This window comes from Dipodomys spectabilis, unplaced genomic scaffold (assembly GCF_019054845.1).
Source record: "Dipodomys spectabilis isolate Male_0828 unplaced genomic scaffold, ASM1905484v1 ptg000205l, whole genome shotgun sequence".
NCBI lineage: Eukaryota > Metazoa > Chordata > Mammalia > Rodentia > Heteromyidae > Dipodomys > Dipodomys spectabilis.
Window position 1 is genome coordinate 4,028,431 of NW_024870882.1, and position 72,089 is coordinate 4,100,519.

At 37.6% G+C, this 72,089-nt stretch overlaps 1 protein-coding gene and 2 pseudogenes across 2 annotated transcripts; 1 reads left to right on the plus strand and 2 right to left on the minus strand.

Moving 5' to 3' along the window:
- Positions 1–27,701: 27,701 nt before the first annotated feature.
- Positions 27,702–27,798, minus strand: LOC122122162 (annotated as a pseudogene).
- Positions 27,799–36,190: 8,392 nt separating this feature from the next.
- LOC122122128 (nuclear receptor-binding factor 2-like) lies at positions 36,191–38,144 on the minus strand. Of its 2 annotated transcripts, none has more exons than XM_042696258.1 (2): positions 37,940–38,144; positions 36,191–37,704 (listed from the first exon to the last, which is right to left on the minus strand). In XM_042696258.1, the coding sequence occupies exons 1-2, from the start codon at positions 38,016–38,018 to the stop codon at positions 36,953–36,955; spliced, it is 831 nt and encodes a 276-aa protein (XP_042552192.1). In that variant the 5' UTR covers positions 38,019–38,144; the 3' UTR covers positions 36,191–36,952. The 2 variants fall into 2 exon arrangements, with proteins under 2 accessions (XP_042552192.1, XP_042552191.1); XM_042696257.1 differs by having other exon boundaries at positions 36,191–37,789.
- A 32,179-nt stretch (positions 38,145–70,323) lies between these two features.
- Positions 70,324–70,423, plus strand: LOC122122145 (annotated as a pseudogene).
- The last annotated feature ends 1,666 nt before the right edge of the window (positions 70,424–72,089 follow it).

The following is a 72,089-nucleotide window of genomic DNA, read 5'->3' on the forward strand; positions in this document are numbered from 1 at the left end:
CTAAAATTATGCCTCCATCAAATAATCATGGTAGAAAACTTACAAAGAATTAATTAAATTAATCATTGACCCATATTTATTGCATACAATCTTATTTTAGAATTATTAGCTAATTAGTAAGTCAATTAGTAAATGTCAAACGTACTATTAGTTCCTATAGAGAGGAAAGAGTTTTCTAGGATCTTCAGACATGTGTAGGTGGCAGTCCCAGGATCAAACTAAAGGCCTAGGTGTCTGGGTTGGGCTCAGGGTTCACCGACAGACCGGGAGCCTTCGGCCATGTAACATCACATACAATTTTCAAGCCGAATCATTGAGACCCAGGATGGTCACAGTGCAAACGAAAAAAAGGTAAAACGGTTGTGCAAAACTTACTGGTTTTTTCCTCCTCCATTTTTGTTGGTTTGATGCATTTTTGCCAGTGTTGGGAGTTGAACTCAGGTCCTAGGAAGACTGGATCATATGTGGGTGTAAATGCTGCACCCCAGCCTAAGGTAATCATAAGTTAAGACACAATACAGTGCTTCCTTGTGCAAAAGTAGCTCAGGGACAGTGCCTAAGCTCACAGTTCAAGCCTCAGGACCTGTCACAAAAAAAAGAGCCAGTAACTACATGTGTCTGTGTATGTATGCATGTATTTTTATCAGTGAACATCCAGATTTGCTATGAAGAAAGGTTTGAATAGAATGATTTCATAGCACAGAGAGTGGTTTCAAGACAGTGTATGTTCCGGGGTTCCCCTCACTGTTCCCAGTGTAGCCTGAGGGTTTCTGCACACCCCAGGCTGCTGGAGGAAGTCTGCCTCATTGTTGTAACAAGCAGACAAAAGGCCTCACTCCTGTACAACTGTATAACAAACAATTCATCCAGGGCAATTAGTGAGGATGAGTGTGGGCAGATTCTGAAGGCCAGGAGAAAAAGGCATCTTTGTACCCCAAGCTATCTCTCTCCCCAGTGCTCTCTTTTGACAGGAAGCCTTCATTTGTGCCACCTCCTTTGGCAGGCCAAGTCCCCTGCACTTATCCTGTCTTTGTTAGACTATGTTCCAGTGTTGAAACAAATTGCTACAATTAATTCAAGGGTCTTTCTGGCAGACAACAAGTTAGCTGAACCTAATGAAAAGATTCCTAATTGGCAAAGGTGCCTCCCTAGGTTTCCTAAAGCTTGCTAATTCTAAGCACTTGTGCAAAATCACAACGCTTCCTGTCATCTATAGCTGGTGAAGCTCATCAGGTTTTGAAACCTTTGACCTCTCCTAGTTGGGCCCTGGGTGGCTAGGTTTTGTGGTTGAACACAGGGCCAGGGTGCTGACCATGAGCTCAGAGCAGAAGCTCTTCGCTTTACCACCATTTGGTGTCACAGTTCCACTTTTGGTATCTGTTTTGTGTTTGTGTGTGTGTGTGTGTGTGTGTGTGTGTGTGTGTGTGTGTGTGTGTGTGTGCGTGCGCGCATGCGTGTGCAGACACCAGTCCTGGAGCTTGAACTCAGTACCTGAGCACTGTACCTGAGTTTATCCTGTATAAAGATAGTGCACTACCACATGAGCCACAGAGCCACTTCAGGCTTTTTTTCTAGGAATGTGGTACTGAGGATTCAAACCAAGGGTTTCATACATGCAAAACACTCTACCCCTAAGACATATTCCCAGCACTCCACTTCAGGTTTCTTTCTTTTCTTGTAAGTTGGAGGAATTGAAGACTGGGACTGGGTGCTCAAGTCTAGCACTTTACCACTTGAGCTACAGTGCCTCCTCAGGCTTTCTGGTGGTTCACTGGAGAAAGCATCTCAAGGAATCTCCTGCCCAGGCTGGCTTTGAACTGTGATCCTCAGCTCTCAGGTTCCTGAGTAGCTAGGATGACAGGCATGAGTCACAAGTGCCCAGCTTCCACTTCAAGTTTCTAAGTGGTGAATAGAAGATAATAGTCTCATGGTACTTTTCAATCTGGGATAGTTTGGAAACCAGATCCTCAGATTCCTGACCAGGCAGGATGACAGACCTCAGCTAAAGACAACTAAGCTGTGACACTTTGCTGCAAGGTGGTGCAAGGTAGAGCGCTAGCCATGAGCACAAGAGGAAAGTCAGCGCCTAGGCTCTGAGTTGAAGGTTCATGATGGAGAAAACTAAACCAAAACAATTGTCTGTAGGAGACAAGTCACTAGAGTTCAGTACATACATAAATTTGGCTCTTCTTTGGGGACATATCTGAACCTCAAGTTTCTCACCAGCACAATCATCTTACTTGTTGAGATATAACAAGGACCAGATGAAAGAAAACCCCCTTTGAATGGCTCAGCACATGGCACCCTGTGAAGGACTCGGCACACAGCATCCCAGGAAGGACTTGTACACTTCAAATTGAGAAATTGTAATAGAGTGGATTGAAAACTACACGTAAATATTTTCTCACTCTACACATATAAAAGCACACAAGAAGAAGGGTCTAGTGTGGGCTAGGATGAGATTAAATAGGTTTCCTGTCATAGTTCTACCTTGCCTGAGTTGCCTTGTGTTTCCCTTTGTTTCTTACTATAATAAGGCCTGGGACATTGGTTTCGTAGTTTAGCACTGATCCAATGTCTGCAGCATTGATTGAGGCACTCACACCTCTCATGCCTGAGACCTGAGTCTCTTGAACTTTGAAAACAACACAGGAACATCTTTCTTGTTCCTGAGCCACAGGCCAAGTGAGCTGGCTTGAGCTGTCAGTTACAGTTACTTGGCGCTCAGAATTCCATTATGAGGGAGGTAGTGTCATCTCTCAGAGCCCAATGTTCTGAGCTGCTTTTTTCACATAAGACCATCCCAAAGACAAACTGGAGGCTGAAATCTCCCCTCCCACATCACTTTATACACATATGGACATTGTTAAATCCCAACATCTTCAGCTGGGACTAGATACAGGCATTGTCTCACCCTCAAAGAACCCTTCCTAGGTGAGATTCAGGCATTATTTGTCACTATTCTTCACATCCTGCACAAATCATTTTGCTTCTCAGGGCCCTATCAGCCTGCCATGGGCTTCTTGCATGTATTCCTAGGACATTGTTAGGTTTTTGTTTCCTAATCTTCTGTTTGCTCTTGAAGCCCCTGTGTGCTGTCACTTGGAAAAAAAGATAAGTACTTACAGGTGGGAAAAATCAAAAAAGTATTGAAAACAAACATTACACATATAGTCAGACATTTTTACAGGTGTACAGTCTTGTAAGACAAGAGTATTTTTGATAATTTTATCATATTTTATGACAGATGTGAAGGGGAGAAGGGAAGAGGTGCTGCATTGTATTCTCATAATTCAATGATTATTATTTTAAAATACTGTATTTGAAGGAATGTAATATTTAAAGATACAAACTGTGCTCCTGTTCTTTTTATAAGCTAGTCGTTTATAAAGCATTCCTCACTAAAGTCTTGTCGTCTGTGTCCCATGAACTATCCTCCTCCTTCAAAATAATCAAGGAAAACCCTTCACAAATAAGTGGACTGTTGTCCAATCTCTGGATAAGAATTCAAGATACAACATTGCCTGTGATTATGTGCATGTACATGTGTGCGGGAGTGTGTTTGTATGTAGGTGAACGTGTGTCTGTGCATATGGGTGTTTTAGGACTTGAACAGGGACTATATGACAATCCTAAGCATCTTTACCTTGACTGTAGTGCTATACCAATTGTGCCACAGTTCCAATGCAAACTTTTCGTAGTGAACTGGAGAGGAGAGACTCATAAAAATTCCTGATCAGGCTGTCTGAACTAAATCTCACGTCTCAACCTCTTGATTAGGTAGAGTTATAATTATGAGTCTCCAGAACCTGGTGATAAAGCACTGCTACTGGAGAGAGTGGGATTGCATGTTTCAGTCCAGCTTCACAACACTCTATATCATGAAACAGCAACAGCAAAACCCTATATCAAAATAAAATGATAAGGTGTAATTAGAATACAATTTAGTGATATAGTCTGCTAGCATAACTTTCAGGAAAAGTTGGTCTTAATGATTTAGCAAAACAAAACCAAACAAAATGAGATAATTTCAGTAGATTCTATGAATTTTTTAAATTCCATCTTTTAATTTCAAAACATTATAAGGAACAAGAAAACATTCATACTTCTAAGGAGAATGTTAAAAAGATAAAAGATGGCAGATTATGAAATGGAATATTCTACATTGCAGGAATATTATTGTCATGGTGAATATATGGTGGTATTGTTATGGTGAATATTTGATAATGTTCTTCAGAGGAGCAATAGATAAATATACACTTACTGCACATAGTTTAACTTGTCTATCTCTATCAACTTCCAGTCTTCTAGTGCACATTATCAATGTATTCATGTTTATGGTGTATTCCAAAAAATAACTATCAGAGGCAGGAGTTACCAAAATACATTAGCTACAATGTTTTAGGAGATAAACGTGTTAATCATATTGACTATATTATATAAATTAAACATGTAATGTGTTATCATTGTATCTCTAAGTATGTACAAACACTACTTCAAAGTGAAATGAAATACAACAAGGTTTTGAAGGCATATGCCTATAAAGCTAGCTATTTGAGACATCAGTTCATGACCAGTGTAGTTTTACCTGCAATGGTCCCCAACCCCTGGCTCGTGTGATGGAATACGTCTATCGTCCCAGGTCCATGGGGAGCTGAGGGCAGGAGGATTTGAATTTCATGCCATACTTGGCAAGAATTTCCACATGGCTCCATCTCAACCAAAGAAGGTTCAACACTCCCCCACCTAAGTGAAAATAAAAATAAGAGCCTTATAGTATAAGAAACGAACAATATTAAAACATGCCAATACAAACCATCATGAAGAACACACATCTAGTGTTTGTTTCTCATACCTGTAATCCTAACTATAGCTAGGATTATATATGTGAGCCAGAGGAACTAAGCAGTTCATTATTTTAAAAATGACTATTTGAGTGTCTGCTTTGACTCTGAGTACTTTGATCTATTTGGAGTTGATTCTGGTGCAGGGGGATATATAAGGATATAGTTTTAGTTTTATACAAGTGATTAACCAATTTTGCCAGCACCATTCACTGAAGAGCCTGTCTTTCTTCCATTGTATTTTTTACCTCCCTTATCGAAGCTTAATGGCTATGTCTATAGGTTCATTTCTGGGATATTAATTCTATTCCATTTGTCCTAAAAATTTTTCTTGTGCCAGAACCAAGCTGTTTTGATTACTATGGCTTTGTAGTAGAGATTGAAATTTGGTATTGATATTCCTCCAGCACTGTTCTTTCTATTAAGGATCATTTCTGCTATTCGAGGTCTTTTATTGTTCCATATGAATTTTTGGACTGCTTGTTCTATTTTCTTGAAGAATGAGGTTGGAATATGGATATCCCATTGAAATTGTAGATAGTCTTGGGAAATATTGACATTTTCGCGATGTTGATCCTTACCATACAGGAGCACAGGAGGTTTTTCCACTTTCTAAGTTCTGTTTTGATTTCCTTTTTCAGGTTGTAAAATTTTCAACCTAGACGTCCTTCACTTCTTTGGTTAAGTTAATTCCTAGGTATTTTAATTTTGTGGGGCTATTACAAATGGAGTTGCTTTAATGATTTCAGCCACGCTTTTCTCATTGTTGGCATACAGAAAAGCCATTGCTTTTTGAGGGTTAATTTTACACCCTGCCACTTTGCCAAAGTTTTGAATCAGCTGAGTAATTTGTGAGTGGAGCCCGTGAATAGGAGAAACCTAGGTCTCCTTGGCACAGGCAGAAATTTTCTTAATAGAAACTCAGAAACACAACCATTCTAAGAAAGGTTGGACAAATGGGATTGCATGAAATTGCAGAGATTCTGCATCGCAAAGGGCATAGGGAGCAAGATCAATAGAAAGCCCACTACTGGGAGATCTTCACTAGCCATACAACGGACAAGGGTCTCATATCTAAAATATACTTGGAACTCAAAAAATTAAATCCCCCAACAACAAATTGTCAAAAAACAACTGCCCAATAAATAAGTAGGCTAAGACTTAAAGATAAACTTCTCTGAAGAGGAAAAAAGGATGGCCAATAGACACATGAAGAAATGCTCAACCTCCCTAGCCATCAAGGAAATTCAAATCAAAACAACACTGATACATCACCTCACCCCAGTTAGAATGGCTATAATCAAGAGCTCTAATAACAACAGATGCTGGAGTGGATGTGGACAGAAGGGAACCTTACTGCACTGTTGGTGCGAGTGTAAACTTGTTCAACCACTTTGGAAAGTAATATGGAGGTTCCTCAAAAGACTCCACATAGAGCTCCCCTATGACCCAACAATCCCACTTTTGGGCATTTATCCAAATGTTTACAAACAAGACCACACTAAAGCTACCAGCACAGCTATGTTTATTGCAGTATTATTTACTATAGCTAAGATATGGAACCAACCCAGATGCCCCTCAGAAGATGAATGGATCCAGAGAATCTGGTATATATACACAATGGAATTCTATGCCTCCATCAGAAAAAATGACATAGCCCCATTTGTTAGGAAATGGAAAGACTTGGAAAAATTATATTAAGTGAAGTAAGCCAAGCCAAAGAAACATAGGTCTCATGGTTTCCCTTATTTGCAATATCTAGTATATGTATGAGCCAAGCAGAAAAGGTCAGATAAGGTGATGTTAGGAAAATGAGCCCTAAGTTATGTATTTAATTGTTTTTTTTTTCCTTTCATGCATTCGTTTGTAACACATTTATAAGATTATTTCTTTGTTGCTTTGTATGTCCCTCCCCCACAGTATAACCCCTGCTTTCACTGTATTTGATGTCGGTATAATTTGTGGAGAGGAAGGGGAAAAACAAGTCGTTTAAATAAGAAAATCTATTCCCTATTCTAAAACATATATCAATTTAGTGGATATTAGTGCTATCAGTATAAATTATGCATGCATAATATATGTAATGTATTATATTACATAACATAAATGATATATGTATAATGTATGTATAATTACTGGTATTCTATAAATACTATAAATAATATATGTTTAAAACTGGTTTTAGTATTATAATGTGAAGGATACAAAGAATGACAACTTTATTTGAATAAATATATTTGTATGCTTTAATCACATTATTTTTTTCTGTGTCAGTACTGAGGCTTGAACTATGGTCTGGGTGTTCTGAGCCATTTAATTCAAACTGGCTTCATATAGCTATATGTAGATTTCAGCCCCTAAGTAGCTGGGATTACAATCATGAGTCATGTTATGTTTTTTTTAAACTCCATCCTTGGCATGTTCTTACATAATTATTTTTGAACGTTCAATTATATTATGATATTTCATTTCTAAACCAATTCAGAATAAATAACTACTTATTGGGCAAAGCTATTTGTTGCAATAGAAACTGTAGGGACCCTACTTTACTATCAATTTTCAAAGATATTGCTAGTTTAATACCTGGACAGACGAGTAGAAAAATTAAATTAAGTGTTCATAATATATGTACTATATTATATTACATAACATGTAAATGATATATTTATAATATATGCATAATTAAGGATATTCTATAATTACTATAAAAATATATGTATAAAACTGGTTTTAATATTATACTGTGAAGGATACAAGGAAAGAAAACATCCCTATCTTAACTGTCTCATTTTCAACGGTAGACAAACTATGCTATAAAAATATATCTTCAAGAAAGCATACCTCTGAAATCACGTGTTCATCTTCATCTCTATGAACATCTTCTAAGATTGGCTACACTTATCCACTAGCGTCAGCTTACAATCACAAACATTTTGTTATACTTTCTGTATAAAGTTGCTTGTCCTCATTCTCATGGACCTTTCAGTAACTTCAGTGCAGAACATTTTCTCCTGCTTAGCATGTAGATGATATCATCCTTTGTTATTTCCCATCAAAGAAATTGTGGCTAGCAGGCTTGAGTATTGGTATATTCAGAAGTTTTTTGGTTGTGAATTTTTCCTTTCCTTTCTTGCCAAGTGAGCTGGAATAATGAAAAACATTTAAGGCAATGTGTTTTACTGTAAATAAAATCATACTGATTTGAAAATACTACAAATATTCATTCTTTAAATTTATTTTTAATTCAAATATAATAGGGATGGTTTTAGTGTTGCATGCCTTTAAATCTAGCAGTTTAGATGGCTGAAAACAGAGGATCATAGGTTCAAGCTAGAATAGGTAAATAGACCATGAGTCACTTATCTTCAACCAAGAACTAAAAAGCTAAAAGTGGAGCTGTGGTTCAAATAGAAGACTGCAAGCCTGAACAAAAAGAAGAGTAAAAGAACCTAGGCCCCAAATTTAAGTCATAGTACTAGCACACATATACCATATAGATATATGGTTCCTAATATATTCGAAACCTGGTCATAGATTAAATATGAAGTGTGAAAAAGTATGTAAGTCTGAAATGACTCCGAGGTATTTTGACAAGACAACTGGAAGAGTTATCACTTAATCAAATAGTAATGAGGGATTGGTTTGTAGATAAAGATCAAAGCTCACTTTGGAAACTGTTGAGTTTGTTAAAATCAGTAGCTAGGAGTTGTCAGTAAGCAGGTCAGTAAGCAGGATGCTATTAAGCACTGTAATTAAAGAAAGAACAAAGCTGGAGAAAAAACAGAAATAATTACATGTACTCAGTGGTAACAACCATGAGAAGGAATATTATAGAACTAAGATAGAAGTAAGCCCTGGGATACAAATATGTAAAACATGACAAATGAAGAAAAACAGTAATAAGTATGCAATGCAGACTTATATGGATAGGTATTTTTAATGTTTAAGGCCTATGAAGTGATTGTGTGATGACCTAAAATTTAAGAAATTGGTAAGGTCAACTATCCCTTGTGCCAACCATAGCTGATAGTTTAAGTAAAACAGGGCCACAATAGTGTGTCTTGATTTACCAAAGTGAAAACAGGCCAATATTTGGAAAGCCAATTTTTGGGCATGTGGTTGGAGTGACAATTACTGCAGTTTGTTGAAGTATCAGTAGAAGGGTACAGTTTTAGCCCAATGATAGAAATCTTTCAGGGATCTGGTAGATTTCCCTCGGTCTTCAATTTTCCTTTTTTTCTGAGTACCAAAATATCATTACTGGAAGCCAGTCCCAAATTTTGCCTTTGGCAATTTAGCAGATATTTAGTTTATCACATGTCCAAATAATAGAGAATGGGAACAGTTCTACATTGAGCACTCACAGGAGAGAGGTCTCTGGAATTTCTCAGGAAGAGCTTTCTGCAATCGTGGGATGGATAGAGCTGGATTATATAAAAAATAGACATCATAGATTGAAAGTATTCTGCTAAATTGACACTTGAGATATTGGATGTTTTAACTGCATTGTATTGATTTTTATGAATCAATTAATTAGATACTTTATACCATATGATATTTACTAGACAATGAATTGCATGCTTACTGCATTTCCTTTGTATAACATATACTATGTTTTGAAATTTGGTAAAATAAATTCATCTTTTTATTTTTTTTAATAAGGATTACTCCTAGTTCTCAAGAGTGGGGAAATGCCCTGGAACATTGTAACTTCAAGTCATATGATGCCATGTGTCATATCCTATTTTCCTTGTAGAGACTTGGTAATAAATTATATGTAATTAATTTTTTATTTTTATTTATTTTCTATTGCAGCACCTTGATATGTGTAATTAAAACTGTAGTTTTCTTCAAGTATTTCATCTTACACTCAAGTTTTTTTCTTCCAAACTTTCTAATAAATATGTAATCTATTCAATTTTGAAAAGTACTGCTGTACCTCCCACTTATTTGTGGCATTTCTGAAACCCTGTGTGTCAGGGTGGATACCTTTGCTTGTAACAAGTATTGTTGTTGAATACATAACATTTGGCTACTTAGAGAAAAAAGGATGTGAAGCTACACTAGCCAGATAAAGATCTTCCAGGACAATTCAAGGGCAACTCATGTACTCTCTATGTAGGTGAATAGGGAGCATAGAAAAGAAATTCTTACACTTGAAAATGATTGAGTGTGTGTGCACATAGGTGTTCACTTATTTATCTGTTGCTAGAGTTTTACACATTCACAGTTTCCAAAATCCACAGAACCACATGAATGGGCATTGCTTTCCTATGTTGCTCTTTGGGTAATAAGAATGAAATGTGGTATTGTCCTGTGGTAGAGAAATTACTCAGAGATTCAAGTTTTTTTCTTTCAATATGTTGCTTGTTCCTACCTCTAAAATTAGGAAGTCTGTTAATACATAATACATTTTAAATTATTACATATTTAATACATAACACATAATATAAAATATATTATATATAATACCTGACAGTATTATATATTCATAAGGTTAAATATGACAAACGTATCAATGTCCATACTTTCCTAGCCATGATTAGGTTCAGTAGAGTTAGGTGCATTACATCTCCACAGGGAAAGTCTACTGAAGTTATGATGACCTTGACCTAGATATGGAGAATTCCTATAAAAGGAGCCTCTCCTCAATTATGAGAAAAGATAAGTTTGGAAGATTTTTGGTTTTGTTTTTGTTTGTTTTTATTTTGGCCGGTCAAATGGCCTGAACTTTGGGCCAGGGCACTGCCTTTCTCTTCTTCAGCTCAAGGCTAGTGCTCTACTACTCAAGCCATAGCACCACTTCTGGCTTTTTCTACTTATGTGGCACTGAAGAATCGAACCCAGGGCCTCATGCATACAAGGCAAGCACTCTACCACTGAGCCACCTTCGCAACCCAAGCATGGAAGTTTTTGAGAAGAGGGATTTGGCATTTGCTTTGCATCCTTGATTATTAATGAATAGGTATTATTTTACTCCAAATTTCGTCTCCTTTTATGTTCCATAAACACTTACACATGATCATCATTCCATCGCATATCTTTAAGTCCTCCTTTTATTTCTTTTATCATTATTATTTTGTTGTTGTAGTTTTGCTGATCCTGAAGCTTGAACTCAGGTCCTAGGCAGTGTCCCTGAGCTCAAGGCTAGTACTCTGCCACTTGAGTCACAGCACAACTTTTGGGTTTTTCAGCCTTGGCTTGCTTTGAAGCATAATACTCAGATCTCAGCCTCCTGGGTAGCTAGGATTACAGGTGTGAGCCACCAGTGCCCAGCAAGTCCCTCTCTTTTAGATATTATTCTAAAAGCCTCCTGTCCAAGGTCACTCCTAAGAGAGTAAATGGACCTATGCCAATAGTTCTTTCAAACTCTTATCTCCTGTTATGGCTATGGTGTGTCTTTTGCATCATATCCTTGACCTAATTCACTGTTCTCTTTCCAATCCATCATTCTAGATGTGTTCCTAATAATTACCTAAATTTTGTGGCTATAAACCCTAAATCACTCAACTATTAATTTCATTTAAATTTTTTTCAATATGATTGTTCTTCAGTACAAATCTGAGCTTATACTCACCTCTTCCACCTAAGTCTTGGCATGAGGAGAGCCTGGGCCTACTCTACCTCAAATGCAAGAGGTTAGCGAAAGAATAGCCTACAGTAATCCTGCCTAGGAGTCCGGACAAGTAGTTGAGTGCCTGAAAGAAGCAATGCATTCCTGGCATGGGAAGGGGTGAGAGAGACAACAGCCTAGAGAGCAAACTGACAGTCACAACATTTAACAACTTCCTTTTGGAGAAACTGACCTCCTGCAAAGTGGCAGTGAGATAACTCACCTAGCAAATTTTCGTATTTGAAGGAAGTTGTCATGTTTCACTACACAATTCACTTGTAGTCAAAGAGAGGGTCATTCTTTTGTGTCCTCCTTAGGCCCAGTCTCATTTTATCTCCATCTTAGACTTTGCTCATAGTCTGTTCTTTCCAGAAGGTCCTTGATGAAGAAAGTGTGATCTTTTGGCTTCTGACTGGCCCTGTGGGAACTGAGGCCACTTTTAGTTTTGAACCTGTTCCTTCTGACATTGGGAAAACTCATTCTCTGAATTTTGCCTGAGCGAGTGAGTTTCTCCAATTCCAAAGAGGTCAATAAATATCTGATTCTAAGACCCAAGTGGAAGTCCTTCACCAGATCCTCCAAGCTGGAGTGGATGTTAGCTCAGACTCTAGGCTATCCTCATATTTCTCCAGCTCTTTCTCATGAACCAAAAGATTACAGGAGTTCAGTTCAGAAACAAAGATAAATGAGAGTAGCAGAAGAATCATTGGCAGGGGGAGGAATTAGAAAAATTGGAGGAAACAAGGACTCAGAAAATCTAGGATCACTCACATCATTTGGGAATGACATCATAAGATTAGGAAATAAAAGTAATATATTACTACCTAAATTAGTAACTCGTCTATTGTACATCACAACTGTTCTGTCAAAAGGTAGCTGTCCTAGTTTTACTTTGATGAGGGAAATGGAGCACATTCTTTCCTAACTGAGTTCTATTGAGTATCTTCATCCATACCCCAGGTTGTTCTCACTCTCTACTTCTCTGTTACTTTCCTTTGCTGGATTCAATCAATGACACTTGAAAGTGTTATCATCTTCAGACATGTAATTACATTTTCTTCTAATCCATTTGTTATCAAATAAAACAAATTAAGTGGAAATATATGTCTATGGTAAATTTTCTCCATGGCATATTTATTTGATGATATTAAGTATTATTTTTATAGTTTCAACTTTAAAACTTGAGGAAAATGTTTTGTTATTATTAGCACTAACTATTTGCACATTTTTTTGTATTTTTCCATGTCTGTGTATTTGGTATTAACCTTCTAACATTGTCTTTTTCCCCAGCTGTCGCCTTCTTAAAATTTCAAGTTACAAGTTATATATGATGGTCCTGTATGCATGCAGTGATATATTTAAATTTTGATCTGATATCCACATATTATAGGATATCATCAACCTATTGTAACTGCTCTGAAAATAAATAGGGAGGTCCTCAACTGCATGGATCAACTAGATTTAACAGACATCTACCAAATATTTCGGCCAGCACCATCAGAATACACGTTTTCCTCAGAAGCACATGGGATATTTTTCAAAATAGACCACATTTTAGGTCACAAAGCAAACTTCTCTAAATTCAGAAACATTGTACTTTTACCTTGTGTTCTCTCAGACAACAAGGGAATAAAATTAGAACTCAACACCAAAAGCCACCAAAGAAAGTCCTGTAACACATGGAGGCTGAACAACACACTGTTGAATCACCAGTGGGTCATGGAAGTGATTAGAAAGGAAATTCAAATATTCAACAAAAATTAACACACAATTACCAGCTCCTCAGGGAAACATCAAATACAGTACTCAGAGGCAGTTTAGAGCTCTGAGTTCCTACACCAACAAATTGGAGAGATCTGAAACCAACAATTTAATGAGACATCTGAACGTCCTAGAAAAAGAGCAAAAAGATAAATCCCAGTCCAGGAGACAGAAATGAATAATTAAAATTACATCAGAATTAAACGAATTAGTTTTAAATATGATAAAAATAATCAACAAAACAAAGAGTTGGTTCTTTGAAAAAATTAACAAAACTGACAGACCCTTAGCAAATCTTATCAGTAAAAGGAGAGAAAACACCCAAGTAAATAAACTCAGAGATGAGAATGGAAACTTCACCACAGAAACAACCAAGATTCAGAACATTATAAGGGAATACTTCTCAAAACTTTACGTTAATAAGTTTGAAAACGTGGCAGAAATGAACCTTTTCCTGGCAGATATCGACATGCCAAAACTCAACCACAATGAGTTAAACCAACTTAACAGGCTCATACAAAGCATTGAAATAGAAACAGCAGTAAGAGACCTTCCATCTAAGAAAAGCCCAGGACTAGATGGATTTACAGTGGAATTCTACAAGGCCTTCAAAGCAGAGGCCACACCAATAGTCCCTCCAATTCTTCAATGAAATTGAAAGAGAATGTTACCTACCGAACTCATTTTATGAAGCCATGATAACCCTCATCCCAAAACCAGGCAGGGACTCATCAAAGAAAAAGAACTATAGGCCCATTTCTTTGATGAACATTGATGCAAAACTTCTCAACAAAATTTTGGCCAATCGATTTCAACAATTCATCCAAAAAATCATAAACTGCGATCAAACAATATTCATTTCAGGGATGGAAAGCTGGTTCAATATAGTCAAATCAATTATTATGACTCGTCACATCAACAAACAGCAAGGATTAGAACCATATGATTATCTCAATAGATGCAGAAAAAGCATTTGACAAGATCCAACCAACCCTTTATGATGAAGTTTCTGGAAAAATTAGGAAATCATGGAACATTCCTCAACACAATAAAGGCTGTATATGACAAACCTACAGCAAGCATTATAATTAATGGTGAAAAACTAAAGCTATTTCCCCTTATCTCAGGAATGAGACAAGGATGTCCACTCTCCACTTCTGTTCAATTTAGCATTAGAATGCCTAGCTACAGCGATAAGACAAGATGCAAACATCAAAGGGATCCAAATTGGGAAAGATGAAGTAAAATTCTCCCTCTTTGTAGATGACATGATTTGCTATTTAAAGTATCCAACGGACTCCACTATCAAATTACTGAAGCTGATTCAAAATTTGGCAAAGTAGCAGGGTATAAAATTAACCCTCAATAATCAACGGCTTTTCTGTATGACAACAATGCGAATATCATGGATGAAATCAAGAAGGCAACTCCATTCATAATAGCCCCACAACAAATAAAAAACCTAGGAATTAACTTAACCAAAAAAGTGAAGGACCTCTATGATGAAAACTTTAAAAACCTTAAAAAGGAAATCAAAATAGAACTTTGGAAGCAGAAAAACCTCCCATGCTCCTGGATTGGAAGGATCAACATCGTGAAAATGGCAATACTTCCCAAAGCTATCTACAAATTCAATGTGATACATATCAGTATTCCAACCTTATTCATCAAGGAAATAGAAGAGGCAATCCAAAAATTCATATAGAACAATAAAAAAACCAAATAGCAAAAATAATCCTTAACAGAAAGAACAGTGCTGGAGGAATATCAATACCAAATTTCAAACTCCACTACAAAGCCATAGTAATCAAAACAGCCTGCTACTGGCACAAGAACAGACCTCAGGACCAATGGAATAGAATTGAAAACCCAGAAATGAACCTACAGACATATAGCCAACTACTCTTCGATAAGGGAGCTAAAAAATAGAATGGAAGAAAGACAGCCTCTTCTGTAAAGGGTGCTGGCTAAATTGGTTGATCACTTGTAGAAAACTAAAGCTAAAGCCTTATATAGCATCCTGCACAAGAATCAACACCAAATGTATCAAAGAACTCAGAGTCAACGCAGACACCCTGAAAACAGTACAGAATGGAATACAAGATACCCTATGTCTCCTTGGCACAGGTAGAAATTTTCTTAATAGAAACCCAGAAACACAACAAATCAAAGAAAGCTTGGACAAACGGGATTGCATGAAATCACAGAGCTTCTGCTGGCAAAGGATATAGCTATCAAGATCAATAGAAATCCCAAGGATTTGGAGCAAATCTTCACTAGCCATACAATGGACAAGGTTCTCACATCTAAAATATACCTGAAACTCAAATAATTAAAATGCCCAACAACAAACCCTCAAAGAAACAACTGCCCAATGAATAAGTGAGTTAAAGACTTAAAGAGAAACTTCTCTGAAGAGGAAAGAAGGGTGGCCAATAGACACATGAAGAAATGCACAACTTCCATAGCCGTAAAAGTAATGCAAATCAAAACACCATTGAGATACCACCTCATTCCATTTAGAATGTTTATATTCAAGAATTGTAATAAAAACAGATGCTGGAGGAGATGTGGACGAAAGGGAACCTTACTGCATTGTTGTTGGGAGTGTAAACTTGTTCAACCACTTTGGAAGGTAGTATGGAGGTTCCTCAAAAGACTCCACTTACAGCTCCCCTATGACCCAGCAATCCCACTTCTGAGCATTTACCCAAATGATCACAAACAAAGCTATCAGCACAACTATGTTTATTGCAGCATTATTTCCTACAGCTAAGATGTGGAACTAACCCAGATACCCCTCAGCAAATGAATGGATCAATAAAATGTGGTATATATACACAATGGAATTCTATGCCTCCATCAGAAAAGATGGCATTGCCCCATTTGTTATGAAATGGAACGATTTGGAAAAAATTATATTATGTGAAGTAAACCAGGCCCAAAGAAACATAGGTCCCATAGTTTCCCTTATTTGCAATAACTAATATATGTCTGAGACAAGCAGAAACTGTCAGATAAGTTGATGTTAGGAGAAATTAACTCCAAGATAAGGATTCAAATGTATTTTTTTTCTTGTGATTGTTTCTAACATATGTATAAGGTGATTTCTTTGTTTCTTTGTATGTCCTTTCCCCACGGTAAGGCCTTGATTTCACTGTATTTGATGTTTGTATTATTTCTAGAGGGGAGGGAAAAAACTTATTGTTTAAACAGGGATACAGGTGGACCCATTCCAGCAATGAGATGTACAAGACTTCATGTCGAAAAACAAAATGTACAACTTTGGCTGGGAGGTGGGGTGGGGGAAGATGGGAAGGGATGGGAAGGGGAAACAAACGAGGAGGCAACAACGCTTGATAAGAAATGAACTCATTACATTGCCCACCCCTCTGAAAGGTACGTTCACAATTTTTAAAGAAAGAGGCAAAAAATCACCTCTATGGTTTCTTGTGAAAAGACAGAAGAATACAATCAGTTTCTCAAGGAAATTGACCCATAACTATAGTATTGTCAATTTCATCAATGATGTAAGAAGACATGAACAAATTTCAACTCAAAGTGTATGTTATAAAATTTACTTGTCTCCTGTGAACAACCTTTCAATTCTATCTATGTCTTCTTCCCAAAGTGATTGGTATTTTATTCTAATCATATTTTTACATTAACTTTAAGTAGCTGTATAGAAATTGCTGTTTGACAAAGCAGTTTATGTATAGTATTTAGTGTGGTTTTTTTCTTTTCTTTTTTCTTTCCTGAGGTTTGAAATCTGGGTCTGGGCACTGTCCCTGAGCTCCTTTGGATGAACGCTAGAACTCTTTCACTTGAGGCACAGCAGCACTTTCAGATTTTTCTGAGATTTAATTGGAGATAAGAATCTCATGGACTTTCCTGCCAGGGCTGGCTTCAAAACTCAATCCTCAGCCTCCTGAGCATCTAGGACAACAGGCGTGAGCCTCTAGTGCCAGGCTTAATAAAATGCATCATGTTTATTTTTGGCTAGTCCTGGGGGATGAACTCAGGGTCTTGGCAATGTTCTTGAGCTTCTTTTCCTCATGCTAGCACTCTATGACTTGTCATAGTGCCAATTACAGATTGTTTTGTTTATGTAGTACTGAGGAATCAAACCCAGGGCTTCACACATGCAAGGCAAACATTGCATGATCTAGAAGTCAGAGAAAAAAAATGTGTTACCAGGATGAAACAGGTTTGGGATGGGACAAAGAAAAGTAGTGGGTTTAATTATAAAAAGGAAGCATGAGACAGACTCATTTTTGGTAAAGAAACATGTCTGTAAAAATGGCATATTCATATAGAGTTGATAAAATTATGTTGGACTTAATATGTGTGCAAAATAATTAAAACTACTGAAGTCTGCATAAAGTACTTGTGAAATATTAATGTTCTACTTGTGATTTCATGCTATAAATATTTAAAGAAACCAGGAAAATTATTCCAGGGATATTTCTGTGTTCTTCTTATAACTTCATAAAGATCCATACTAACCTCAATAGAATTTAATGATAACTAGAAAACAGAAGTTAATATGGAATGTTTACATTGGAAAATAGTCTGGGTCCAAGCTTGAGCTGAAATATACCCTGCTAATTAGAAGGCAGAGATTTAGAAGACATATCAGGGCCAGTTTTGACAAAAAAATAGTGAGAAATTACAAAACCAAAGTAAGTGAGATATAGTGTAATTTCCCTGTTATCTCACGTTTGTGGAAGTCATAGGGAATAGATCATTGCTCACGAGAGGCTTGGCCAGAAAAATAATCTAAAGTGGTTAGAGTCTTAGCAACTTCAAGCACCAGTAGTGCCAAAGGAAAAAAAGAAAAAGAAGGAAACAGAAAAGGAAAGGAAAGGACAGAAAAGGAAACTATTTCCATTTCATTCTTAGTTTTATGTCACTGGGTACAAGAATTGAAAATATTTTTTTAGTTTTTGAGGATTCAGGCCTCTCTAATATGAAAGTATTTATTTCAAGTAACTATTGTATTACTACTATTTATTAAATTATTATTAGGCCTTCTTGGAGATTGAACCCATGGCTTTGTATATATTAGTCTGTTTCTACAACTGAACTGTACCCCAGCTCTCTTGTAAAGTTTAGAAATTGTTTATGAATTCTTGAATAGTTAGCTATTCTAATTTTCATCTTATCTTTTCTCTCCCACCTTTTCCACTGTGTATTTAAGTTTGTGTTGAAAACTTTCCTCAATTTTATCTTCTAAACTTAGAATGTTGCTGTTGAGTTTATAGAGAAGTCGGTTGTTTCTATGACATCTTTTAAAATTATATGCAGATATATGTTCTTCACATGTATGATTGATTATTACAGTTCATTGCAATAATCAACATTTTATATGGTCACATGCACATACGTATTGAGTCATTGTGATCCTCTCCTAAGAATAGCTTCCCATCTTCTTGGCATGTGAATGCTTAGAGTGCAGTTAGTTAATCATGTCCAAGAGGAATTATTTGTCGTTTACTATCTATTGGATTAACTTGTACATTTATGCACATAGTGTAGTTATTTCAAATGAGGAAAACTTTGCAACATATATTTAATTGGTCCTGAGGTGTGGTGTAGAGCAGATGGTATGGGTGGAATGAAGGTTCTGTGGCTTCAGGCAAGTATGGCAGGACATTCAAGGCTGAGTCACAGGTAGGGCAGAGTGTGGGGTCCCAGAATGGGGCCCAGGGTGAAGATTAGCTCAGCTTTTACCAGGGACCCCATCCATTTCCTGTGGCTGGGAGCTTATTTTTTAACAGCTCCTGACCCTCGGACCTCCTTTGCATGTAGGATTCAGGACAAATGCAGGGAATAATGCTTGCTTAAGAAAAGCTTCTAGCCCAATGCCACCAGTGGCTCAACCCCTGTAAATCTTAGCTACTCAGGAGACTGAAATAGATATCTTGTGTGAAGCCAGCTCAGGGGAGGAAAGTTAGTGAGACTCTTCTTGCCGATGAACTACCAAAAGCCAGAAATGGAGCTGTGGCTCAAGTGGTAAAGTGCTAACCTTGAGTGAAAAAGTTAACAGACCAGAGCCCAGACCCTGTGTTCAAGCCCCAGTACTGGCACAGAAAAATAAAGAAAAGCTTTCAGGAGCTCCTAGCCCACTGTGGTGAAAGGCCATATCAGCTGGGCACTGGTGGCTCACACCTGTCCTCCTAGTCCTCAGAAGACTGAGATGTGAGGACCACGGTTCAAGGCCAGCCCAAGCAGGAAAGTCTGAGAGACTCTGATCTCCAAGGAACCTTCGTAAAACCGGAAGTGGCTCTGTAGCTCAAGTGGTAAGCTGAAGAGCTTGGGGACAGCGCCCAGGCCCAGAGTTCAAGCCCCATGACTAACCCCTGGCCTGCTTGTACCTCACTCTGTGGCTCTAGGCCCACTTTCCGCTGGGCCCCTAAGGGTCTCCCAATTCTAGGTGTCCTACAAGTCTTGAGAGCAGCCTGTTTGGAGGCCATTCCCTACAGAGCAAGACACAGTACCAAAGAAGGGTGGAGCCTTGGGGCATGGAGATAATCAGAATGGCATCTGTCATGGATGTAATGTGGATCTGAACAGTAAATTGAAGTCTCAGACCACAGTTCTGAGCCAGGAGGGGCAGAAGCTGCAAGATGTCACACCAGGTAATGCCCACTCATGCGGGTATCACAAGAGTGTGAATTTGTCAGGCACACCTTGGGCAGGTGTTGTGTTGGGCTCATGAAAGACTTGTAGTCTCAGGAATCCACAGCCAGCTGGCTGATGCTTGTAGCAGTCACTGTCCCTGGAGTCCCAGGGCTCAGAGACCTCCTTTCCTCACCATGCTCAGGGGCACATGAAGGTCTGCAATCGTGGGCCGACTACAAATGAGCATCCATAGTGCCCTCCCCTTGGTCCTGTGGCCCAGTGCACAGATGGAGGGACAGGTTCCATGGAACTTACTGCCATGGCCCAGACCCCTCAGCCCAAGAAGTATTTAGGGAGAAACCACTTGATATGCCTATAGAGTTTACTGTGACAATGCCTCAGGACTGCCCCCAGTTCTAGCTCAGCTAATCATTACCACCTTCCTGTGTATGTGTTTTCTGTGTGTGTGTGTGTGTGTGTGTGTGTGTGTGTGTATGTGTGTCTGCGTGTCTGTGTGTCTGTGTGTGTCTGTGTGTGCACGCATAAGCACCTTGGTACTAGGGTTTGACCTCAGGGCCTGGGCTCTGTCGCTCACTTTTTTCATTCAGGACTAGCACTCTACCACTTAAGCCACAGCTATTCTTCCAGGTTTTGGGTGGCTATTTGCAGAAGAGAGTCTCACAGACTTTTCTATCTAGGCTGCCTCTGAATGGCAATCCTCAGATCTCGGACTCCTGAAGAGCTAGGAGTATGAGAGCATGAGCTATTAGCATCTGGCCACACTTCCTTTCTTGGCTAAAACACACTACCTCTCTCCCAGCTGAGCACCCATCTACAGCTACCCCTCCTACCCCAGGCTTCAGATGAAACATAACCTCCTCCCCTGAGGAAAAAGAATGGGATCAAGTTTGAGTTATATGTTCTTCACACAGTCAGGGGCTGGTGGAAGCTGATGTGTAGGTCAGAGATCTAGCCCAGGGCAAGTAGACAGCTGTTAGAACAGAAGAGATTAGGAAAAGACATCCATGCAGCTGGATGCCAGTGGCTCATGCCTATAATCCTAGCTACTCAAGGCTGAGACCTATGGATCAATCAAGATTCAAAGCTAGCCTGGGCAAACTCTTATCTCCAAAGAATCATGAAAAAGATGGGAAGCGGAGCTACTGTAGTTCAAGTACTACAGCACCACCCTTGTGCAAACAAGTTAAAGATACCTAGGATACCACCTAAGCTCTGAGTTTAAGCCCTGGTAAACACACACACACACACACACACACACACACACACACACACACACACACACACACACACACACACACATCCTTAGCAGTTGCCAGAGGCTCATACCAGAAATCCTAACTACTCAAGTGGTTGAGCTCTTAGGGCAGCAACTTGAAGCCAGCCAAGGCAGGAAAGTATGTGATACTCTTCTGTCTACTCAGCTACTAAAAAAATGAAAGGTGAGCTGTGGTTCAAGTGTTAGAGTGTTAGCTTTGAACAAAGGAAGCTCATGGACAGTGCCAAGCTGTGAATTCCAGCTCTAAGATTTTTTTAAAGACACCTTACACCCCATTCAGGCCATAAATCCCGATTTTGGTCATCCTAGATCTCACCTCTGCTCCTACCACTTCCACTGCACAAGTGGCCGGTGTGTGGCCAGCACTGGGTTAAGAACTTACACAAGGGGGACATAGCCAGTTCAAGGATAATGCCCCAGAACATTGAGGCACTGGCCATACCAGTCTCTCATCCCCTAGTTCTCTGGCCCTGGAGCTCAAAGTCTGTCCCCTGTATTCTGACATCTGGAATTGTCTAGAGGCCCTGCTAGGGTTGGAAGATAGACTTACCTGTGAAAAGATATGTTGACATTTCTTAGACATCGACCTTGGCCTCACCTCCCATGTAAACCCTGATCATCCTTGCTGGGTTAGCCTTCAGTCAGCTATCAAGCTCGAGTTGGTCAGAGCCACTGGCAACCACCCTTCCCCCACTCCACTGCCAGACTGCTGAGAGTGGGACGTACAGCGAGAGGCCCAGCTGAGGAAAATGACAGGACATCACATGACAGACCCTGCCCCCCCAGAGGCAGGGGAGAACATATGCCAGCTGGCCCTGCTGACCCAGAATCCTCTGGAGGTGTACAAAGATATGGACAGCCGAATTTGGGCTCCAAAGGAAAAGTGGAATATTCAGGTCTCTGACAATTTAAGACTCATTACAGATCCTGATCGAGGCTAAAGGCAAATATGCAATGGAGAAGGGGCACTATCCGAGATTAGGAATAGGCAGACAGGCACTCACAAAGTGGACAGGGGAAAATGAGGGAAACACACACACACACACACACACACACACACACACACACCAACGGGTAGCCCAAGGCCTCAGGGAGTCCTTGAGCACATGAATATTCCAACCCCCGAGAAGATGGCACTATTGTTATCAGAACAACTGTAGACAAAACTCAGAGCCTCTACACATCTGGAATGGCTCCTAACACAGTAGGTCATTTCCTACTATACACACAGCTTTTCCCAGAATTTATTTTTTATTTCAGTTTTCCCAAGGCTAGCATTTTATTGCTTGTACCACAGCTCCATTTCTAGTTTTTGCTGGTTACATTCAAATCAGAATCTAATGGACTTTTTTTTTCTTGGTCTGCTTTCAAACCACAATCCTCAGATTTCATCTTTCTGATTAACTAGTATTAATGACATGAGCCACTAGTGTGGCTTCTACTTTTTTTCTCTATAACTAATGCACATACTTAGATAGTAATGTAAAACTGAGAGTATGGAAGCAAGATGTACAGTGATGATACTGTCCTGTCAGAAATTCAAGTTAGTTATGTAAATTTCTTAAGACCATAAACAAAAAATACCATGATACAGTGTAAGAGAACTCACTATTGAACATATGAGCTTTAAGAGCCTTCTAATAAATCTATTATTTATTGTTACCCAACATTATAAAAAATGTATGAGGCATTGGTAAAATAGAAGTCCTATGCATGACTACATAAATTCTTTGTTTTTTAAAAGACACTTGTTTTCATCTAATAAAGTAGGCCTGTCTATTTTCTTCATGTTATTTTGATGATTGAAGGTGCTTAGTGAGAAGTTCAAAATATATTAGTATTCCTAAATTATCAATTCTCATTTTTTCTTCTTGGAGAATATAATGATCAAAGCAATAGTTCAGAATCAGCAAGCAATACTTCAGAATCATGCTTCCAGTGCAAGTGGATCACCAGTGAGAAGTCCTCAATACCATTTTCCACAAAGTTTTGTCACAGATACAATCTTCCTGCCTTCTCTAGCTGCTTTACTAGCTTGGACCTATTTCTTCATTGTACAGGAAAAGTGTGATTCAACTGATTTCAGTCAAATTTTACTAGAATTACCAAGGATTTACTAGAATTACCAAGGGTTTAGATTCTTGTCTGTAATTTAGTCAAAGCTATGTCTCTTTATGTAGGCTACTAAAATGTATTTACTAATTTCAAGTAAATATATAAATTCTATTTCCATCTTTTTTAAAAAATAAAATTTTGTTTGCTCTATCAATTGATCAGAGGCATGAATTTTGTGGCTAGCTAGGTCATTGCACATCTGTATCTCTCTTCCTTTCTCTATTTCATGGTTCTCATAGATAATATGATTGCTCCATAATTATCCTAATTTATTTTGCTTTTATATTTTTGGTTGCATCATTTCACTTTTTGCTCTGCCATTTCCCAAATCATTTATATAGAAGGCATTATTTCATATTTTCTCATTCCTAGAATAAGCTGCACATGAAGACATCACTGGTCCTAATTTTCAGTCTGTACCTTTGAATACGGAGGAACATCTTTCCTCTGTTCTCCATCAATTCCCTACTCTCCAGTTAGAATAATTTCGAATAGTAAAATTGGAAAAAGGATATAAATCAGATATGCAGAAAATTCACTAGATTTTTCTGACCAGTTCAACCAATGTGAACTATTAGGGAAATACATGGAAACTTCATTCCCACTGGCACGCAAAGTCTCTGGTTAGGCAATTCTTAGGAAGATGAGGAACAAGATGAAAAAATAAGGAATGGTATCAATTGCAAGACAAAAATTGGAGAAGGATCCAAGTAAATTTCTTCATTGGGCTGCTGAAAATATTCAGCTTACTACAATGCGGAGACTACTTTCCAAAAAGGCCACTCATGTGAATACTAGGGATGATGATGAGTATACCCCTCTTCATCAGGAAGCCTACAGTGGACACTTAGACATTGTCCATGAGTTGGTGGCTCAAGTGGCAAATGCAATAACTGTAGATGGCTGGACAACCCTGCACAGTGTATATATGCAGAATAATACCAGAGTGGCTTCTTTCTTACTTCATCATGATACAGATACCAATGCCCAAACTAAAGGCCTCTTGCTGCTGAGAATTGAGATAGCAAAGATACAATGGACCTCTGCGGCTGACTGGCTCTGTCGGGACGACGGAGGACACCTAGTGGAGGAACTGGAACAGGTGGGGAGATGGCAAACAGACAACTCACACAGAAGAGGAGTGAATGCTGAGTGCGATTTATTGCAGAGGATAACATGCTTTTATAGCAAAAGTCTTCATGAGAAAGGGCAAAAAGTTACACAATCTTGCTGCAAGGCTTCGTTTTTGGGTGTTCACTAGCTGGTCGCCTGATCTTTTTTTTGGATGACGAGCTATGACAATAGGCACTTGTTTTCGGCTTTACCTCTATTTTTAAGAAATACAATTGGTTTTGATGTTTATCACCTATTAACCATTAACCAGAGCACATGGGCAAAGTACTGGACAGAAAGGCATGAACTCTAGTACTTTATAGTTACTTTTGTTTAGATTTGTACTTTATATGTTTCAAATCTTTTTTAAGCAATTGTGCTTCTTTGCCATTCTTTAGAGGGTCCCCAATTTGTGGCCAAAATCATGATATTTAGTATACTTAATTAAATCTGGCCATATATCAAATTTAAGCTCATAGTGTCTTTTCTGTAACCCTTTCACATAATCGTTTACTCTTCTCCATAGAGGCCTTAACTGTCTCATAAGATCTTTCTTGTTCCTTCTTTGATAGTAAGTACCAAGGAGACCTAAATCTAGCAAGTCTCTCAGTAAATGAAAGAGAGTAATAGGAAGTTCTTTCTTCTAAGTACTTTTCCCAATGGTTGCCATCCTTATCATACACACCTGTAAAAGGCTATGGATCTGGGGTAGTTGTTGGGGTCCTCTAGATAATAGAGGATCCCACCATTTTCCTCTGATAAGCCATTGCCACCTTCCATCTACCAACTTTTTAAGAATCTTATTTAGCTTTTGGTCTAAATATCCCTCTACATCTTTCTTACCTACAGGCTATCTATATGAGTCTATTGTATATGCTTTAGGATTAAAGGAAAGTCTCCAGTAGCCATACACTCTTTTTGCTCTAGCCGTGCCTACAGCTTCCTGTAAATCTCTTACAAACAATTCCTTCTGCTGAAGTAATGTCATGAAACCCCCAATACTTTTACATTTACTTATGACTTGTCTAATAGCTTCCATAAGAGGGGCTTTTATGGTAGCACTTAACTCTGGTGAGTTAGTCATATTCTCAGGACACTCATCGGATGTTGGAGTCATCAACACTTTTAAGAAAGAGCCTTAAATAAGGGAACATTGAGCATGAATAAGTAGAACAAGCAGCAGGAACAGTAAAAGATTAATAGGCACTCCTATACAACGAAGAAAAGAAAAACAGGAACAGAAACACATCTTTCCCAGGGGCTTGCCAGCCTTTCCAGGAGGTAGGCCTCTTTGAAGCCCCATTCTCTGATGTAGACTTCAGTGAAGTCCCATTCTCAGAGATAGGCCTCTTTGAATCCCCATTCTCTGAGGTAGACTTTGGTGAAGTCCCATTCTCAGAGATAGGATTCTGTGAAGCCCCATTCTCAGGTCTGAATGCAGGTGTTCCATGCTAAGCAGACTCCACCGGAGTAGGCATGGCATTTGCCCCTTTCTTATATTTTAGATGTGCCAGAGAAATTTCTTCTCATATAGAGAAGATGGAGCAGAAGACTAGTTTGAAGAGGACTAGAAAGACAACAAGAATACATATAACAATTAGTATTATGACTCCAAATGTAACCAAGTAGTGCCATCAATCTAAAGGATTAAGACTTTTTAATCCTCTCTGTAAGTCTTCTGCCAAAGAATTTATCCCCACGGTTTCCAAATGAGCTTGACTAAGGGCTGAGATGTCTTCCTGTAGCTGTCCTATCTCATGAGTTAAGCTATTGTCCTTCCAGATTTTTTGTAAATGCACTTTGGTAACTTCCCAATCTAAGCTCTCATTATAAGGTAATGGGGTAACACAAATATATTTAAATGACTGATGACATCTAGTTGTCAGCTGGGTTTTTAGATTATTGACTTGAGTCCCTAACTTTAAGACTACTTTTTCCAAAGCCTCTATTTTGTTTTTTTAATTTTGGTTCAATAATTTGTTGCTCTGTTATTGTTAGAGAAACATCCTTATTTAACTCATTAACAAAATGTGCCGGGCCTTTTCAACCAGCTTCTTGATCTTTCCCCATATAGGTGGTGTTGCGGTTTTTGTTGAATTAGCCTCTCAATTGTTCTTGAACTAAGTCCGGTATGGCTTGAATCTTTTCTTGAGTTAGGGGCCACTGATTAATCCATACAAGATCATCACTTTTCCATATTATTTTGTCAGCATAAAGCTGCTCCTCAGTGGCCCCTATGAAAAATTTTGCTCCTTCAATGAGGAGTCTATTTGTCCTATTTTATTTTCATGTCTTGCATGATGTCTCTGCCCCATAAAGAAAAGGGCAAGCTGGGGATAACATAAGGTTTGAAGTGGCCTTGCTGCCCTTCACATACCCATTTGAGTTTCTGAGCTGACTAAGCTTCATTAGAAGCCATCCCTAATCCAATTAAGGAAGAAGAAGTCTCTTGCACTGGCCAGGCCATAGGAAAATCTTTTCCAGCAATACAGGATCTCTCAGCTCCTGTGTCTAAGAGTCCTGTCATTTGTTTTCCATTGACTTTAATGGCCTTGTAAGGCCATTTATCTGTAATTTCCTGAACCCAGGCTATAGTATCTGTGGTGACAAACCCTCCTTTTCTGTTTTGAGTCAGTGTGGGATTAGGCAAGTTTAGATATCAGAGTAAAAGTATTTGGGCAATCCTCTGTCCTTTATTAACTTGAATAGTCTCTTTTAGAGACCTTTGTCATGGCCTTTATAGTGGTAGGACTGTCTGAGTCTATTACAACTGGTAATACCTCAAAATTCTTTTTATAGTTTGAGCCACCAGCGTCCGGCAACACCAATACTTACTGTAAAAATTCATGAATTCCGTGGAATTCTTCCAAGTGAATAGCCTGCATTAGATGTCAAAATATATTCAAGAGTTTTTGTATATATGTATAATGATTTCTGCAGAGTTTTTGAAATTTTAATCAGAAATAATTTTAATTTATCCGTTTAAATGAATAGTACAGAAACTAAAATATTTCTGGTGCTTGTCTGAAAAAGAATATTTTAAAATATTCTATGTTTGTATAATGTGTTCTTTCAGATTGTATTCCATATAGAAAGTTTTAGATTCCTTTTTTTCCTCGGTCTTAATATTATTTTTCATTGGGATAAAATGACAATGTTGTCTAATTTCAACAGTTTTGTAAAGTTTATGGTATGTAAACGCCTTTCTGAGGTGAAGATTTAATACACTGATGTCAAACTAAATTTAATTATATGAATTACGTGTGTTGTTACACTTGTTATTTTGTAATCAACTTTTTAATAACTGTTTTTCATTTCTTGCATCTGAAGAATGAAAAATACGGAATACTTCACAAATTTTCATATCATCCTTGTGCAATTGCCATGTTAATCTCTGTATTGTAATTTGGGAATACGTGCTGCTGAAGCATGTAGTATCTTCTAAATTTAAGTAGTTAATGATGCAATCTTTATACAGACTTATATCCACGGTTCCCTATTTGTAATAAGGAAACTATATTGTTCCTGACAATGCTACTGATCTTATTTCCCTAAAATTCTGTGAATAGTGGAAAAAAATATATTGTTCATCTTAATGCTCACATTTGCAAATTTTTTTGTCAATGACAATTTTAAGTCTTTTTCATTTGGAATTTGATCATACTTTCGATAATTTATTGCTAGGTCCAAAGGTGATGGCTTTTTCATGTACTAATTGATCCAACTGAATTACCTTTGTGGAGCTAATGGATTCAAAGTAAGCCTTGCTTAAGAGCTACTTCTAACCTTCTGCAGCTGACATTTTCCCTAGTGAGGTCTTATTGGCACAAATGTCTACCTGACCCTTTATTCTTCTTCCATGTAGGAACAGACCAATCAGAATATCTTACCCTGACAGCAATAGATTGTTTTACTTGAACAACACTAATCTTAGTTACAAGGGATCATAGAGAGATGAACAGTTCAGTCATAACTGTTCCGACTAGAAGGTATTTTATCAAAATATAATTGTTTATTATATCTAACATTTCAAAAGTAACTAAAGCCAAGAATGTGAAAAAATTGATCATATTCATGATTACTTAATATCCTGGCCTGTCTACCATCCTACCAGGCAGGAAGTTACACTACTGCATTTCTATCACCAAATATTTTCATAGTTGCAGGAGAAGTCCAGATGTTTCTTCTCATTATTAGGCCTTAAATTGGTAATGTTTTAATCATAGTGTTTTCTCTAGCCTACAGGCTGTAAATCTACAAATGGTAAAGCTTTAGGTCCAACTCTATCAAACACTGAGGTAGAGATAATGTAATAATACTTTAAAACAGAGTTGCCTTTGATACTGTACCCACAACAGAACAATGCAAAACATGTGTCTTTTTTTCTTATATTATATATAGTTATATATTTTATATTTATATGTGCTGATTTTATATTTCACACAATGAAACTTACTAGAATTAGTTGATAATTTCACAAATAAATTAAAATTTATTTATTCCAATAAATAGAATTGGAATAAAATAATTAGGTTTAAAATGTATATTAGAATATAAAAAGTATCAATGCAGTGTCTTTGGTATAAACTTGTGATACATTCTAACTGTTCTTGGTCTTCTGAATTCACATGGTAAAAAACAATTTTGTTTTCCTCTAATCTATAAGGGATTTTACTATGCTTCTCTGTTTATTGTTTTAATTCACTGATCCCAAACTGTTTTTCTCCATATTTCTGAAGCATTCCTACTGATTATGCCCAATTTTTTCTGATAAGATGTCTAACAAATATTATTCTTCTGCACGACCCAATGATTCCTAGGATCCCAGGTACCAGTTACCTGCATCATCAGATAACAAGGGCAAGACTTCTCACATAGGCCCATGCAACATGCAACAAAGTAATTGAAGACCCATTTCAATTTCTCATTTCCTGTATTTCAGGGCCCCAATTCCTTGAGATACAGGATTTAGCAGTAAGCAATTGTGAAATGCAAGGCAACTTAAAATGAAAGATGAGATCACAAAATTTGAGAGTATGTACTATGATTCAAATATTCAACTTACAGATGGCCAGCCCATATCAGTGAACAAGTTCACAAGGTGTCATAAGATTATTTTTAATACCCCTCCCCTATGATTAATGAAAGATTTTAGTCCAGCATAAGTGGACCAAAAAATAGTTCCTGGAAGGATAGATCCATCATTGGTCTACCAATTCCCAGAAAAATTTACTTAGAGTTCAAATATAATTCAGAAAAACATTGAGAAGATCCTTAGTGCTTCAAAACACTGGGACATCAGTACAACATGGTTCAGTGGTATAAAATGTCACTCTCAAACCAATGATAATCTACATTTAATCTCCTGAAAGTTATTCCTTTACAAATTAACTCTTTAAAATCACATTCACCAAAATAACATTTGACAAGTAGATGATACTTAGTGACATTACAATTTTTTCAAGTGTAGGGAGCAAGTTACAATAGAGTTGAATTATTTACCCAGCACTAATGCCAAACACGTTCAACCATTCATTAAAGTCTAGAAATAGTACCAACCACAATTTGTGTTTTTCAGTAGGATCCTTCCAGAAAAGTGTTGACTAGATCAGTCTGCCAAATTTCAAACCAAAACGTTTGCTAAAAAAGTAAATGTCATCATTTAATAAGGTACATTTTAAAACGTCACAAATATTTGTCTTATCATATGTAATATTATGTTTTCCCTATCTGTCTAACATAGGGAGAAATATGACTTTAAGTCTTGAATATGGGTACTCATCAGAGATATGACAAACAAAATCTGTCTTCTATTTCTATCACATTCCTCTATAGGAATAAATTTTAGTTTTCTTCTTTTTCCAAAACTTATAGGTAGTAAAAATATTATACCATGTAAAATAAAACAATCACACCACTGTACAAAGCCATTTATAAAAATTGGTAGCTAGGAGTACATTCTATGCGTTTTTTAACTTTCTTTTTGACTGAAGATTAATCTTCCAAATGGATGAGAATAAAATCATGTTTAGGTGCTTCACGTCTCCAGTCTTGCAAATTATTACTGCAGATGAATGAATTATGGAAATATAAGCTGACATCAGTTCAAGGATATGCAGAATGGAATCTCCATGAAATGTATATAAACCTTTCAAAGTATTAATAGACAGTTTAACAGGATGACTATCAGGAAGTTGAAAGCAGAAAGAAATTATAGTAAAGACATAGAATGAATGAAAAATGAACAAGGGGCAAGTACAGCTAGAATACTCAATGTACACATATGATAAAGGGAGTGGTAAATCTGAAATAAATATTGGAGAAGCATTTGGTTGAGAATGATGGAAGGAGTGACTCTTATCCAAGAGCAATGGACAATTAGATGGATATATTTAATTGTAACACACTTGCACAACCTTTTGAAATTCAGTTTAAAAACACAACAAAAAACAAAAACACACAAAAATCACAACCAACCCGAAATCTCTAGAGAGTATGAATATTTCCTCCCAAAATTTTAAGCAGTTAATGAAGGGTAGTCTTGGGAAAAGCAAACAACGCTGTCCAAAGGGAGAAGTTTGGGATAGGAGAGAATTTTGAACAGATTTAAATAGATTGTCTAAGGTTATAAATCACCTACATCTGCTGCAAATAGTATCTTTCTTCTAGGAGTTCTCTGTCTGAACTGGATAATCCAGTCGTGAGACACACTTGATAGCTTGTGAAGATAGAATGGAAGAAACAAGATCAAGAACGCGTTACTCCACTGGAAAGAAAACAATCCTCTATATTTTCTCTAATCTTTCTTCACTACGCTTTCTTTATTCTTTTAAGTCAATTGATTTTGAATTATATTTTTCCTTCTTTCTTCTGGCAAAGTAATTGGTCAAAGTAATTCATTAAATATTATTTGCCATTTTCTTCTGTCATGCTGGTTAATTGGCCAGGCGAGTCTATTAAACTTCCCTCTTGCATTTGGTTGCCATGAAACAACATCTATGTCAATGAGAAGAAATCTACTGTAAAACTTTGTCTCCAGAAAACAGTCCAAGAAGCTGTGATCACAAATATTTGGCTGTATATTTTCTTTTTTCTTTTACCTTGAAAGTCTTCTTTTGTCTAATGTTCCCACAAACATAAGTACTCCATCACTTTTTGGTTCAATCAATTCTAACCTAAAAGATATATTTTGCTAAGAAAATGGTTAGAGGAAACTGAAAAATACTGCACTTTTATCTTCTATCGTAAGACTCTCCTTAGATACCATATCAGGAACAATGAAGTTATTCTATGCAAAATTATTTCAATAGATTATTTTTCTCTTGGTCTTGCATTTGTTCACCAAGATGTATGGAGGAGAGTAGAGTTAAATCACCTATACCTGGAAAGACAGTGTCTGTTACAAAAGGACAATGCTTCTATGTCCTGCTTCTATGTCCTCCTCTTAGCTCTTGCCTGATTTCCAATTAATCACAGCATCTTGGCTGCAAGTCTAGTGAAGCTGAAGGACTATATGGGCTCCACCACTGTTACATCTTCATGATTTGTCTTTGAAAACTCTTTAATTTGCCTCATTTGGATGTGGAATGTATTTTCATGTCCCCATTCAATCTGTTCGGCATTGTAGTGAGCCAAATCGGCTCTGTAAAATCACTTTAGATAGTAAAATATTAACACAATTTAGGGCTGGGAAGTTGGCTCTTTGGTAGAGTGCTTGCCTTGAATGCCTGAGACCCTGGGTTTGATTCCTCAGCACCACATAAGCAAAAAGAAAAAAAGCCGAAAGTGGTGTTGTGGCTCAAGTGGTAGAGCGCTAGCCTTGACCTGAAGACCTGAGGGACAGCACCCAGGCCCAGAGTTCAGGCCCCATGACCGGACCCTCCAAAAAATATTAATACAATTTTTAAAAAAATTTGGACTTCCTTCACTGCTAAAGCCAATACGCTTAGGTAGGGCTTCTAAGAACTATGTTTTCTTACCTTTTCCATTTGCTCAATTCTTTTCTGAACCCAAAACATTTTGGCTTATGTAATAAGAGAAGTCTTCACTATCTCATGTTATTAAGGATATTATTTTTTGTGAGCCACTTAGAAATGTGAAATCATTGGTCTGAATTATATAATCAGATTTTTTTCTGTTTCACTGCTTCAAATGCTTCAAATGCAAATGCTTCTTTATGTAGCAATATTTTAAAAATCAATTCTATTTGACATCTAATTCAAATTGATTACCGCGTTTTTATCAGAGGGTTATCAACGTGATTTTTATCCAACTAGAAAATATTTTCATAATATAATTGCCGAATTTTTCGAAAAAGAATAATGTTACAAACAGAAATGTGTAAACCCAACACCTTCTTGCATTTTGGAGGGCACTTTCTCCCTAAATATTTTGACTCAAATTATCTTTTTCAGAGAATTACTGTTTGGTAATTAAAGGTAAATTCACAAATTTTGATGTCTTATTTTTTTAAGAATTTGAATTTAAATTCCAATACAACCTTGTTTCACAGAGTGAGAATATATTTCCTGGGTAAGGATAATTCCAAGGGAACCAACCGGATTTACAGCAACGTTTCGGAGGTTTGTTTGTTTAGTGTGAAAAAGAGCCATCTTCACCCACATTGCTTCCTCTCTACTAAGTCTCCGTGGATTTCGTTGCATGAAAGCCTATTCTCCCAGGAAATTTTAAATTTTCTTAATAGGCTAAGTTGTTAAAAATTTTGAACAATTCAAATTTACCTGTCATAACTTTAAAACTCTTGAAATTCCTTTATCAGATCCGCGAATTCACCAGTCCTATTTCCACCTTTACCATCCAAAAGTTAACATGCTCTTTTCATGATATAGTGTCCATGCAACTATTATTTTCCAGTAGCTTTGTACTGTGTATATATAGCCATATAAACTGATGCTAAGCAAAATGAATTCCAAGATATGGAACCAGATTTTTTTCATTTGTGGTTGTTGTTTTTGATGAACTATGTGACTTGTTTTCTTTGGGTTTTTCCCCTATAGTTCATTCCTGCTGTATTTGATTTTGTATTGTGTATGAATTTACCTTAAATAGGGAAGGGAAGAGGAAAAGCAAAATGGTGAAACAAAAGACAAAGTGAAAACCAATACAATAGCAACACTCACAAGACAATATGTTGGAAATGTACCTTATAACTTGTGAGGGGTGAAGGGGTGAAGGAAAACTGTGAGAAAAATGGAGGGGTAACAAGTTTGAAATGTTTTTTATTCACTACCTTACAATTACTGTAACCTCACTGTACATCAAATTGATAATAAAATTGAAAAAATAAGCTGCATAAAATGTAATTTTACTGTATTGGCACAGTAAATATTATTCTTTATGTAGCAATATTTTAAAAATCAATTCTATTTGACATCTAATTCAAATTGATTACCGCGTTTTTATCAGAGGGTTATCAACGTGATTTTTATCCAACTAGAAAATATTTTCATAATATAATTGCCGAATTTTTCGAAAAAGAATAAATTTATTACTTTCTCATTCTAAAACAGAAAAACACTTTAATGCTATGGAAACCCATAACTTTTAAAATTAAATAATTTGTTAAGGGGGCAGAGTATATATTTTCTTCAAAACAACTACTCATAATTACTCATTTTTAAATTCTCAACATTCCATACGCTAGAGATTCAAAACAGTATTTTTATGCATGTTATAAAATTCTGCAATAGATGCAGTTTCCAATGGAGTGTACAGATTGAGAAGTCAATAGAAAAATAGCCACATTCTGGTAGAGGATAAAACTATGAAGCATCTGTAATAATTAATTCCTCAAGAGTAAGCAATATTTTTTATCAGAGTAAGCTGTTATTTCTATGACTATCAATCCCAAGATTTATGCCAGGAAGTCATCCTAGCCCAACAGTTTCCAACTTGTAAGGGGCAGCCTAAAATTCCTTAATTCATATCATGAATAGCTTATCTCTATTGTGAAAAATACTACACCTCTGCTAATGTGATGCCCTCCGTGTTCTGGAAAGAACACCACAATAACCTGAGCTGCATAATTTTTCCTCCACTGGTATTCTTGAGATCAGATCACTTGCAAATATTATTTATATTTATACTTTTTTAATTATCATGGATATTCAGGAAGCTAAGATTGGAAAATTATGCTTCAAAGCCCACCCTGGCAGGAAGGTTTCTTAGAATCTTATCTCCAATATACTTCTCCGCAAAAGCCAGACACAAGTGGCACTGAGGTTGAAGTGGTAGGGCATGAGCCCTAAACCTTGAGCATAAACAGACCCAGAGACACTGTCCAGGCCAAGAGTTCAAGCTCTAGGCAAACCAATAAAACAAAAACAATGTTGAGTACAAACCCCAAACCTAGCATTTTTCTCAATGTATACAGAGGCACGTAAATAAGGAAATGGCTTCCTGTGTTACTTAGAGGTTGAAAAAAGATGTCACACAACTACTCTCTTCATATCATTTTAAACCAAACCCTCAAAAATTGCTGTTTTTCTAAATTTATAAATTAATATCATCCATTTGTTAGCAACTCTGTCTAGATTATTCACATTAACATGGTATACATGAACTGTGGGAATTATCTATTAACTATGTTCTAATTATAACTCTCTTGAAAGAATATTCTAGGAAAATAGAATGCAAGAATCATTTGTGAATTTGTCCATTAATCCCTCTACTTAAAAAGAATTTTGTAGTATCCTATAGAACATAGAATTACAAACAAAATAAAAATACATATTTTAAATCTAAATTCTAATTTAACAAGGTCTACAAAGTACTACATTAGATGAACTTTGCTATTTCTCCAGGCTTAAGCTTTTGTAATCCTTCAACATTTCTTTGGAATCCAACAGAATGGTGCTTACTTAGTTTTGCAAATTTTTGGACGGAAATAATGAGCCATTTTGCATCTAGAATGTTCTGTAATAAGAGAGCATTTAAAACACAAATGAGGATATATATAATTTGCGTTTCAATAGGAAACTTGACTTCTCAAAACATAATGAGAAAATTAGCCCCAAATTCCAACTGTGTATTCCTTTTTTGTTGTTTGGTTTGTTTTATTGAGACAAAGTTGTTCTACCTGGTCCAAGGAAGGTATCGCAATGTAATTACATTCTCTAATCTCCTGACGAAGTGCTAGAATTCCAGGCTTGTATCACATTGTCCTGCCATAGTTTGTTTATTTACTCTAGAAACAGACTCGCAATTCTGAACTTTTCCTATGATCTTATCCATTAGACTGACTGCTCAGACTGTTTATGTACTATTTTCAAAGATGTTCTAACAATTCACACAAGAGATGAACATTTTTATATGCACCTACAGGTTTCCCTGATTCATTCCTCCATGGATCCTATCCCATTAATAACGTTGCTTGACTCTCTTACTATCACTGATTCCTACCTATGTAATATTCTCAACTTTTTTAGGGAAAGTTCACTGGAGGGCTTTTAATATTAAAAATTATCACTTGATTCTAGTCTTACTCAGGACATATTTTCTATTGTTTTCTAACTTTTCTACATATTCTGAGAGTTGTTTCATTTGTGTATTTTTGTGTGCACATATAAGTCCCTTTGTGTGTATGTGTATGTTTGTATGTATGTATGCAAAAACCTCATGCTCTTATTCAGCAATCTTGCTCATGACTAGTATTCCAGCTTTTGGCTGTTTAATTATAGGTAGTGTCTCAAAGCCTGTTCTGCCAGGCTGGATGCAAATTGAACTTCTCAGACTCCTTTACCTTTTTAGGTTTTATTTTTCCAGGAGTATCAACTTTTTTTTTTTTTTTTTTTTGAAACACAATTACTTTATTGATTTCTTACAATCAAAATACTGCCAACTAGCATGACTTCACTCATGCATCATTAAATACAAGGGATACCTCCTTGGTATTTTCAAATGATGCATTATATAACAAAGTTAGAACTTAAAATGCACCCTGATTAATTATGTAAACTGGTAATTTTCTTAAAAAAGCGTAACTAAAATTTGGTTCCTTTCTTCATAAAATGGAAATTTATATTTCTCCTGATAGTCTTGAGGTTATCATCATGTTATGAGTAGTGCAAAGTGTGGCACATATAGTTTAAACAAACAAAATGTGCATAACAGAATGCATACAGTCACTATATCATAGAAAGCATGTTCCAGCTACAAGGCGGCCCCTCAGGCTACCATATTATTTAGGGTTTGCATTACCATTTATGGCATTACAGATTATGTGTGCCATACTGTTTTTATACACTTAACCCTGAAGAAAAATTCTTGCTCGAAAAAATTATTCCAGGTAGCCATTTGGTTTGTATCAGGAGAAAACAAACCTCCAAAAGTTTAGTGTCTGCCAAGTCGGAATCATTAGCTCAAGTCAGTGAATCAGGCATGCGACACATTTCACAGTGACTGTTTTCAAGCCCTGGCAAGCCTCTTCTCCCACATTGTGCCAGATGATGATATATTTCCAGGATTACCCTCAGGTGTGGTTTTCCCTTTTTATTCATTTCTGGAGTAACTGTTAATGAACTGTTACTGAGTAATTTCTTCTTCTGACCTCCAATGGCTTTCATTTTAATTATTCATAAGTCCTTTCAGAATATCTTCAGAGAGCTCCATCAGTGGAAGTTCTGGAGATGGAAAATCCAAGGGAGGAAGACTCGGTATTGGAATGTCCTTGGCTTTCCCGGTACTTGCCGAAAACTTCTGCCAAGTTGACGAGGCTGTGGCAGCCTCTGCCTGTGGTGGCAAGCTCCACAACTCAGACTTTTCTACAAAGTCAGCGTCTACGTCCAGTTCCTTGTCTACTGGACCTTTTAGAAGTCTGGCCTTTTCCGCTTTTAGTTGTTTATTTTCTTTTCTTAATCTTTCATTCTCAGCCACAAGGAACTCCACATGCCTCTTCAGTTCTGCAATTTTGGTTGCCTGCTCCTCTATTATGGTTTTGTCATCCTTTGGGGCTTTGCTTCCTATACACGGCTCTGTCGGTTCACTCTTTCGCTGAAGTAAAAACAGAAGTGTGTCTGGATCTCTGTCAAAGACCCCATGAATTTCAGGGAGGTGTTTCTCCACAGAAGGGCTGTACTTGTGAGAAAGAAGGGGGCTCTGAGCCTCCCCATCCTCAGCAGAGGGCTTGTGAGATGCCTGAAGATGGGTAGCCACGTCTTTGTCTGTGTTCTGCTGAGCTTTCAGCCATTCCTCGCGCTTTGCCCTTTTCCATCTCTCCTGGATGAGGAGCAGCTGTTTCATGTGGCTATCCCTTTGCAATTCCAGTGATAAATGGGCCTGCTCAGACTGTGTCAGCTTCATGGCCTCACAAAGATATGCTGCAGCCTTCTTGTGACAAGAAATAGCCTCTTCGTATTTCCCCAAAGCTAATAAACGGTCTGCTCCTCTGCTCTGCTGATGAGCCTGGCTTCACCACCAGACTCTATTGCTTCTCTCTGTAATTTAAGCCCATGCCGGGCTCTTCTACAACAGTGAGGTGGGGCGGTCCGATGGCATAAACGAATCCTCCGTTGGGTGGTCTTCCAGTGCCACCACGGCGAATGAACTGCAAACCAGGTTGAGGGGTCCTTCCATTACTTCCATAGACCCCGGGGTAAGCGGCGGCCTGAGGAAGGGGGGCGCCGGGGCACATGGAGGGGAGCTGGCGGCGAAGGCGACGCGGCGGCGTGGACTAGGACTCTGCTCCGCGCCCCCGAGCCGACGGTGGGCGCAGTGGGAGCAACTTCCTCCTCCGACGCCGTGCGGCGGGCCCACCCCCTGCGCCGCCGTCGCTACGCGCACGGCGTCATGGCGTCACGCACGCCCGCCCGCGGCGCGTTCCCAGGAGTATCAACTTTTAAACTACAAACACTTTTGTGAGTGTTAAGTCTAACCTGTAGCCCAGATTTTTAACTCAAGAATTAATATAAAGATAGATGAACATATACATTACATATCTTGAGTATACAATGTTAGAAATGTGGTCCTAAGCTGGGTGTGGTGAGATCTGAGGATTGGGGTTTAAAGCCAGCCCAGGTAGGAAAGTCCTGGAGACTCTTTTCTCCAATAACTACCAGAAAACTGGGAGTGGCACTGTGGCTCAAGTGGAAGAGCACTAGCCTTGAGCTGTGTTGCGGAAGGACAGTGCCCAGTCCCAGACTTCAAGTACCACAACCAACAACTACAAAAAGAATTTAAGAAACGGAAAAAAAAGAAATGTGATCTTAGCCACAAGATTCATTGCTAGTATAATTCCTATTTTTTTCCAGTTAAGTCCATTCTCTCATACGTGACTTGCATTGGAAACAATCATTCTTCCATTCTCCTTTTTACAAAATTACGTGATTTAGATAAAGCTTGATTTAGAAAGGAAGAGCCTTCATCTTCCACATACAAGTAATACTTTCTCTATATCACTCCCATAAATCTACATACTGGACTTGGCTTTATTGTTTCAATGTTGTCTTATTTGTAGAGTGTTCTATATTTTACTGAAGCCTTTTATATAAACACAGAACTTCTCTTTCCTATTATTGCTATTGTTTCTCTTACAGTTCACTCGTGTACACTTGGGAAATTAATGCACAGCAAGTACACTCACAAAAAATGATCTGAGAACCTTCTCCCATTTAAAATTCACCATAATTTACAGATCACTTAAGAACTTTGAACAAAATGTACTCATGAAAAAAGTATTCATAAGCAATTTTAATTTCATATTTTCTCCTTACTAAGTTGTCTCTGAAACACGTGTTACCTCATGTCCAAAAGTGTCCTTGTGCTATTTCAATGAAGCCAGAAAACATTCATTTTTTTTCTGGAGCAGCACCATAGATTGTTACTGGAAGTAAGCCGAAGTAACTGTTACTAGATGTGGAAATTGATCTCAGGAGATGAATTGAGCATAGAGGAATGACAAAGTTCAAGTTAACTTTCGCTTTTCTTTTTACTGTACAAGAAAAGAATTCAAGGCTTGAAGGAAACTTTCTCCATGACAATTTTGAGTGTGTTCTTTATTCATATAAAACTTGTCTCTAAACTTGTAGTTGAGAGTATTACAAAAGGAAACAATATGCCATTTGAAGGCCAGCATAACAAAAGGAAATAACTTTGTTTTAAAAGTGTTCTACTGCAAATAAACAAAGATATGGAGGTTTTGAAGTGTCTTATGGATGGATGTTTCACTCCTGAGATGATTCTCTTGTTGCAGGAGTCAGTTATCAATTCCTTTAGTCTGCTCCTGAGTTTTCCATAGCAATAAAGATTTCAAAAAAGCAGGATCCAGAGTATGATCAGCAAAACCAGCCTCTTATCGGACCACTACTCCTTTAAGGAGAGTCCCAAAGAAATACCCAGGGTTTGTGTTGTTTGCTTGTTTGTTTACTTTGTGCTACTTCTGGGGCTTGAACTCAAAGGCTGGACCCTGTCCCTGAACAGTTGTGTTTCTTTCCGACCTTCCCCCAAAGCTAGTACACAACTGCTTGAGCCAAAACTCCATTTCTGGTTTTTTGGTGTTTAATTTCAGATAAGAGTTTGACAGACTCTCCTGCCTGGTTGGCTTTGAACTAAGACAGTAAGAAAGCTAAGTGACAACAACTGCTTGGACTTCTCTTTTGAACCAAGAAATATTAGATGAAGTTTATGATAAAGCTAATATTTGACAATTTTTAAAGAAGAGAATAAGTTCATCAAAGAAGCCATAACTTAAATAACTCAGCAAAAGTAGATGCACTGAATCCTTTGGGAAGATTACTATTGACTTAATCATTACTTTGGGGGAAACTTAAAGCCATATTTGCACTTTTTTTTGATTGTGAGGATTGAACACTGATCCTGAGCACTGTCTCTCAGCTCTTCAGCTCAACTTGAATGCTGTACCACTTTAGCTACAGCACCACTTCTTGGTTTCTGGTGGCTAATTGAAGATAAGTGTTTCATGGACTTTCCTGAGCAGGCTGGATTTGAATCACAATCCTCTGGTTTTAGCTAGGATTACAGGCAAGAGCCACCAGCACCCGGCTCATATTTGCATTTATGTGCACTTAATGATACTATGTAGACAAAGAATGGAAATTTGAAGCAAATGATGACATTGCAGCTTTTCAGAAAAATTGAGGTAGCAATAAGTATCTCCTCCGTTTCCATTTTGTTACATTAATGACTCATGAGCTATGGGACCCTTACATTAGCATCCTGTGACATCTGTGTAGGTGTATTTAGTATTAGGAAATGTTCATAGAGAAATATAGAAAGACAGATTTTCAGAAAGCAAAGGATATCAGGTATGAAAGAACAGCATAGAAGGAGACACATTTATCTAGCCTAAGAGATTTAGAATGCTAAAACAATGAGGAATAAGCCTAGTTGATAACTAGTTCTTCAATAACCAAAAATGGTTCTCTACAACTGTTTCTGCTATACCTTAGCTACTATCATTTTTTTCCTTCCATCTTGTGTTATTCCTTCTCTTCTGTCACGACTGTGAATTAGCCTCTACCTTTTTGGTGCTATGATTGGCCAAAATGATTTCCAAATCTCACTTAGACTACCCTTCTCATTGTGATTAGCAGTGACCCCTCTCAAAATCCTGGAATATGTGAATTTCCAGAATTAATCTACACCTTACATCTAAGCACATTCCTGGAATTAATTGCCCTGACCTAATGAACAAAACAATTTTTCAGCACAGTATCCTAATATAGGTAAAGTACATGAATTAGGGACTATTGTCAAGTATTACTATGGAAGGAACAATTATATATTCCAAGTATGGGTTCTTTATTTTGCATTTACTAACTAAATGTTCATTGTTGTTGCTGTTGCTCTTGTTGTTTTGGCAGTCCTGGGGCTGAAACTCAGCGCTTGGGAATTATTCCTCAGCTTTTTTTTTTTTTTCTCAATTCTAACCCTTTACCACTTGAGGCACAGGACCACTTCCAGTGTTTCTTTTTCTGTTTATGTGTTACTGAGGAATTGAACCCAGGGTTTCATGCATGCTAGACAATCACTTTACCATGAAGCCACATTCCCAGAACACTAAATGACTCTCTTAAGATGGCATTAAATTTTCATTCCATAACTATGTATCATAATTTTAGCCAGAAATTTTTGCTAGAAAAGGGCATTGATCACAGTACTGAATCCAGTAAGGCTAGATAGACAATGAATAACTGTCACGGTCTAGCCAGGGCACAGAGGGACTTACCTCATGGAGCTGGTACAACAGACTGAGCGAGACAGCTCCTGACCTACAGCCCACCTCCAGAATGAGAGGGCCACCTTGGTTCCAACCACATTGAGAATGCTGGGCCAACTCCTCCAGCACCCATTCAATCAGTTCCTGAGAGAGAGAGAGAGAGAAAAGAAAGAAGGTCAGAATTACACTTAAGCCAGGTACCTGTTGCTCAGGCCTGTAATCCTAAGTACAGTGGAGGCAGAGATATGAGGATTATGGTTTATAGCCAGCCCTGGCAGGAACATCTGTGAGATTCTTATTTCCAAAGAACCACTAGAAAACTGGAAGTGGTTCTGTGACTCAAGTGGTAGAGTGCTAGCTTTGAGCTGCGAGCTCAGGGAGCTGCCCCAGGCCCAGAGTTCAAGCCCCACGACTGAAAAGAAATGGACTTCCCACCACAAGAAGTAGACTGAATAACACCCATTGTCCTAGGGAGCACGGCAGAGAAGTCAGACCGAGCTTCCTGTCAGCTGGGAGTCATAAGTAGGTCACCCAGCTTCTCTGTGCCTCAGTTTCCCCAGCTTCAAAACTGAACAAAGTGAAGTATCCCATTCCTCATGGGGATTGGGTATTAAAGAAAGAGAGTCATGTTTTGTTTCATAATCCCATACCTGTCACAACATTAATAACACAAAACCATCTGAGATCTTTCCGGGTATTTTCTTTCATATACTCACAGAACTGCCAAGAACCGTATCTGATGGCCCCTCCCTCTGTGCCTGCCCCTGCTCTTGAGATCCCTCTGTTTTAATCCCTTCTTTTCTCAAAACTGTCCCATGAGGAGATTGAAGTCCAACGGTTGAGGTCCAACCCAGAGCTTCACCTGTGGTCAAAAATGGGCTGCTGTGGACTGAGTTTGTGACAATCCATCTAAACCAATGACTGAGCGTGGCACTACATGTCTACCATGCCAACTACAGAGGACCAACCCTGGTGGATCATGCCTGTCACATACAGGAGGACTGTGATCCACCCCAGCCTGAGCATATATTAAGTCTCCATCTCAGAAATGCCCAAGACAGAAAAGCTGGTAGAAGACTTGACTGGCAAGCCTAAAGCCTTTAGGTCGAACCCTAATATACCAAAAAGAACCAGAGTCACAGTGCCAGAGGCTCATGCCAATAATCCTAGGTACTCAGGAGGTTGAGATCTGAAGATCACAGCTCAAGATTTAAAATAGGGTTCGCCTTGCCCATCAGAGGTCATGATGAGAAGACACAGAATCTGACCTAAGCTGTTGCACTCCATACTAGCAGGACTCATATCTTTACTAAGTGTTGGACTTGCTCTCTGTCCTCCAGGGAAGCCATCCCCTGCAGGCTGCACTCCTAGGTCCTCCCAAGCTCCCACTCCCAACAACCAGGCCCAAGGGAGTACACAGTTCCAGGGCACACAGATCCCTTGTTCTTGTAATTTAACAGTGCTGTGTCCTGTTCAAGCGTCTCACCCTTCCAGGATCCCAGACCTCAGCTATGAAGCCCATGCATGCCCGAAAGATAGCAGGTAGAAGTTACCAAAGCATTCAGCCTCCTTGTTACCACTCACATCTACACACACACACACACACACACATCCAGACTGGTGACAGAAGACTCATCCATGCAGCACGTGCAATTTGCCAACTGATCACTCACCTGAGCACAGTCAGGCTGTACAAGGAGAAAGATGATCTCTCTCTCTGTCTCTCTATCTCTCTCTGTCTCTCTGTCTTCAGTGAAAGGATGATCAAGCACAGAAGACAAGGGTTCACACAGAAAGGGGGTTCTATCTTCTGCATTCAAAGCCTCCCATCCCCAGAAAAAGGGAAAAGACCCCAGAAGGCAGGTGTGGACATGCTGCTCCCCACCAGGTTCCCACCAGGGATAGGAAGGGTGCAGATGTGCGGCTGTGTTTCTCCCACTGCTCCAGGTCAGGGGCTCTGTGGCGTCCACTCCTCACCCAACCCTGCATCTCCCCATTTCCTGGGACACTAGACACTGGATATGGGGATGGGATCCTCGGGTCAACACCCACCCCCACTCCTGGGGCACATTTATGGCAGGGCGTGGGCCAGACTGTGGGGCACAGAGGAGGCGCGGGTCCTGGTCAGGAGGGGGGGGTGATATGGGGTCGCAGGGAGTGGGCCTGTGTGGCCACCACTCACATGTGCTGCTGGCAAAATCTGTTGGCAGCTGCTCCAGGTGGGGCGAACAGCAATGGCAGTGGTATGGTCGACATCAGGCCCAGAGCAGAGGACAAGGGTGCCAGGACCTGGTCAGGGCAACAAGCTGGCTAGAGGTGCACCATTGCACCATTGTCTGAGGAATCCAAGAAGCAACATGGGTTTTAGCCAGCAGCACCAGGTTTGAAATGCTGTGCCACGCGGAAGGGGAGGAGGGGTCCGGAGTGCAGGCGGGCACATGGTAGGCCTGAGCAAGGCCTCTCCTCCTAGGCCTCCAGTCTCTTGCGCATCACTCCGCTACCTCTACCTCAACTGCTGGTAGTGGTGTCAACCAACTGGCCACCATTCTTGTATCCCATTGGTCAGAAAGAACCATGAAAGAATGAGGGTGTGGCTGGAATCCTGTGATGCAGGCAGAATGGGTGGAGTCAAGATGATGGCAGCCCCTTTCCCAGGGAACTCTGTTCAATCCACTTGGGGACAAGAAGGTTACTTGTTTTAGCCGGATGGCTGCACAGATTGTTGTTTATGTCTGTTTGTTGCTAGTCATGGACCTTGAACTCAGGATCTGGGCACAGTCTGTGAGCTGCTTTTGATCAAGGCTAGCCCTCTACCAATGGAGCTACATGGCTTTACTTCTGGTTTTGTTGGCATAATTTGGACAGGAGTCTCAAGGACTTTCCTGCCTAGGGTGACTTTGACCATGATCCTCCTATCACAGCCTTGTAAGTATCAAGGAGGACTGCTGAGAGCATTTTTATATCATTAACATTTTGACAACTGAAACCTGTTAGGAACTTTAGCACTTTTGAAAAAAAAATTGCCTTTGTGTCATCACAGTTCATTTGTGTATGTCATTGTGATTTCATTCTCATATCCACATTATAAACTCATGGCAATTAAGATCTGACTTGCCACTGTGACATCACAACCCCTTTGTGACATCATCACCAATGTGACATCAGACTGTCGTTATGACACCTTCAGCTCATGGTGATATCACCAAGCTACAGTGACATCATGGCATTATGACATTGCATTGCCATTTTGCTGTCATAGACACATTGTGAATGTATATCCTATGATTTCATTCTATTTTAAATGTGGCATATCAGTTGATATCAGAAACACATTGTGACCTCATGACCATTGTAACATTATAAACCCTGTGTGGCGTCATAACCAGTATGATATCACATTGTTGTTATGATATCTTTAGCTTATGGTGACATCACAAAATGACAATGACATTATAGCATTTGCCATTATGTCATTGTGACATCATAGTCACATTATGAATGCCTAATCTGTGATTTCATTGTATTTGAAATGTGGCATGTGGGTGGATATCAGAAACTCAGTGTGATGTCATAACCTTTGTGACATTAATATCCCTTTGTGACATCAATTTGTCAATGTGACATCACAATGGCAACGTGATGCTACTAAGGCACCATGATATCACAATGGTCATGAACTCACAATGGGTTTCTGATATCAACCAACATGCCACATTAGATATAGAATCAAATAACATAAAGGGCAAACACAACGTGTCTATGATATCAGAATGACAATATAATGTTACAGTGCTATGATGTCATTGTAGTTTTACATGTCAAAATGAGCTGATGTTGTCATAATGGCAACATGATATCACAATTATGATGATGTCAGAAAGAATTTTTTTGTATTTTAATGGTATGTCTGATGTCAGTTGTCATTAGTTCCCCATGAGGATATGGATACAAAAATGTTCTGTGATGTCATAGAGGTCATGTGTGTTTTCAAAGGTGGTAAGAGGTCATAATAGCTATGGAAGGCACACTGTGATTCATAATATCACAATGGAAATGAGATGTCCCATTGGGTTTTTGATGAGGTCACAATGGTTTTGTGATGTCACACTTTATAATATCAGAATGATATATCCAATTTCAATTACTCTTAATTCAATATGAGGATACCAGGTGATAGAAGAAGCTTCATAGTATGAGGTCATACTATGTGAAAACCCAATGGGACACTGATTTCACAATGACAATGTGATATCTCAACATCATGTTATAATAATGTTTTGATGTCACAATTGGTGACGCCATACTGATGAGGAGGTTGCAATAGATTTGAGATGTCCCAAGGAGTTGGTGATATCACAATGGCATGTGGGACCTCAGTTGTCATACACCATGAGTATATGGGTTTGGGAAGGGATTCTGATGTCCCCAAAGTATATGTAGTCAAAAAGGTGAAGAACTAACAGTTCTGAGATGTCACAAAGTGACACAATTGTTATGATGTCCAGTGGTGTAATATCATGATGTTACACTGGATTTTAGATATCTCATGTCATATCTGAAATATGAAGTCAAACACAGATTTTCAACTCACAAAGGGCCTAAAATATCACAATGACATGTCACAAATGTTGTGAGAACAGGAGAAGTATTTGATGTCACAGTGGGTTAGTGATATAACAAAGGTAATGTGGTATGACAAAGAGATTTTGATGTCACAAAGGTAATGAGTTCACAATGGTTTCCTGATATCAACCCACATGGCACATTTGAAATAGATTGAAATCAAAGAATGGCATTCACAATGGGTCTATGACATCAAAGTGACAATGTGATGACAAGGCAGCAATGTTTGATAAGATATGTACTCATTACCTTACTCATGTAACTCTAATCCCTCTGTACAATATATTTACAATAAAAAATGTACAGAAGAAGAAAAAAGAAAAAAATGGTATAGTGTCATTGTGGTTTGGTGTTATCACAATGAAATGATGGTGTCATGATGACAATGTGATTTCACAGCTGTAATTATTGCACAAAGTATTTGTGATGATACAATGCTATGTGTGATCAAAAATTTCACTATGAGAATATGGGTACACAAAGGGTCTGTGAAGCTACAGAGGTCATGTGTTTTTTAAATGTGCTAAGACTTCACAATTGCTTTGTGATGTCACAATGTGATTGTGAAGGCACAACAATAATGTGATGTCACAATGAGTTTGTGATGTCACAGTGGTGATGAGATCACAATGAGTTTGTGATGTCACTATGAGTTTGTATTATTACAAAGACATGTCCAATTTCAATTTCTACTAGTTCACAATGAGGACACAATTTCAAAGAAAGAATCTTAAGATCCAAAGACCATGAGTTTTTAGTCATAACTTGTGTGATATGCTGCCCTTAGGATATTTTAGGCCTTTAGTAAGCTTATATTCTGTTTTCAAACTCATAATAATTCAGGTATGACATATGATATCAGAAATTGACTCTGACATTATGAACATTGTGACATCCCATTGATAGACATCCAGACCATGGTTTCACATTGTGAACTCACAAATCTGTTAGGATTTCATCATATTTGTGCCAACACATGACTTTGGTGACTACACAGCCCCTTTGTGAACTCATATCCTCATTGTGAATTAATGATATTTGAGAATCGACATGCCATTGTGACATTTCCAACCAATTGTGACAGCAAAAACCTATTAGAGTAGAAACACATTGTGATCTATTAGCCATTGTGGTAGCACAATCCCTTGGTGACCCTACATTTCCATAGTAATATCACTAATCCACTGTGAAATTCCAATCCTCTCATACCCAATCCAGGTATGAAATTTGATACCCGAATCCAATGTGACATTTATATCATGGTGACATCACACTGATAGATAATATGAGCATTTCTCACATTCTGATAACACGCACATTAGGACTTCATCACTTTTGAGACAACGCATGCCTTTGGAGATATCACAGTCCCTTTGTGAGCACATATACTCATTATGAGTTGACAATTGAGATCACATGTGTCATTTTGATGTCACCAACCCATTGTGACATCACCTCTTATAAACTCATTACTAGTGTGGCATCACTAATTGTGGTATCAAAATATTTTTAAGTCATCATACTGCAACATCACATTGCCATAGTGATATCACTGTTCCATTGTGTTTTCAATAACCTAGTATGTCTTCATAGCGTTTTAGAAAATTCAGGGCCTTTTATATTTGTCTTCTTCTGTGAACTCTTATCCTCATTGTGAAATAGTAGCAACTGAATTGGGCATGTGATTATGAGATGTGACTTCACAAAACTTTGATTTCATCACCAGTGTGAGATCACAAACCCATTGTGAGCTTTCATAGATATTTGACATCACTATCACATTGTAACACCCCAAACTTATTAGGACCTCTTAGCACCTTTGAAAAACACATGGCCTTTGTGACATCACAATCCTTTTGTTTACCTATACCCTCATTATGAACTGACAATTGATATCAGACATGCCATTTTAACATCATGAACACTTTGTGACAGCACCAGTGTGACATAACATTCTCATTATAACAGCATCAACTACTTTTGACATCAGAAAACTATGACAAGATAATATTATGAGATCACATTGTCATTGTGATGTTATAAACAGATTGTGAATGCCCGTTTTTATTCTTTTTTGTTGTTGTAGTTGGTCATGGGACTTGAACTCTGGGCTTGGGTGCTGTCCCTACTCTACAGCTCTAGGCGAGCACACTATCACTCGAGCCACAGCACCACTTCTGGTTTTCTAGTGGTTTTTATTGGAGATAAGAGGCTCATGGACTTTCCAGCCTGAGGTGACTTTGAACTACAATCCTCAGATCTCAGCCTCCTGAGTAGCTGGGATTACAGACATGAGCCACCCATGCCAGGCTTTGTCATTCTATTTAAAATTTGACATGTGTGTTGATATCAGAAACATAATTGACCTCATAACCATTGTAACATCATAAATCAGCAGTGACATCAAATTGTCATTATGACACCATCAGCTCATTGTGACATCACCAAATGACAATGGCATCATAGCATGATAAATCACAGTGACATCGTTATGTCATAGACATAACAGTGTGAAGGCTTATTCTGTGAATTCATTCTATTTCAGAAACCCATTTGACCATATAACCATTGTGATATCACAATCCTTTGTGACATCACATTGCCATTGTGACATCATTAACCTGCTGTGCCATCACAAACCAGTCCTGTCCTTATAAGTTTTGTGACATTGTCATATGTTAGACCCTTAGTGAGCTCATAATCTATTTTCAATCTCATATTTCTGATATGACATGTGATATCAGAAATCCCCTGTGACAACATACTGCCAGATATCATGATCATTGTGTCAAATTGTGACATCACAAACCTGTGAGAACGGCATCACATTTGTGACAACACATGCCTTTGGAGACACTACAGTCCCTTTTTGAACTCATATATTCATTTCCAATTAATGACCATTGAGATCTGCCATCTGACATCATGAACCCATTGTGACATCACAAACTTATGGTGACCTCATCACGAGAATGGCATCAAGAAATAATTCTAGTATCAAAGCATTATTTTGACATGATATTGTGGTATTGCCGTTGTGATATCACTGTCCCATTGTGTTTTTACAAACCTATATGGCCACATCTCATCTTAGAAAATTCGTGGCCTTTGAGACTTCAAGCTCTTTCTGTGAACTCGTGTACTTATGACCTCTAAGACAAGGAGACAAACCGTGTAGTAACATTTAATATAATAAAACAATTTACAATAGCAAAAGGACTGAGATTACCTTATCCTGGCCTGGATAGCCAGGTCCAAAAGCAGCCTTGACCACCAAACCTGAGACCTCCAATGGGCAGCCCCACCCTTTCTTAATTGGTCTGCAAACCACCGGCCAAAAAATTATGATTTCCGAATCTCCAAACCTCAATGGGCAAGGCTTTTTACTTTTTCATTCCTCCCTCCTTCACTACAGACCTGTCCTTCCTTCCTGGTTGTTCCCTTTTTCCTTTCCACCATTTCCTTCTTCTCTTCAGGTCTCTCCAATCTCCACAGGCCTGCTCTACTCTGACCCAGTGACCATTTGCCAACCTTCTGCTCTCCCTCATCTTCCTCTCTTCTCAGGTTTTTTCCTTCCTGTTGTCTCATCACTTTCTTCCATCCGGGTAGCTCCCATTTTTATCCCCACTTCCAATGCTCTGAAAATGCAACCTATATGTAGGTTGTACCCTTCCTCACTCCAACGTGTCTCCTGCCTAACAATTTTTAATCGTCTCTTCCCAATCTGTCCAATGCTCAATCACTTATTGACAGCTCACCATGTGAGGCCTGACACCTCCACCTTTGGCGGCATTCCCCATATTCTCCTGTGGGCCAGGCCAAGAATTTACAATGATTATAGGCTCCAACAGATAATTCTGGCAACACTGGTTATTACAGTATCCTAATAATGAATTAGAAGCAATTGAAGTTGTATATGTCATTGTTATATTAAAACTTGATGAGATATCACTAACGCATTATGACCTCATCACAGCGGTGACATCACAAACTCATTGTGATATCACATTGCCATTGTGCCACCATGATCATATTGTGACATCCCAACCGTATTATGACCTCAGAAGCTTTGAAAGCATGGCCTTTGTGTCATCACAGGCCCTTTGTGTACCCATATCCTCATTTTGAGCTGAGATCAGACATGCCATTTTAACATCGCAAAACTTTTGTGACATCATCACCAGTGTAACATTACATTGTCATTATGACACCATCAGACCATTGTGACATTATAAAACAACAATGACTTCATAGCATTATGACATCACATACTCATTGTGATGTCTCAGACACATTGGAATGCCTATTCTGTGATTTCATTCTATTTCAAATGTGGAAGGTGGGTTGATACCAGAAATAGATTGTGACAACATAACCATTATGACATCACAATACCTTGATGACACCACATTGCCATTATGATATCACTAACCCACTGTGAGGTCACATAACTGTCCTATCCTCATAAATGTTTTGACATGCTGCCAGTGTGATCTCTAGACTCCCTGAGCTAATAATTGTTTAATTCATAATACATCAGGTATGGCATGTGATATCAGAAATCCAGTGTGACATCACAACTACTGTGACATCACATTGCCAGATGTCATGAACATTGAGTCACATTGTGACATCTGTTAAGACTCATTACACTTGTGCCAACATATGCCTTCGGATACATCATTATCCCTTGTGAACTTATATATTCATTGTCAATTAGAGACCTAGCATGAGATTGTGACATCACCATCCCATTGTGAAATCACAAATCTATATGACCTCATCACCTATATGGCATTACCAACTATTTGTGACTTCAAAACAATACTATCTCATGTAATGGTAACTTTATATTGCCAATGGGATATCTCTGTCCCATCGCATTTCCACCAATCTATTATGTACTCATAATATTTTACAAAATTCATGGCCTTTCTGACTTCTAGCTCCTTATGTGAATGCCTATCTTCATTGTGATCTAGTAATATCACCATGTAATGGTGATATTACAAATTCATAGTGACATCACTATCGAAGTGTGACCTTATCCCCACTGTGACATCACAAACCCATTGTGACATCATAGTTCCACAGTGATATCATGATCACCTTGTGATATACCAAACCTGTTGTGACCTCTTAGCACCTTTGAAAAAGCACATAGTGTTTGTGACATCACAGTCCCTTTGGGTAATTATATCCTCATTGTGAGCAAAAGACAACTGATATCAGACAGGCCGTTTTACCATTACAAATGCTTTGTGACATCATCTCCAGAGTGAGATCACATTGTTGTTAGGATAACATCAGCCCATTGTGACATCCCAAAATGACAATGACATCATAGCATTATGACATCACATTATCCTTGTGAGGTCATAGAGACAATGTGATTGCCTATTCTGTGATTTAATTCTATCTCAAATGTGGGATATAGTTTGATTTCAGAAACCCATTGCGACCACATCACCATTGTAACAATACAATCCCTTTGCGACCTCATATTGACATTGTGATATCATTAATGCAACATAACATCACAAACCTGCCTTGTCTTCATAAATTTTGTAACAAGCGACTACCTTGACCTGGGCTGGATGCTCAGAGCTAAATTCAGCCTCAACCATGAACCCTCAGATCTCCAAACAGAAGCCCAGCCATTTGTTAACTGGTCTGCAAACAACCATCCCCCAAAATAATGATCTCCAAAACTCCACACTTCAAAGGACAAGGCTTTTTCCGTGCTCTTCATCCTCCTTCTCTCCAGACTTTTCCTACATTTCAGGTCTTTTCATTTTTTCCTTCCACCATACCCTTCTTCTCTTCAGGCTGCTCTACTCTTGACAGTCCTGCCCTGCCATATCCAGGTGGCCAGCTGCCATCCTTCACCTCCTGCTCTCCCTCAATTTCCACTCCTCCCAGGTATTTACCTTCCTACAGGCTCATCACTTCTTTCCTTCCAAGCCTTTCCCCTTTTTCTCTCCCCTTCTGTTGCTCTGAACCTGCAGCCTATATATAGGCTGTGCCCTTCCCCCACTGCGATGTTTTCTGCATAACAGTTTTCAATCATCACTTCCCAAATGTTCATGCCCAATGACTTCTTGGTAGCTCACCATGTGGGGCTTGACATCCTATCTCCTTTAGCAGCATGTCCTGCCCCCTACAATGACATGAAGCCACCCTCTCTGGTGGTCCAGACCAAGAGGCCGTGATGACTATCTGTTCCCGAGGATTATAAGGGCACTGCTGGTTTTTACCGTGTCCTCATGGTGGTCTAGTAGCAATAAAAATTGGACAAATAATTGTGATATTAAAAGTCGTGGCATAACTAATCCATTATGTTCTCATCACCAGTGTGACATCACAAACCCATTGTGACATCACATTGCTGGTTTGACACCAGGATCACATTGTGACATCTCAAATCTATTATGACCTCTTATATCCTTTGATAAAATACATAGCTTTGTGATATCACATTCTCTTTGTGTGTACTCAAATCCCCACTGTGAAATATTGACAATTGAGAATCAGACAAAACATTTTAACATCAAAAACAGTTTGTGAGTTCATCACAATTGTGACATCACATTGAAATTTAGACAACATCTGCTCATTGGGAAATCACAAAACTAAAATGATATGATAGATTTAGATCTTCACATTGTCCTTGTGACATCATAGACACATTATGAATGTCTTTTCTGTGATTTCATTCTATTTAAAATGCGGCCTGTAGGTTGATATCATAAAGAAATCGTGAACTCATAACCATTGTGACATTACAATCCCTTTTTACATTACGTTGCCACTGTAATATCACAATAACCACATATCACAATATCACATAACACCCCTTCACATTACAAACCTATCCTGTCATCATAACTTTTGGGATATGCTGCAATTGTAATTCTTAGGCCTTTTTGTCCTCAATATCTCTTGTTGAACTCATTAATTTTCACATATAACATTTTTTTAAATTAATTTTAATTTTAATGTTTTGTGAACATATTTTACAGAGGGGTTACAAATACATGGGCAAGATAATGAGTACATTTCGTATCAAGCATTGCAGCCTCCTCCTTTGTTTACCCTTCCCATCCCTTCCCAGCCTCCCCCCACCACACCACCCACTCCCGCTCCCCCCCCCCCCGCACCAAAGTTGTAAAGTTCATTTTTAACATGACAACTTGTACTTCTCATAGTTGCATCGGGTCCACCTGTATCCTTAACCGTCTTGTTTTTCCCCATCTCCTCCACAAATTATACCGACATCAAATATAGTGAAAGCAGGGGTTGTACTGTGGGTGAGGGACATACAAAGCTACCAGGAAATAAACTTATAAATGAGTTAGAAGCAAATGCAACAAAGAAAAAAAAACATTTAAATACTTATCTAAGGGTTAATTTTCCTAACATCACATTATCTGACCTTTCCTGTTTGACTCATACATATACTAGATATTGCCAATAAGGGAAACCATGGACCTTTGTTTCTTTGGGCTTGGCTTACTTCACTTAATATAATTTTTTCTAAGCCATTCCATTTCCTAACAAATGGGGAAATGTCATTCTTTCTGATGGAGGCATAGAATTCCATTGTGTATATATACCACCTTTTCTTGATCCATTCATATACTGAGGGGCATCTGGGTTGGTTCCAGATCTTAGCTATGGTAAATTATGCTGCAATAAACATAGTTGTGCTGGTAACTTTAATGTGGTCTTGTTTGAAAACATTTGGATAAATGGCCAAAAGTGGGATTGCTGGGTCATAGGGGAGCTCCACCTGAAGTCTTTTCAGGAAACTCCATACTGCTTTCCAAAGTGGTTGAACAAGTTTACACTCCAACCAACAATGAAGTAAGGTTCCGTTCTGTCCACATGGCCTCCAGCATCTGTTGTGGTTAGAGATCTTGATTATAGCCATTCTAGCTGGGGTGTGGTGGTACCTCAATGTTGTTTTGATTTGCATTTCTTTTATGGCAGGCGAGGTTGAGTATTTCTTCATGTGTCTGTTGGATATCCTTCTTTCTTCTTCACAGAAGTTTCTCTTCAAGTCTTTAGCCCACTTATTTATTGGGCAGTTGTTTCTTTGAGGATTTGTTGTTGGGGGATTTAATTTTTGAGCTCCAAGTACATTTTAGATATGAGACCCTTGACCGTTGTATGGCTAGTGAAGATCTTTTCCCAATCTGTGGGCTTTCTATTGATATTGCTAGCTATGTCCTTTGCCATGCAGAAGCTCTGCAACTTCATGCAATCCCATTTGTCCAACCTTTCTTTGATTTGTTGTGTTTCCAGATCTATATTCCGAAAATTTCGGCCTGAGCCAAGGAGACCAAGGGTTTCTCCTATTCCATCCTGTAAAGTTTTCAGAGTGTCTGCTTTGACTTCAAGGTCTTTGAGCCATTTGGAGATGATTCTGGTGCACGGGGATATATAGGGATCTAGCATAAGTTTTCTACAATTAGTTAACCAATTTTGCCGGCACCATTTACTGAAGAGGCTGTCTTTCTTCCATTCTATTGTTTTAGCTCCCTTATCGAAGATTAGATGGCTATAGGTCTGTAGGTTCATTTCTGGGTTTTCAATTCTATTCCATTGGTCCTGAGGTCTATTTTTATGCCAATACCAAGTTGTTTTGACTACTATGGCTTTATAATAGAGTTTGAAATTTGGTATTGACATTCCTCCAGCAGTGTTCTTTCCGTTGAGGTGCGTTTTTGCTATTCAGGGTCTTTTATTGTCCCATATGAATTTTTGGATTGCCTCTTCTATTTCCTTGAAGAATGAGGGTGGAATTTTGATAGGTATCACGTTGAATTTGTAGATAGCCTTGGGAAGTATTGCCATTTTCACGATGTTAATCTTTCCAATCCAGGAGCATGGGAGGTTTTGCCATTTTCTAAGTTCTGTTTTGATTTCCTTTTTCAAGATTTTAAAGTTTTCATCATAGAGGCCCTTCACTTCTTTGGTTAAGTTAATTCCTAGGTATTTTATTTTTTGTTGGGCTATTACAAATGGAGTTGCTTTCCTAATTTCAGCCACACTTTTCTCATTGTTGGCATACAGAAAAGCCATTGATTTTGGGGGGTTAATTTTATACCCTTCTATTTGCCAAAGTTTTGAATCAGCTTGAGTAATTTGGGAGTGGAGTCTATGGGAATCTTTAAATATAAGATCATGTCATCTGCAAAGATGGAGACTTTTATTTCTTCTTTCCCTATTTGGATCCACTTTATGTCTGCATCTTGTCTTATTGTGGTAGCTAGGCATTCTAATACTAGATTGAAGAGAAGTGGAGAGAGTGGGCATCCTTGTCTTGTTCCTCAGTTAAGAGGAAATGGTTTAGTTTTTCACCATTAAGTATAATGCTGGCTGTAGGTTTGTCATATACAGCCTTTATTGTATTGAGGAATGTTCCATGGATTCTTATTTTTTCAAAACCTTCATCATAAAGGGGTGTTGGATCTTGTCGAATGCTTTTTCTGCATCTATTGAGATAACCATGTGGTTCTTATTCTTGCTCCCCTTGATGTGATGAATAATATTAATTGATTCGCATATATTGGGTCAGCTTTGCATCCCTGAAATGAGTCCTGTTTGATCGTGGTGTATGATTTTTTGGAAGAATTGTTGAAGTCGATTGGCCAAAATTTTGTTGAGAAGTTTTGCATCAATGTTCATCAAAGAAATGGGTCTATAGTTCTCTTTCTTTGATGAGTCCCTGCCTGGTTTTGGGATGAGGGTTATGATGGCTTCCTAGAATGTCTTCGTTAGTGGACGTTCTCTTTCAATTTCATTGAAGAGTTGGAGGAATATTGGTGTGAGCTCTGCTTTGAAGGCCTTGTAAAATTCCGCTGTAAATCCATCTGGTCCTGGACTTTTCTTAGCTGGGAGGTCTCTTATTGCTGTTTCTATTTCAATGCTTGAGATGGGCCTGTTAAGATGGTTTAACTCATCTTGGTTTAGTTTTGGCATGTCAATATTTGCTAGGAAAAGGTCCATTTCTGCCAAGTTCTCAAACTTATTAGCATAACGTTTTGAGAAGTATTCCCTTATAATGTTCTGAATCTTGGTTCTTTTTGTGGTGATGTTTCCATTCTCCTCTCTGAGTTTATTTATTTGGGTGTGTTCTCTCCTTTTTCTGATAAGATTTGCTAAGAGTCTGTCAATTTTGTTAATTTTTTGGAAGTAACAAATCTTTGTTTTGTTGATTCTTTCTATGATTTTTTTGGATTGTAATTCATTTAATTATGATTTAATTTTAATTATTTCTTACCATCTACTGGATTGGGGATCATCTTGCTGCTCTTTTTCAAGGAGATTCAGATGTCTCATTAAATGGTTGGTTTCAGATCTGTCCAATTTGTTGATGTATGAACTCAGAGCTATAAACTTGCCTGTGAGTACTGCCTTTGCTGTGTCCCAAAGGAGCTGGTAATTTGTGTGTTCATCAACATTTGAATTTCTTTTCTAATCTCTTCCATGACCCACTTGTGATTAAGCAGTGTGTTGTTCCAGTGTGTTACAGGATTTTCTCTGGTGGCTTTTCCTGTTGTTTTAATTTCTTTTCCCTTGTGGCCTGAGAGAATGCAAGGTATTACTTCAATGTTTCTGAAAAGAGATAAAAAAAAGTACACACACATATACCCCAAAAATAAAAATTATGAGAGGAAGATAAAAATTAATGGAAAGAAAATTAAAATTAAAAATTAAAAAAAAATCTTTTAGAATAAAAGTTATAAAAGGTACAAGAAAAGAGTTCTTTGATTTTTTTGTGGGGGATGGGAAGATCCTGTATCTCCCTTGTGTTCTTAACCTGTCTCTTGTTGGAGGCTCTGGTCTACTTGTGTTTGATTTTCCTGTGGCTTGAATGGTTTCTTAAGTCAGTTTGACCAGGCAGAAAAAACACAGCAGACGATTCTTGACCACAGGTGAAGCTCTGGGTAGGTTCGTAACAATCAGACCTCATTCTCCTCACAGGACAGTTGTGAGGAAACAAGGGATTTATACAGAGGGATCTCTGGAGCATGGCTAGGAACAGAGGGAGCAGTCTTCAGATAAGGTTCTTGGCAATTCTGTGAGGAAATGACAGGAAGATAGCCAGAAAGGGCTCAGGCTGGGCCTGTTATTAATTGTGCAACAGATGTGGGATTATGAAACAAAACATGGCTCTCTCTCATCATTACCCTATCCCCATGAGGAAGAGGATCCTTCACTGTGTTGAGTTTTGCAGCTGGAGCTACCAAGGCAGAGAGAATCCAGGTGACCTACTTATGACTTCAACTTCAGAAGAAGCTCTTCCTGACTTTGCTACCATGCTCCCTAGGACAATGGGTGCTATTCAGTCTGCTTCTTGTGGTAGGAAGTCCACTTCTTGTCAGTCGTGGGGCTAGAACTCTAGGCATGGGCGATGGTCCCAAGAGCCTCAGCAAAAGGCTAGTGTTCTACCACTTGAACCCACAACACTACTTCTGATTTTCTGGTGGTTCTTTGGAGATAAGAGTCTCACAGACATTCCTGCCTGGGCTGGTTATGAACCATGATCCTCATACCTGTGTAGTTAGGATTAGAATTCTGAGCCACTGACAACAGACTTAATTGTAATTCTGACTTATTTTCTATCTCTCTTTCAAACAAACTGGTCGAATGGGTTCTGGAGGAGGGGGCCCGGCATCCCAATGTGGCTGGAACCCAAGGTTGGCCCTCTCATTCTGGAGGTTGGCTGTGGGTCAGGAGCTGTCTCCTCAGCTTGTTGAAACAGCTCCATGAGATAAGCCCTTCTGTTCCCTGGCTAGACCGTAACAGTTATTCATTGTCCATCCAGCCTTACTGGACTTATTGTATTGTATTGTTTTCTACATAATTTTCTAGCACCTGGCCAAAATTATGATACATAGTTACAGAATGAAAAGGTAATGCCATCTTAAGAAAGTTATTTAGGGCTCTGGGAATGTGGCTTCATGGTACCGTGATTGCCTAGCATCCATGAAACCCTGGGTTCAATTCCTTAGTAACACACACACACACACACACACACACACACACACAAAACCACTGGAAGTGGTGCTGTGCCTCAAATGATAGAGAGATAGCATTGAGCAAGAAAAAAAAAAACTCAGGAAAATTCCCTACCCCTGAGTTTATGCCCCTCGACTGGCAAAAAGAACAAAAACAAATCAAATCAAAACAAAACAAAACTATTCAGTTAGTAAATGCAAAATAAATAACCCACACTTGGAATATATAATTGCTCCTTCCATACTGACACCTGACAACAGTTCCTAATTCATGTACTTTACTTATATGAGGATACTGTGTTGAAAAAAGTCTCATTCATTAAGTCATAGCAATTAATTCCAGGGTTGTGCTTAGATATCAGGTAAAGTTTAATTCTGGAAATTCAACCATTCCAAGATTTGTGTCCTCACTGCTAATCACAAAGAGAATGGTAGGCTATGTGTGATTTTGAAATCTTTTTGGTCAGTTATGGCACCAAAAATGCAGAGGCTAATTAATAGTTGTGAAAGAAAATAAGGAATAACTCCAGATAGAAGGAATAAATGATAGTAATTAAGGTATACCAGAAACTGTTCTTGAGAACCATTTTTGGTTATTGTAGAACTAGTTGTCAGCTAGGCTTTTCCTCATTGCCTTTAGCATTCTAAATCTCTTAGGCTAGCTCTTAATCTCTGTGTGATAAATGTATCTCCTTCTATGCTATTCTTTCATACCTTATCTCCTTTGCTTTCTAAAAATCTTATTCTTTCTATATTTCTCTATGAACATTTCCTGATACTAAATACACCTATACAGATGGCAGAGGATGCTAATGTAAGGGTCCCATAGCTCATCAGTCATTAATGTAACAAAATGGAAAAGAGGACATATTTATTGCTACTTCAATTTTTCTGAAATGCTGCAATATCATGTGGTTAAAATTTCCATTCTTTGTCTACACAGTGTCATTCAGTGCACATAAATGCAAATATGAGCCAGGTGCTGGTGGTTAACTCCTGTAATCCTAGATACTCAGGACGTTGAGACCAGAGGATTGTGGTTCAAAGCCAGCCTGGTCAGGAAAGTCCATGAGACCCTAACCTTCAATTAACCACCAGAAACCCAGAGGTAGTGCTCTAGCTTAGCACCCAGGATCAGAGTTCAAGCCCCACAACCAACAAAAAAGGTGAAATATGACTTTAAGTTTCCCCAAAAGGAATGACAAGTTCAATAATCTTCCCACACAAAAAAATTCCAAAATGATTCAGTGCACCTACTTTTGCTGAGTTATGTTATGGATTCTTTTCTGGACCTATGTTCTAAAAACAAATCATTTAACTAAGGATACAGGTGGACCCATTTCAACAATGAGATGTACAAGTCGTTATGTCGAAAAACGAACATTACAACTTTGGTGGGGGGGAGGATCGGGTATGGGGAGGGGGGAATATGGGAAGGGATGGGAAGGGGAAACAAAGAGGAGGCAACAATGATTGATAAGAAATGTACTCGTTATCTTGCCCATGTAATTGTAAATCCTCTGTATGGTATGCTCACAATAATAAAGAAAGAAAAAAATTTGTAAAATATTAGCTTTACAATAAACTTCATCTAATATTTCTCGTTTGAAAAGAGAAGTCCATATAGTTGATGTCACTTGGCTTTCTTACTATCTTAGTTTAAAGCCAAACCAGGCAGGAGACCCTGCCAAACTCTTATTTGTAATTGCACAGCAAAAAAGCCAGAAGTGGAGTTTTGGTTCAAGCAGTAGAGTACTAGATTTGGGGGTAGGTGAGCAGGAAAGAAAACTGTTCAGGGACAGGGTCCAGCCTCTGGGTTCAAGCCCCAGAACCAACACATGCTAAACACAAAAGCAAACAAAAAACCAGATATTTCATTGGGACCCTCCTTAAAGGAGTATTGGTCTGAGAAGTGGCTCCTTTTGCTGATCATACGCACTGGATGTTTTTTGGAATCCTTATTGCTCTGGAGAACTCAGGACCAAACTAAAGTAATTGATAACTGACTCCTGCAACAAAAGAATCATCTCAGGGGTGAAATATCCATCCAAAAAACACTATAAAACATCCATGTCTTTGTTTCTTTGCAGTAGAATATTTTTGGGGTCCAGTCTTGGGCCTGAACTCTGGGCCTGGGCGCTTTATCTGAGCTCTTCAACTCAAGGCTAGCGCTCTACCACTTGAGCCACAGCACCACTTCTGGCTTATTTTTGCTTATGTGGTGCTGAGGAACCTAACCCAGGGCCTCAGGCATGCAAGGCAAGTGCTCTACCACAGAGCCAATTTCCCAGCCCCTGCAGAAGAACATATTTAAAACAACGTTATTTCCTTTTGTTCTATGCTGACCATCAAATGGCACATTATATCTTTTTGTAATACTCTCAACTAGAAGTTTACAGAAAAATTATATATAAGTAAAAACACACACTAGAAAAAGTCAGGGACAGAGTTTCCTTCAAGCCTTCAGATTCTCTTCTTTTACAGTAAAAAGGAAAGCACAAGTTAAGTTGAACTTTGTCAATCCTCTATGTTCCATTCCTCTACTGAGATCAGTTTCCACATCCAGTAACAGTTACTTCCAGAAACAGTCTATGGTGCTGCTTGAGGTATAATGAATGATTTCTGGCTTCACTGAAATAATACAAGAACACATTTGGAGCTGATGTAACACGTGTTTCAGAGACAACTTAGTAAAGAGAAAATATGAAATTTATATTTCTTATAAATACATTATTCATGAGTATATTGAATTCAAAATTTGTAAATTCTCTGTAAATTAAGGCGAATTTTAAAGAGGAAGAAGGTTCTCAGATCATTTTTTTGTGAGTGTATGTGCTGCACATTATTTCCCAAGTGTACATAAATTTGTTAACTCGTGTTAAGTATAGCAATAATAAGAGAAAGAGAAATTTTGTGTTTAAAAATAAGGGTTCAATACACTATAGAAGACTCCACAATTAAGACCACCTTGAAACAATAAAGCCAAGTCCAGTATGTAGATTTATGAGAGTGATATAGAGAAAGCATTATTCCTACGTGGAACAGGAAGTATGAGGCCACTCCCTTCCTAATCACACTTGCTAATGACACAACTTTGTAGAAATTGGAATGGAAGAATAATTCTGTTTCCAATGCAAGTCAGATATAAGAGCATGGATTTAATAAGGAAAAAATTCCATCTTGAGAGAGCAGGGATTATACTAGCCATCAACTGGTGGATAAGATCACATTTTTTTCTTTCCTTTACTTATGTATTTTTTGTTGGTGGTGGTCTTGGCACTTGAATTCTGGGCCTGGGCACTGTCCCTCTGCTAGTCCGCTCAAGGTTAATGCTCTACCACTTTAGCCACAGTGCGGCTTCCAGTTTTCTTGCAGTAAATTGGAGAAAAGAGTCTCCTGGACTTTCCTACCTGGGCTGGCATTGAACCCCAATCCTCAGATCTCACCACCACCCAGCTTAGGATCACATTTCTAACAGTGTACATTCAGCATATGTAATGTGTATGTTCATCTATCTTTATATGAATTCTTGAGTTAAAAATCTGGGCTACAGCTTAGACTTTACACTCACAAAAATGTTTGTAGTTTAAAAGATGTTTCGGCTGGATAAATGAAACCTAAGTATGTAAAGGAGTCTGGGAAGTTCAGATTGCATCCAGCCTGGGCAGAACAGTGTTTGAGACACTATTAACCAGCCAAAAGCTAGATTGGAAGATTGGCTCAGGTGATGGAATAACAGGCATGAGCAAGAGTGATGAATAAGAACTTGAGGCTTTTGCATACATGCATATAAACATACACATACACACAGAGGCACTTATATGTGCACACACATATACACAAATGAAGCAACTCTCAGAATATGTAGAAAAGTTAGAAAACAATAGAAAGTATGTCCTGAGTAAGACTAGAATCAAGTGATAATTTTTAATATTAGAAAGACCTCCAGTGAACTTTCTTCAAAAAAGTTTGAGAATATTACATAAGTAGGGACCAGAGATAGTAAGAGAGTCAAGTAATCAATATTAAAGGGATTGGATCCATGGAGGAATGAATCAGAGACCCGGCAGGTGCATTTGAAAATGTTCATACCCTGTGTCAAATGTTAGAACATCTTTGAAAATAGTGCAAGAACAGTCTGAGAAGTCTAGTGGATAATATCACTGGAGAAGTTCAGAATTGATAGTCTGTATCTAGATTAAATAAACCAAGAATGGGCTGGGAAGGTGGCTCAGTGGTAGAGCGCTTGCCTTGCACGCATGAAGCCCTGAGTTTGATTCCTCAGCACCACATAACAAAAAGAAAAAAGCCAGAAGTGGCTCTGTGGCTCAAGTGGTAGAGCACTAGCCTTGAGCTGAAGAGCTGAGGGACAGCATCCAGGCCCAAAGTTCAGGCCCCATTACCGGAGCCAAAAATAAATAAATAAACAAACAAACAGATAAATAAATAAACCAAGAAACTATGGTGGGGCAATGTGATACAAGCCTTGAATTCTAGCACTCAAACTGACAGGAGATCAGAGACTGGAATTACTACTGATACCTTCCCTGGACCAGGTAGTATAATTTTGTCTTAATAAAACAAACCAAACAAGAAAGGAATACACAGTTGGAAATTTGGGCTAATTTCTTCATTATGTTTTGAGAAGCCAAGTTTTCTATTGAAATACAACTGGTATATAATCCTCAGTTGTGTTTTATTTTATTTTTTATTTTTTAACTCTTTTTTTAATTTTTTTTTTTTTTTTTTGGTTCCAGTTGTGGGGCCTGAACTATGGGCCTGGGCACTGTCGCTCATCTCTTCAGCTCAAGGCTAGCACTCTACCACTTGAGCCACAGTGCCACTTCCAGCTTTTTTTCCTTTTTGCTTATGTTGTGCTGAGGAATTGAACCCAGGGCCTCATTCATTCGAGGCAAGTGCTCTACCACTGAGCCACCTTCCCAGCCCCTGCTCAGTTTTGTTTTAAATGCGCACTTCATTACAGAACATTCCTAGATGCAAAGTGGTTCATGATTCCCAGCCAAAATTTGAAAAAGTAAGTAATCATCATTCTGTTAGATTCCTAGGAAAGGATGAAGGATTACAAAAGCTTAAGCCTGGAGGAATAACAAAGATCACCTAATGTAGGTCTTTATAGATCTTGCTAAATTAGAGTTTAGACTTCAAAAAATATTTTGGTTTCGTTTGTAATTTCATATTCTATAGGATACTACAAAATTATTTTTAGGTAGAGGGTTTAATTGACAAATTCACAGATATTTCTTGCATTCTATTTACCTAGCATATTGTTTCAAGCGAGTTATAATTAGAACTCAGTTAATAGATAATTCTAACTGTTCATGTAGAAAGTGATAATGTGAATAATTTAGACCGAGTTGCCAAGAAATTGATGATATTAATTTATAAATTTAGAAAAAGCAGTTTTTGATGATTTAATATAACATGGTATGAAGAGAATAATTGTGTGACATCTTCTTTCTTCTACCTGTATGTAACACAGGAAGCAATTTCCTTAATTACGTGCCTCTGTATACAGTGAGAAAAATGCTAGGATTTGGGTTTGTTTTTAATTTTGTTTTTGTTTTATTGCTTTGTCATAAGGCTTGAACTCTCGACCTGGACACTGTCTCTGAGCCTGTTAAGCTCAAGGCTTGTGCCCTACCACTTCAACCTCAGTACTACTTGTGTCTGGCTTTTGCTGAAAAGTATATTGGAGATAAGAATCTAGGGAACCTTCCTGCCTGGGTGCGCTTTTAACTGTAATCTTCCAATCTTAGCATCCTGAATATCTATGATAGTAAAAAAGTATAAATATAAATAATATTTGCAAGAATACCAGTAAAGGAAAAATGATGCAACCCAGTATATTGTGGTGTTCTTTCCAGAACACGGAAAGCATCACATTAGCAAGGTGTAGTATTTTTCCCAATAGAGATAAGCTATTTGTGATGTGAATTAAGGGAATTTTGAGGTGCACCCTACAAGTTCGAAACTGTTGGTCTAGGATGATTTTATGGCATAAATTTTGGGATTGATGGTCATAGAAATAATAGCTTAATCTGATAAACAATTGCTTACTCTTGAAGAATTAATTATAACAGATGCTTTATTGTTTTATCCTATACCAGAATATGGCTATTTTTCTGTTCACTTCTCAATCTGTAACACCCCATTGGAAAATGAATCTATTGCAGAATTACATAACATGCAAACAGGTACTATTTTGAATCTCTCAGGTATGGAATGTTGAGAATTTGAAAGTGAGTTGTTATTAGTCATAGGAATTTTGAAGAACACACATATTCTGTCCTCTTAACAACTTATTTACTTTTAAAAGTTATGGGTTTCCATAGAATTAAATGGTTTTCGCTTTTAGTATGAGAAAGTACTAATTTATTCTTTTTTGAAAATATTGGCAAGTATATTGTGAAAAAATTATCTAGTTGGATAACATTCAAGTTGATGGCCCTCTGATAAAGAAGGGGTAATTAATTCAAATTATATGACAAATAGTACTGATTTTTTAAAAAGTTACTATATAAAGAATAATATTTACTATATCAATACAGTGAAATTTTATTTCATGCAGCTTATTTTTTAAATTTAATTTTAATGTGAAAGTGATGTGCAGTGGGTTAGCAATTGTAAGGCACTGAATACATAACTTTTCAAACTTGTTATGCCCTCTCTCATTTTTTCTCACATTTTTCCTTCACACCCAAACCCCTCACACGTTGTAATGTACATTTCCAACATATTGTCTTGTGAGTATTGCTATTGCATTGGTTTTCCTTTTGTCCTATGTCTCGCCATTTTGTTGTTCCTCTTCCCTTCCCCAATTAAGGTAAATGTATACACAATACACAGGGTACCAAAATCAAACACAGTAGGAGTTATACCATAGGGGAAAAACCCAAGGAAAATAGAAATCACATAGTACATTAAAAACAACAACTGCAAATAAATATCTCTTTCCATATCTTGGAGTTCATTTTGCTCAGCATCAGCTTATATGTTCATGTATATGCATAACAAAGCCACTGGAAAATAATAGTTTCATGGATACTATATCATGAAAACAACATGTTAACTGTTTTTGATGGTAAAGGTGGAATTAGGATTGGTAAATTTGCGATTCTGATAAAGGAATTTCAAAAGTGTTTTAAAATTATGACAGGTAAATTTTAATTGTTCTAACTTTTAACTTAGCCTATTAAGAAAATTTAAAATTGCCTGGGAAAATAGGCTTTCATGCAAAGAAATCCATGGAGACTTAGCTGAGAGGGAGCAATGTGGGTAAGGTGGCTCATTTTCACAGTAAACAAACAAACCTCACAAACCTTGCTGTAAATCCTGTAGATTCCCATGAGAATTGTCCTTACCTAGGAAATATACTCTTACTGTGTGAAACAAGGTGGTAGGGGAATTTAAATTCAAAGTTTTTTTTTTAAAAAATAAGACATCAAAATTTGTGAATTGACCTTTAATTACTAAACAGTAATTCTCTTAAAAAGATTATTTGGGTCAAAATATTTAGGGAGAAAGTGTCCTCCACAATGAAAGAATGTATTGAGTTTACACTTCTCTGTTTTAATACTTTCCACAATGTCTTTGCACGTGAAGCACTGAAACACAGAAAAAAATCTGATTGAATACTTCAATGATTTCACATTTCTAAGTAGCTCAAAAATATAATATTCTTATTAACATGAGATAGTGAAAACTTCTTTTATTACGTAAGCCAAAAAGTTTGGGGATCAGAAAAGAATTGAGCAAATAGAAAAGGTAAGAAAACAAGTTATTAGAAGCCCTCGCTAAGCGTTTTGGTTTCAGCAGTGGAGGGGGCCAAAATATTTTTATATAGTGATATAGATTGTGTTAATGTTTTTGCTACCTAAAGTGATTTTACAGAGCTTATTTGGCTCAGTATAATGCAGAACAAATTGAATGAAGACATGAAAATAAATTCCACCTCCAAATAAAAGAGTTTTCAAAGATAAACCATGAAGATGTAGCAGTGGGGGACGCTTTATAGTGCTTCAGCTTCACTAGAATTGAAGCCAAGAACCTGTGATTAATTGGAAATCAGGCAAGAGCTAAGAGGAGGACATAGAAGTAGGACATAGAAGTATTGTCCTTTGTAACAGACAATATCATCCAAGGAATTGGTGATTTAACTCTATTCTTCTCCATACATCTTGTTGAGCAAATACAAGACCAACAGGAAAATAACCTATTGAAATAATTTTGCAAAGAATAACTTCACTGTTCCTGATATGGTATCTAAGGAGAGTCTTAAGAGAGAAGATAAAAGTTTTAAGAGATAAGATAAAAGTGGAGTATTCTTAGGTTTCCTCTCAGCATCTTGTTAGCAAAATATATCTTTGAGGTTAGAAGTGATTGAACCAAAAAGTGGTGGAGTACTTATTTTTGTGGGCACTTTAGACACGAGAAGAATTCAAGGTAAAAGAAAAAAGAAAAAATTATAGCTAAATATTTGTGATTATAGGTTCTTGGACTGGATTTTTGGAGACAAAGTTTTGCATTAGCGTTGGTCCTCATTAATATAGTTGTTGGATTTTCATGGCAACCAAAAGAAAAGGGGAAGTTTAATGGACTCGCTTGAACAAGTAAACAGCATGATAGAAAATAATGGCAAATAATATTTAATGAATTATTTTGAACAATTACTTTGTGAGAACAAGGAAGGAAAGATATAATTCAAAATCACTTGACGTTATTAAAAGTATGAAAATGGAGTAGTGAGGAGATTGAGAGAAAACAGAGAGGACTGTTTTCTCTCCAGTGGAGTAATAGGTTCTTGATCTTGTTTCTTCCATTCTGTCTTCACAAGCTATCAAGTGTGACTCAGGACTGGAGTATCCAGTTCAGACAAAGCACTCGCAGAAGAAAATATTTGCAGAAGATATAGGTGATTTATAACCTTAGACAATCTTTTTAAACCTGGTCAAAATTCTCTCCTACCCCAAACTGCCCTCTTTGAACAGTTTGTTTGCTTTTCCAAAGACTGCCTTCATTAACTGCTTAAAATTTTGAGAGGTCATATTCATACTCTCTAGAGATTGCTGTTTGGTTGTCATTTTTGTGTGTTTTTGTTTGTTGTTTCTTTTAATTGAATTTCAAAAGGTTGTGCAAGTGTGTTACAATTAAATATGTCCATCTAATTGTCTAATGCTCCTGGATCAGAGTCACTCCTTCTATCAGTGTCAACCAACTCTTTCTCCAAGATTGAGTTCAGATTTAGCACTTCCTTTATTACATATGTACATTGAGTATTCTAGCTGTACTTGCCCCTTGTTCCATTTTTCATTCATTCTAATTCTTACTATTGTTCCTCTCTGGCTTCAATTTCCTGATAGTCATTCTGTTAAACTGCCTGTTAATACTTTGAAAGGTTTATGTACATTCCATGGAGTTTCACTCCCACATATACTTGAACTGATGTCAGCTTATATTTCCATAATTCATTCATCTGCAATAACAATTTGCAAGACTGGAGATGTGAAGCACTTAGACATGATTTTATTCTTGTTCATTTGGAAGATTAATCTTTAGTCAACAAGAAAATTTAAAAATGGCTTAGAATTTATTCCTAACTACCAGTTTTTATAAATGGCTTTGTACAATGGTGTATGATTATTTTATTTTACATAGGATAATTTTTTGTACTACCTATAAGTTTTGGAAAAAGAAGAAAACTAAAATTTACTACTTAGAGGAATATGACAGAAATAAAAGACAGATTTTATTTTTGTCACATCTCTCATCAGTACCCATATTCAAAACTTAAAGTCATATTTCTTACTATGTTAGACAGATAGGGAAAATATAAAACAACACATGATAAGGCATCTATTAGTGACTTTTTAAAATGTACCTTCTTATGTGATGAAATTTACTTTATTAGCTAATATTTGGGTTTGAAATATGGGAGGCTGATCTATTTAACACATTTCTGGAAGGCACCTACTGAACAGCACAAATGGTGGGGAGTACTATTTCTACACATTAATGAATGGTTGAACTTGTTTGCTATTGGTGCTGGGTACGTAAATCAACTCTATTGTAACTAGCTCCCTACACTTGAAAACCTTGTAATGTCACTATCATCTACTTGTCAAGTGTTATTTTGGCAAATGTGATTTTAAATAGTTTGAAAATGAATATACTTTCAGGAGATTAAATATAGGTTATCTTTGGTTTGAGAATGACAACATTTTTTTATACTACAGAACCTAGTTTTACTGAAGTATCAGTGATTTGAAGCACTAAGGATCTTCTCAGTTAATGTTTTTCTAAATTATATTTGATCTTTAAATCAAGTATTCCTAGACTTGGTAGGGCAACTATGGATCTATCATTTCAGAAACTATTTTTAGGCTGCACTGAAATCTTTCATTAATCATTAGGAGAGGGGTATTTAAAATAATCTTGTTCATTTGTAATTTTGTTCACTCATATGGGCTGGTCATCTGTAAATTGAAAGTTTGAATTACAGTACTTTCTCTCAGATTTTGTGATCTCATCTTTCATTTTAACTTGCCTTGCATTTCACAATTGAATTCTGCTAATTCTTGTAAGGAATTGGGGTCCTGAAATATTATAGGAAATGAGAAATTGAGATGTCTTCAATTATTTTCTTTTGGCATGTTGCATGGGCCTATGTGAGAAGTCTTGCCCTTGTTATCTGATGATACAGATAACTGGGAACTTGTATCCTCGAATCCGTGGGTCCTTCAGAAGAATAATAGCTTTTAGACATCATATCAGCAAAATTTGTGTATAATCAGTAAGAATGCTTCAGAAATATGGAGAAAACACTTTGGGACCATCGAGTTAAAACAATAAACAGAGCATCAGAGTAAAATCCCTTATAGATTAGCAGAAAACAAGACTGTTATATTACCATGTGAATTCAGAAGATCACAAACACTTAGAACTTATCACAAGTTTATACCGGAGATATTGCATTGATACTTTTTATATTCTAATATATATCCTAAATCTCATTATTTATATTCCATTCTATTTATCGGAACAAATGTCAATATATTTGTCAAATTATCAATTCTATTAAGATTCACTCTGTGAAATTTAAAATCAGCACATATTTTATATTTATAAATATAAAATATATAAGTATATATAATATAAAAATTGTTTTGCATTGTTGTGTTGTGGTTAGGGAATCAAAGGCAACTCTGTTTTAAAGTATTATTCCATTATCTCTACCTCAGTGTTTGGTAGAGTTAGACTTAAAGCTTTACCATTTGTAGATTTACAGCCTAGAGGCAAGAGGAAACACTGTGATTAAAACATTACCAATTTAAGGCCTAATATCGAGGAGAAACATGGACTTTTCCAGGAGCTATGGAAATATTTGGTGATAGAGAGTCAGTAGTGTAAGTTCCTGCCTGGTTGGATGCTAGACAGGCCAGGAGAGTAGGTAATCATGCATATGAAAATTTTTTCACCTTTTTGGCTTTAGCTACTTTTGAAATGATAAGTATAATAAACAATTATATTTTAACAAAATACCTTCCATTCTGAACAATTCTGTCTGAACTGTTCATCTCTCTATGATCCCTTGTAACTAAGGTTAGTTTTGTTCCAGAAAGACAATCTATGCTGTCAGGGTAAGATATTTTGGTTGGTCTGTTCCTACAAGGAAGAAGGTTAAAGGTTCAGGTAGACATTTGTCCCAGCAAGACCTCATTTGGGAAATGTTAAGCTGCAGAAGTTTAGAAGTAGCTCTCAAGCAAGGCTTTCTTTGAATCCATTAGCTCTACAAAGCTAACTCAGTTGATAAATAAGTACTTGAAAAGCCATCACCTTTGGACTTAGCTGTAAAGGCTTCAAAGTATGATCAAATTTGAAATGAAAATGACAAAATAGTCATTGACAAAAAATTGTAAATATGATCAATCGACCAAATGATATAAGCTTTTCCACTATACACAGAATTTTAGAGAAATAAGATCAATCGCATTTTAAGGAACAATAAGGGTTCCTTGTTACAAATAGGCAACCATGGATATATGCCTGTATAAAGATTGCATCATTAAGTACTTAAATTTAGAGGGTACTACATGCTTCAGCAGCAGGTCTACCCAAATTACAATAATACAGAGATTAACATGGCACTTGCACAAGGATGATATGAAAATTTGTGAAGTATTCCATATATTTCATTCTTCTGATGCAAGAAATATAAAAACAGTTATTAAAAAGTTGATTACAAAAATACAAGTGTAACAATACATGTAATTCATAGAATTAAAGGTTAGTTTGACATCAGTGTATTAAATCTTCTCCTTAGAAAGGTCTTTACATAGCATAACCTTTACAAAACTTGAAATTAGATAACATTGTCAATTTATCCCAAAGAAATAAAATAATATAAGGACCTAGGAAAAATGGAATCTTAAACTTCTTCTATATTGAATGCAATCTGAAAGGACACAATTATTAATGAAACTATACATTATATAAAAATGTAGAATTCAAAATATTATATCTAGGAGCGAATGAAATAGATTATGGATATTGTACAAACATAGATATATTTTTTCCCAAAAGCACTAGGAACATCTTTAATTTCTATACTATTCATTTCAACAGATAAGTTAAAATTATTTCTGATTAAAAAAATCACAAACTCTGCAGAAATCATTATAGATGTATACAAAAAACTCTTGAATACATTTTGACATCAGAGTCAGGCAAATCACTTGGAAGAATACCATGGAATCCATGAATTTTTAAAGTAAGATATTGCTGTTGCTTTGTATTGTGAAAAAAATTATAGGGACACAAAGGATGGACTGGCATTTTTGAAATTTAAGAAACTTAACCAAACCATTACGACTTAGGAGAACAATTTGTACAGCCTTCCACAACTTCAAAGAGGTAGTGATACATACTTATCCTTTTGGCAATATTAAATGCAGTTTCTTCCAAGCTGTTCTTCAAACCTGGTTTGATATAATGATTCAACAGAGTATCTTTTCTATTTCTATTCCCAGCAGCAACATGCAAGGCTGACAAGAGGCCTTTAGTTTGGGGATTGGTATCTGCCACTCTGGTATTATTCCACATTTAAGCACTGTGCAGGGGTGTCAGCCATTCAGAGTTATTGCATGAATATCTGCCTTGAGCTACCAACTCATGGACAATGTCTAAATGTCCACTGTAGGCTTCCATATAAAGAGGGGTATACTCATCCTCATCCCTAGTATTCATCTGGGTGGCCTTTTTGGAAAGTAGTCTCCACACCATAGTAAACCGTTTAATTTCGACATCCCAAAGAAGAATTTGCTTGGATCCTACTCCATTTTTTTCTTGAAATTGATACCATTCCTCACTTTTTCACCTTGTTCCTTGTCTGAACATTAGGACCCTTGCTGTCTTCATGTGCAGCTTATATTAGGAGCGAGAAAATAGGAAACAATGCCTTCTTTGTAAATGATTTGGGAAATACCATGTTATAGTGTAAGAGAACTCACTATTCAACATATGGGCTTTAAGAGCTTTTTAGTAGCTTTCTAATGTTGGTATCCAACATTAGAAAAAAATGTATAATGCAGTAGTAAAAGAAGTCCTTTGTATGACTACCTAAATTCTTGTTTTTTTTTTAAAGACACTTGTTTTCATCTAAAAATAGGCCTGTCTATTGCCTTCAAGTGATTTTGATGATTGAAGATGCTTAATGAGAAGTCAAAATGTGTTAGTAGTCCTTTACTATCAATTAAATTTCACTTTTTCTTCTTGGAAAATATAATGATCAAAGCAATAGTTCAGAATCAGCAAGCAATAGTTCAGAATCATGCTTCAAGTGCAAGTGAATCACCAGTAA

What these genes read in the sequence shown, in the direction of transcription:
- LOC122122128 (XM_042696257.1), bottom strand. Translation starts at nt 37,969, where the DNA reads ATGGAAGTAATGGAAGGACCCCTCAACCTG. An exon ending in TGGAAGGACCCCTCAACCTG is followed by an intron (nt 37,790 to 37,939) that starts GTTTGCAGTTCA and finishes TGGTGAAGCCAG; the next exon opens with GCTCATCAGCAGAGCAGAGG.